The 72,089-nt window shown below is 39.6% G+C and overlaps 2 protein-coding genes across 6 annotated transcripts; both read left to right on the top strand.

Annotated features, from left to right (window-relative positions):
* The first annotated feature begins 6,951 nt into the window (after nucleotides 1-6,951).
* On the top strand, nucleotides 6,952-24,599 carry LOC131224785 (protein phosphatase 2C 32-like). Of its 3 annotated transcripts, XM_058220150.1 has the most exons (4): nucleotides 6,955-10,156; nucleotides 17,650-17,763; nucleotides 22,200-22,464; nucleotides 24,149-24,599. In XM_058220150.1, the coding sequence occupies exons 1-4, from the start codon at nucleotides 7,835-7,837 to the stop codon at nucleotides 24,262-24,264; spliced, it is 2,817 nt and encodes a 938-aa protein (XP_058076133.1). In that variant the 5' UTR covers nucleotides 6,955-7,834; the 3' UTR covers nucleotides 24,265-24,599. The 3 variants fall into 3 exon arrangements, 2 of the variants coding, with proteins under 2 accessions (XP_058076134.1, XP_058076133.1); XR_009161178.1 differs by lacking the exons at nucleotides 22,200-22,464; nucleotides 24,149-24,599 and adding an exon at nucleotides 10,486-10,559 and having other exon boundaries at nucleotides 6,952-10,156; XM_058220151.1 differs by lacking the exons at nucleotides 22,200-22,464; nucleotides 24,149-24,599 and adding an exon at nucleotides 18,226-21,122 and having other exon boundaries at nucleotides 6,952-10,156.
* A 5,835-nt stretch (nucleotides 24,600-30,434) lies between these two features.
* On the top strand, nucleotides 30,435-57,927 carry LOC131226108 (nuclear pore complex protein NUP98A). 3 transcript variants are annotated; one of them, XM_058221802.1, is made up of 13 exons: nucleotides 30,435-30,597; nucleotides 30,717-30,752; nucleotides 38,635-38,937; nucleotides 45,419-46,012; nucleotides 46,109-46,342; nucleotides 48,081-48,721; nucleotides 48,939-49,035; nucleotides 49,126-49,183; nucleotides 49,560-49,701; nucleotides 50,161-50,277; nucleotides 50,443-50,620; nucleotides 52,526-52,585; nucleotides 56,872-57,927. In XM_058221802.1, exons 2-13 carry the CDS (start codon nucleotides 30,734-30,736, stop codon nucleotides 57,555-57,557), a joined length of 3,129 nt encoding a protein of 1,042 aa, XP_058077785.1. In that variant the 5' UTR covers nucleotides 30,435-30,597; nucleotides 30,717-30,733; the 3' UTR covers nucleotides 57,558-57,927. The 3 variants fall into 3 exon arrangements, with proteins under 3 accessions (XP_058077785.1, XP_058077784.1, XP_058077786.1); XM_058221801.1 differs by having other exon boundaries at nucleotides 49,123-49,183; XM_058221803.1 differs by lacking the exon at nucleotides 52,526-52,585 and having other exon boundaries at nucleotides 49,123-49,183.
* The last annotated feature ends 14,162 nt before the right edge of the window (nucleotides 57,928-72,089 follow it).

Below are 72,089 nucleotides of genomic sequence, written 5' to 3'. Positions count from 1 at the left end.
GCCACCATCACACTCATTATAACTGGCGAACCAACTCCGATGAGGGGTTATGTGGTACGAAGCCCTTATATTCAAAATCTATTCTTCGTGGAACTACCCAGATTTTAATACGGTTAGCACGTCACTACTATTCATTTCCTCACTAAACTCCGCAGTATTGGCTTCCCTGGATGAACCTTCTGAATTCTCTTTTATGGACTTAGGATTCTTACGATCTTTCTTTATATGCCCAGTCATCCTACAATTTCAATACTTTAACTTGCCTTTGCTATTCCCCTTAGATTTGGACCTCGATTGTAAAGATCCATTGTCCCGCTGAAAATTTCTTCCCGTCGTAACCAGTACATCTGTATAAGTACCCCACGTCATCCCTTTTCTTTCTCATCGCCTTCAACTGAAAGACTGAGATAACGGTCTCAACACTAATGGTCGACATACTGTGCACAATGAGTCATTAAATGACTCAAATAAAGCCGGGAGAGAATTCAACTGAATGCACGCTGATTTTCATATTTTATTGTTTCCTCTATATTTAACAATTTACAAATCAATCTATTGAAGTTACTAATGTAGGGCTCGATATCATTCCCCTTCGCCATCTTTAGATTGAACAACTGAAACTTCGTGTATAAATGATTTTCAAGAGACTTCTTCACACAGATGTTCTTTAATTTTGCCCATCTACTTGTTGGAGTTTTCTCTCTTTTGACATTATACAGAACCTCATCTATTAAGCACAATTGGATAAAGGTTTTAGCTTTCTTATCCATCTTATTCCATTCATCTTTTGTCATAGATTTCGGTCGTTTTTCAAGGATAACATCGTCTAATTCTTGCTAAATTAGGGTACTGATCATCTTAACTTTCCATAGTTCAAAATTGTTTTTACTGGATTATTTTTCTACATCGAACTTCGGATTAGATGTCGTTGATACCTTACTTTTTAGATTCGATCTGCTTCCTAGTATTAGCTCTGATACCACTTGTTGGGGAACTACGGAAGCCCATAGAGACGAATCAAGTAAAGTACACTCACTCGCACAACTAAGTTCAAACACAAATAATCTGAAATTTATGTGAAAAACCTTTTCAGGAAAAAATTATGGCACAAAGCGATGAATATGCACTATGAAAATAGAAATTACAAGAGATAAGAGTATTACTGATTCGAACAAGCCTCGAATTTTACTCATAAGCAATATATATGCCCTTAAAATCCTTATGAATGAATTATAAGGCCTTAGAGCTCCTTTATTCTAAAATCTCATTTACACCCGATAAATAAAGTAACACAACTGGAATAGAAAACAAATCCTGCACTTACTCAACTCTACGCGCACGCTTAATGGGACCTTTGATGGTATAAACCATCCATCAAAGATCTCAATGGCATCGACCACCTTCGATGACATAGAGTAGCAATATCAAAATGTTCTGGCAACCAATATAGATTTTTTTAGATTTTTCCAATAGCATCGAGCACATGTCGATGGCATCGAAGCCCTTATATTCAAAATCTATTCTTCGTGGAATTACCCAGATTTTAATACGGTTAGCACGTCACTACTATTCATTTCCTCACTAAATTCCGCAGTATTGACTTCCCTGGATGAACCTTCTGAATTCTCTTTTATGGACTTAGGATTCTTACGATCTTTCTTTATATGCCCAGTCATCCCACAATTTCAATACTTTAACTTGCCTTTGCTATTCCCCTTAGATTTGGACCTCGATTGTAAAGATCCATTGTCCCGCTGAAAATTTCTTCCCCTCGTAACCAGTACATCTGTATAAGTACCCCACGTCATCCATTTTCTTTCTCATCGCCTTCAACTGAAAGACTGAGATAACGGTCTCAACACTAATGGTCGACATACTGTGCACAATGAGTCATTAAATGACTCAAATAAAGCCGGGAGAGAATTCAACTGAATGCACGCTGATTTTCATATTTTATTGTTTCCTCTATATTTAACAATTTACAAATCAATCTATTGAAGTTACTAATGTAGGGCTCGATATCATTCCCCTTCGCCATCTTTAGATTGAACAACTGAAACTTCGTGTATAAATGATTTTCAAGAGACTTCTTCACACAGATGTTCTTTAATTTTGCCCATCTACTTGTTGTAGTTTTCTCTCTTTTGACATTATACAGAACCTCATCTATTAAGCACAATTGGATAAAGGTTTTAGCTTTCTTATCCATCTTATTCCATTCATCTTTTGTCATAGATTTCGGTCGTTTTTCAAGGATAACATCGTCTAATTCTTGCTAAATTAGGGTACTGATCATCTTAACTTTCCATAGTTCAAAATTGTTTTTACTGGAATATTTTTCTACATCGAACTTCGGATTAGATGTCGTTGATACCTTACTTTTTAGATTCGATCTGCTTCCTAGTATTAGCTCTGATACCACTTGTTGGGGAACTACGGAAGCCCATAGAGACGAATCAAGTAAAGTACACTCACTCGCACAACTAAGTTCAAACACAAATAATCTGAAATTTATGTGAAAAACCTTTTCAGGAAAAAATTATGGCACAAAGCGATGAATATGCACTATGAAAATAGAAATTACAAGAGATAAGAGTATTACTGATTCGAACAAGCCTCGAATTTTACTCATAAGCAATATATATGCCCTTAAAACCCTTATGAATGAATTATAAGGCCTTAGAGCTCCTTTATTCTAAAATCTCATTTACACCCGATAAATAAAGTAACACAACTGGAATAGAAAACAAATCCTGCACTTACTCAACTCTACGCGCGCGCTTAATGGGACCTTTGATGGTATAAACCATCCATCAAAGATCTCAATGGCATCGACCACCTTCGATGACATAGAGTAGCAATATCAAAATGTTCTGACAACCAATATAGATTTTTTTAGATTTTTCCAATAGCATCGAGCACATGTCGATGGCATCGACTTCTTCTTGATGGCATCAAGTGACCTATCGACGGCATCGACAGACCCTATTGCTTATAGATTTAAGACATCAACAACAATTTCCAACCCACGTATAGTTTTTGTTCTACTTACCAAGAAAGCGCTCTTAAAATGTGAAATTCTGTGAGGTTCTAAACTACTCATTTAGTTGTAAACTCGTAGTCTATTGTTGCCTAACAATCTTTATCATGGAGAGATATATGGATCCCTACTCATGACTCAGTGGTAGACTCGTATGAGTTTCAACATTGAAGTCATGGGTCCGAGCACCCATTATGGTGTATATGGGTATGTGGTGAGTATGAATGTATGTGTTACAAAAAAACCCACAAATGAAGACCAAGCAATTTGTCAAAGTTATGTGTTTTTATGCATTAATTTAAGTTTAGATATTTCCTTACATACGCATTGTAGAAATATATGCAAGCCATGTTTCATGTTATTATACACACACCCTTCCTTCTACTTATAGTCTTAAAGCCCACTTTTTTAGGACTCACCATATCTAACAATAATGTGTAATCATTAAAAAAAAAAAAAAAACTTCACATTAACAAAATGATACATATAATTATTTTAAAATAATTTGTTCAATCAAAATGATTCATAAAAAGTAAGTTTGACCTACTATATTAATCAATCATTTCAATTCCTAATATAACACATAAATCTATAAAGACAATAAATCCTTTCCAACGAGAATCCTAATTTTGGTCGGAAACATGATGAACTATCCAACTCATTATGATCCACTTAAAAAGCTTATAAATTGATAACCCTATGATAAACACAACTACAACAAGTACAAGCTAATACCTCTTTTTTATACCCACTCACACCACATGGGCACTCAATCCCTATCTCAATGTTGAAACTCTGAGTCCACCATCCGGCCATAAATGAAGACTCAATACAAACTAATACCAAAAGTCAAGCTAACTTCCTAGATATAATTAATGCCTACATGTGCACACACCTACACATGTGTATGGACAATGTCTTATGATAAAGACTCACCATATATCCAATAGTCACATCATACATAATGGCCTGGGAGTTAGGCTATCCCCGATTATCCGCTAGCTAAGACTATTCTAAATCTATGAAAGATTAAATAAGTTGGGTCTACCAATGTATTTCACTCTAAGGGCCTGTTTGGCATGACAGATCCCATGGGGTTAGGAGGGATGGGATGGATTTTAAGGTAATGATGGTGGTGTCAGTGGATTGGTTTAAGATGCATGGGATTGCTATATCTCGGGACAAGTTCACTGGGTCTGTTTGGCACGCACAGAATATCCGGGGATTTTACCTTCCAATCCGTCCAACTAAACATGCCCCCGGCATGATTGAACGGGATTAGGAGGGATGGGATCAATTTTAAGGTAACGATGGTGATACCAGTGGATTGATTTAAGATTCATGGGTTTGCTATATCCCGGGACAAGTTCATCGGGTCTTTGGCATATCCTGTGATTTTACCATCCCATCCCTCCTAATCCCTCTTAATGGGCCCGGCCAAACAGGCCCTAATTGTAGCGGTGGAGTTGTTCATGAGCTACTCAAGTCATATTAGGTGGAGATAAAAAGAAAGAAAAAGAATCAATTTTCAGGTGTCACTTAATAATTTTCAAGAAAGAGATGTTTTTTCTTGATAGAAATTGACCTGAGAGTTGATACTGCAAGACAAGATGGATGAGGTTTGACTCTGGCTCAGCTTAGCTGATTCTCTCACCATCAGAGTCTTCTTTAAAAACATTTTCTCGTCTGATTCGTCTATTAATTTTCTTTAACTTATTATTATTTTATGTTTAACCTAAAAGATTCTCTTTCCTCCTTTTATTTAATTATTACAGAGGTTTGCTAACCCCACACGCAATTTCCGACGCAGCACACGTGCCAACCCAGCATTTGGGTTGGACATCAACCAGGCCGGTCCAATCATCAGGTGGGCCACCCACGTCTGGAAAATAATTCTGTTTGGAAAAATTGCCAACCGTTGATGTCTATTGCACACGTGTAGCACATGATGAGTGGAGCCACGTATTTTTATTTTTGCGCCAGGTCAACTGTACAGTGGGCCCACGGCACGTGTGCACGTGGTGTTCGGCGATTAGCCAATTTTTCTTTTGAGAAAAGCTTTGATACTCAGGCAGTATGTGATGGATGGTATGCCGCCACTTCGAGATTACACAGAAATTGGTTGCATGGAATACACGAAATTCAAATTAAACTGTCCAAATCATGGGTCCCATATTAGATGTATCACGAACCAAAATTCATGCTTATTTGATTATCTAACCATCGGATAGATGGACATTAAATTGGATGGTTCAAAATGGAAAAATAATAATCCAACGGTCCTATTTACTCTAGCAAGTGTCCTCTGATAAGAGGTTTCAACAATCAAATCAGGGGGCTTTTACTTAGTAACAGTGAGTTGCACAATTAAGTGCCCGTCCATGAAGCGGAATACACAGCCGGAGTGTGAAATGATTCATTCTCTTTTTCTTTTGTGAGAAAATCTTTGATACTCTGAGGGAGTGTGATGAATGATACGCAGTCACCTATAAAATACCTAAAAATGCATACGTGTCATGTAACTAAATCAAATTAAATCACCTGTACAAGTTTAGGTTATGATAAATCAAAAGTTATTCTTGGTTATTTTAAAATTAGGTTTGAGGACATCTTCTAGACTACTAAAAATGAAAAATATTCAATTTATCTTATTAACAATAATAATAATAATAATAATAATAATAATAATAATCCAAAAATCATATATTACAAATGCTTACGCAATCTAATCCAGATTATTAATTAACTAGTTTAAGGGTATACACACATATATGTATATGTAAACTTATGTCTAACTAGTCGGCATGTGAGTCCCATCGTAATACTTAAATGACATCCTACTTGTTTAGCAAGTTTGTCCAATCATGAAATATATATATATATATATATAGTAATGATACTATAAGTTTGATCTCAAGGGAACTTTATATGAGGTTGAGTTGTGTATGTCCTAGTATGATATATGTTGAACATCAACACTGTCTATTTTATGTGTCCCCTTTAAGTCAGGGGATATCTCAAAAATCAGCTGTACATAGAACTATGGTGGGTCATACTATATAAAATTGTGTAAAAACATGCTTAAAACATATCAATGTAATTGGTGGGACTTGCCTGAGCTTTAGATGCGACTAAAACTTGGCCTAACCCCTCATCCAGGTGGGACAGACACAATGAATAGTCTGAGTTTGTGAACCACTATGGGTCCTTGCTCTTATTTCGGTTGTAGACTCTTAGGACTTTCAACACCTAGTTTCGAGTACCCATAAGTGGTGAAATCCCACTATAGCATGAGTGTGTGGTGGTTTGTGTGCGTGTGTGTTAAAAAAAATAAAATAAATAAAAATTGTCCCACCATAAAGATAGAATGCTTCAAATTTTAAGTTGATCCAATTAAAAAATGAAATGCTCCTTCTAATGTGAAGTTTCTCCTGTGATTGTTTATGGTTTTATTTCTTTATTTATATAATATGCTGCTCTTGATAGCAGGTTGGACTTAGATTTTTTTAAGGCATTCCATTTTCACGATGGAACAACATTCCATATGAATGAAATGTCTTACAAACACCATGGTGGGTCCCACACACCAACTCATTGGATGTACAGCTAGTTGTACGTTAGCATTTCTGATGCATGCATAGACACACATATACGCTCAAAAGGGTATGCGATTATGAAGTACCTGCGTATGAAGCATCATGCACAGCTGGAGTATCAAAAAACTCTTCTTTTATTTTGAGTGAATGTGTGACTGTGTGTGAAAGTCTACCCTTCCCATTCCGTTCCATTCATGCCTTTGATGGGTATGATGAATGATAATAGTCATGGTAATGATGGTTATGATGATGATGACAGGGGTTGCGCATGTGTGTATATATATTTATAATTTTTGACTCCAGCAGCAGCAATACACCCCAATCATTCAAAAAACCAATGCTTCCGTAACTGTTGCAAACTTTCAACTCAAATTAGTTTTCTTTTACCCTCCTAAACCATTTGAAAGCCCCAAGAAAGAAAAAGAGTCCCCTTCCCCTTTCCTCAACTTACATAGATTCATCGCCACTCCATTCCAAATTTTATTTTAAAATCTTGAAATAGATATATTGACAGACAGAAAGAAAGAAAATAACCTCTCTCTCTTTCCTTTCTCTTCCCTTCTCTTCTATTTCAGCTCTCTCTCATCTTCTCATTTTCCCCTTTGGAATATCATCTGGGGTTTTTTTTTTTTTTTGGTTTTTTCATTTGGGTTTTTTTGGGAGATGGTTTTCTCACTTGGGTTTTCTTTATTTTCTTCTAATCTCAGCTGATTTTACTCATCCGGATATTCCCACTCGGTGGTTTTCTCCTTTGTTTTTCTTTTGATTGGGAATGTTCCATTTACTATGGATGACACCCTTAGATCTGCCTTCTTTGGTGCCTGATCCACAGCTTCATTCAAGCATGGAGACTCTTCAAAAGGTCAGATGATGGCTGCTTTTGTTCCTTTTTCTATTCCATTTCATGTTAGTGGATTATGAATAGATCGGGGCTTTGTTTTAGCTGGAATGGGGAACCAATATTCCCTTCCCTTCTTGGGATTCTGATCTTTTAGTTTAAGAAGCTTTCAATGATGCATAGTTACCAGAAAATCCATTGGGTTGTTGGGTTTTTGGGATTTTCGCGGCCGGTGGTGTTTCGGGCAAGTACTTTCCTTCTGTACCTGTTCATGGTGCAGAGCTACAGGAACCCTCCATTCCAGAGGTCCTCTAGCGGAGCAGTGTCTGATTGGACCATGTTTATCTAGTGTTTGCTGTGATGGGGAACAGCACTTCTCGTGTCGTTGGGTGCTTTGTACCATTAGGCAATGGGAAGCACGGGGTCAATTTAGAGTTCTTAGAGCCATTGGATGAAGGATTGGGGCATTCCTTCTGTTATGTTAGGCCGGTGATCACCGACTCTCCTGCTATAACCCCATCAAACTCTGAGAGGTTTACAGTCGATTCGAGTACGCTGGATTTGGAAACGCAAAGCGGCTCGTTCAGACGAGAGATTGTCGAGGATTCATTGGGTTTACAAAGACCCAACAAGAATTTCCCCGAAACTACATTCAAGACGATATCGGGTGCGTCAGTGAGTGCCAATGTGTCTACTGCTAGGTCCATAAATCAAAGCGCGCTGTTTGCGAGCGATGCCCAAGAGCCCGCTGCTTCTTTCGAAAGCACGCCGTCGTTCGCTGCAATCCCTCTGCAGCCGGTGCCTCGTGGGTCGGGGCCATTGAATGGGTTCATGTCGGGCCCTCTGGAGAGAGGGTTTGCTTCAGGGCCTTTGGAAAGAGGGGGTGGCTTTATGTCCGGGCCCATTGAGAAGGGTGCTTTCATGTCAGGTCCTTTGGATAGCACGGACAAGACCAACTTCTCGGCTCCCCTCGTATACAGTCGAAGAAGAATGGGTTTTGGACGTATGGTTAGGAGCATGAGTAGGCCCATGAGAAATGTTCTCTCCCGTACCTTTCCGAGGCATTCTTCGGGGTCTGGTTGGATGCATCGTTTTTTTTTGCAGCCAGTGACACGGTTTGTGTGGCATCCCAAGGGGGAGAAGTTCCATCCTGAAGTCCCAAGGAACTGTTTGGAGGTCGGGCCATCTGTGGGTGAGTATAGTAATACCCGGAACTTGCAATGGGCTCATGGCAAGGCTGGTGAGGATAGGGTCCATGTTGTGCTTTCTGAAGAACAAGGATGGTTATTTGTTGGGATATACGATGGTTTTAGTGGCCCTGATGCTCCTGATTTTCTCATGGGCAATCTTTATAGGGCAATAGATAAAGAACTAGAAGGGTTGCTTTGGGATTATGAAGATAAATCCGGAGCAAACCCGCCTGCATCTGAGCTTCTTGAAAACAATAATGTTGGGGCTCTAACAGATTGCAGAAAAGAGGATTGTGTAATTTCTCGATTGTGCGAAGGGGCCCCATTTGATGGTCCAGAAGATCCATGCGCAGCAGAAACTACAAATATTCAATTGAACGTTGATGAAACTGACAGACAATCTGCGGTGGCAATGGCTTTCCCGGATCCACCAGTTGAAATCAATGAAATAGTTGAGGAAAAAGACAATCTAGACACCAACCAAGACCTTAGTACAGACATGGGCTTGAGGAATGCAGATGCTGCAGGGCCTAGTGGCACCTCAAAGCAGGTTGCCTTTCATGTTTCAACAGAAAAGTTGGCTGGCCAAGGCAGGAAAAGCAAGCGGCTTTATGAGCTGCTTCAGATGGAGGATGAGGATACACAGGGTTCGCCATCCATATTGGAGGCTGGCAACCGGAGAAGGGCTACGTGGGATTTACAGCTAAGTGGGGAATATTTTCGTTCCCAGGAAAAATTACCAGCAGCACAACCTTTGTCACGTTCGGCAAGTGCCAAAGGGGACGGTTCAGGTCGCCTGGGAGAAGATATCAGATCACAGGTAGATGAAGGGGTTGCTGGGGAGGAATCCAAACATGGCAGTGAGGCTTCTTTTTCTATTTCAGGGCACAAGCACATGAAGCGATCTCTGATTGGATCAAAGCTGAGAAAAATGTACAGGAAGCAGAAGTCCTTGCGCAAAAAGCTATTCCCTTGGAGTTATGATTGGCACAGAGATCAGACCCATGTTGACGAGAGAATAGTTGACCCATTGGCATCCATTCGGAGATGCAAGTCAGGCCCAGTTGATCATGTTGCTGTCTTGAATGCGATGTCACGGGCACTTGAGACTACGGAGGAGGCTTACATGGAAATGGTGGAGAAGGCACTCGACAGAAACGCGGAGCTTGCACTGATGGGTTCGTGTGTTCTAGTGATGCTGATGAAGGATCAGGATGTGTATGTCATGAATCTTGGTGATAGCCGTGTTATCTTGGCACAAGAGAGGCTGAATGACCGCCATCCAAATCCTTCAAAAGATGACGCCAGGCATCGAAACAGGTCCAGGGAGTCGCTTGTTCGCGTTGAACTAGACAGGATATCAGAGGAGTCTCCGATACACAATCAGGCCAGCATGATGAGCAAGATCAACAAGAACAAGGAGGTCTCCATTTGCAGATTGAAGATGAGGGCCATTCAGCTGTCCACCGATCACAGCACAAGCGTCGAGGAGGTACATAGCATAATGAAAATCAAATTGAGTTCTTCTTACTTGAAATTCACCGTAGTTACTGTTCAATTATTTTCCTCATCATGTAACATTTACAATTTGGAATGCATGTTAATTTGACTATTCGACCTATTTTCTAATCACATGTAACTGATGAAACAAACGTCACAAAAAATGCAACACACTCACATTTACATATTTGCTGCCCATTCAGGTTGAGGAGGTCAAAATGTAAATTTAGCTAGATTGGTGCCTCTAAGGATTCAGGTTCTTGAAATAGTGAGGAAAGGGGCACCTCTCATTGCTTTACTTTGGTGTCATCGAACTTGCAGGTTGTATGTTAGTATGTGATGGTGGGTGGAAATAAGAACTTAACAATCAGGAATCTGCACAGTTACATGTCATGGTACTCTTTCATTTTTCTCGCTTTCCTCGCATGTTCGGTTTTAAAATCTTTTGTTTGCATTTAAGATATGACTTCGCTCTATTATATATGTGTTAGGTAGCTACTGTAGCTTTGACCTATCAAATAGCAATTGGATCCTATCGCCCATCTACCTCAGAAGATCATATCTTTTTTATTTTTATTTTTTGGCTCCCCCTCTTAGCTGAACTATAATAGAGTTTGGGCGCATAAAGATCTGCTTTCTTTGCATGCATTTTTCTCACTGTCACAGTGCCTTAGATCTCGTAGTTCTCCTTGACAATGGCAATCTTGATTTCATGGATAGGAGGTGCACTAGTGAAGACCAGTTTTAGAAACGACATCAAAATACCAAATAACTCCACAATTATGTAGCAAAGTTAGTTTTCTTTTTTTGTCATTCTGTTGAGTTGATCTGTGTCAGTGTCCACATGGGTGACACTCACAGACACAGCTCATATAGAAGGCTGTTATTATCTTTTTTTTTTTTTTTTTTACATATAAATGTAAATTATAGGCTTATAGCTGCTATTATCTAATGTTCAGCTTTTTTTTTTTACACGCACGCAATTACGGTATGCTTTTAACATTTCGATAGTGTGTCAGCCACTCTTATCAGAAGTAAGTCTGCCAATAGGTTTGGATTCTGTGGATATACCCGATCTACTCGACCTGAGTTAATAGGGTTTGGGTCCATTTATTGGGCCCAGTTAATAAATTGGACGAGGCCCAATTAATGATCAGGTCGGGACATATAACTGTTGGTTACCTGATAAAATACAAGTATAATGAAATTTAAGCCAGGTTAAATAAAATGCTAAATATGTCTTAGATTGTATCATCATCTAAGACCATCTCAACTAATTGCAGTCAGCTACACAAATCCTGTTATGCCATTCTAGTCTATCAAAGACCATGTCCTCAGTTAAACCATAGGTCATCAAATCTTTTCTTACTACCTCCGGTCCTCCACCCACATCTTTCTGGGCCTTCCCCTTGTCCTTTTAGAGGTTTCAACTTGAACCCACTCACTCCCAATTGGTGTAGTTCTCAGCCTTTATTGCACATGGTAAAACCATTGAAGTCTACTATCCTTCATCTTATTACATGTTGGTGCTAGTTCTGAGTTCCCTCAAATCCATTCATTTATACTTCTATCATTCCTTGTCTTGCCACTCATCCATCTCAACATCCTGATTTCGGCCATGCCCTATCAACATGTTGTTCCTTGCCCACCCAACATTCTGTCCCATAAAGCATGGCTGCTCTTATAGCTATCTTATAAATCTCCGCTCCAATTTGATTGATACGCTGCGATCGCATAAATCTCTGGAGGCACATATCCACTCCACCCACCTAGTTCTAATCCAAAAATTCTTCGGCACTTGATTCTCCCTGCCATCACAAGAGTGATTTGGCTTGAGCAGAACCTTTTTGGATGAGTCTTCTAATCATGATCAATTTTTGTTCCTTAAGCCAAATGGTCAGTTGTGGAATGGGTGTGGACCACTAGAGCTTTTGAAGGGAGCCTGGTAGAGGCTCTACAAAGTAGTTGGGAGGATTCTTCTTTGTTGTATTGACTTGATGATCTCTCATCAACAAGGTATTTCGTATCGGCAACGGTGGCCATAATGGGCACCACCGTTACTGATATGGTTATCGCTTAACGGTAAAAAAAATTGCCTGAATTTTTTTGAAAAATTATCTAGAAAACCTAGAATAATGTAAATATTCCAAATCTGTATTTTTTTTTGGTTTTTTGTTTTGAACATGTTTATGGTAGCTTAACAGTCCACTCTTTGGTGAGAATGTTGTATTGGGTTGTCTAGTGAATTTATGAACATGCTTATGTGTCTCTAATATTTATACATCACAATCAAGCATTAGAAATAGCAATCGGAAAAAAAAAATAAAAATGCACATATTCCATTTTTTTTCTTCGATTTTTTGAATAAATAGCCCTCGTAGCTTCTATTTACCCAAATTGCTTCAATCTACTATTTTAATCCTAAAAACTATAGTACGAGTGGTCGAAATCTGTTGTAGAATTATGTAGGAAAGTTTTTGGAATGAGAAAAGTGGAAAAATGAGGAAAAATGGATTTATATAGAAAAAGAAATGGCCGTTTTTCAATTGCTGTGAGGGTAATGGTCATTATGCCATGTAATTGCTGTTACGGCTCCTGTAACGGCCTATACGGTCCGAAAAAAACCAACTACCCTATTTCACCCTTGTATCGTGTAACGATCATGGCCGTTACTTATACGTATTGGCCTTTATGGCCGTATTGTAAGTTGTAATGGATACGGAACACCTTGCTCATCAGCCCCCCCCTTTTTCTTCATTTCCCTCCAGTCGTAATAAAATTGCAATTACCCTTTAAAAAAAAACTGTGAGCAACATCCTTCTCAATCTCTCCACTCTCATTAATTATTGACCTAAGGTATTGAAAATAGTGATTTGGGATACTTATATTATACATAATATCGTTTTCATTATCTCTGCTTGTACCTCATTTCAACTCATACCTCACATGACACGCACCTAACCCTAGTCCCTAAGCAACCACCTGTCCTTGACCCTGTCAGTTGCTGGCTGGTAGCTGCAAGTACAAGCATTGCCACCACCACCCTGAAGGATCAAGTAAGAATACTTATTTTTTCCTCTCTAAAAATGGTTATTAGAATTGGATAGATAATAGGGTGTTGAGGGTACCGCAACTGCAGTTTAGGGCCTTCTTGCTGTATGCATGCCATGTTCCTAACTGCCCGATGAGACCTGCTCAAATCAGAATCCAGTGGTAGACTATGACCCGAAATCCACAATGTTTAAGATCAGATGCTGATGCCCAAATTCAGACGGATGCAGATCTGGTACCTATTGCATGGTAGCTGGACCGGACCTGATAGGATCTGAATCTGTTTCTCTTAGTTAAGTTTGGATGCAGGACCAGGTACACCATTGTTCAACCTGAGCACGACCCTTTTGAGGGCCCTATGTAAATGCAATTGTGTCTAACACCACGACAAATGTCTATGTCCAACTTATAGCTTGAGAATCTTCCTTTAAAAAATAAAATAAAATTATAACTCAATTTTTTAAAGCCAAAGTCAAGAGGAGAACAAGCAAAAGGGCAGTTGACTGTATAAATTACAACGTAGGAAATGATTCGAAACTTGTAGCGAGTTCCTATTGTAGTTCCTTCTTGTTAATGGAACATCAGCGTATGCACCGATACCCTTACTGATTAGCCAGTAGAATTGTATGATATGACAAAACATCCCTTAGCAACTTCATCCTATAAGTGAAGTCATGATACATGTTTGTCAACAAGAAAGAAATGTTTTTGTTTTTTGCGTGAGCGCACGCGTGTGCATGCGTGTCAGTTGCTGATGTTGGTCTCTGGTCATTGCACAATCTATACTCCTGGCATTGGAAAACAAATTTGATGCTTGCTGATCTTTGGAAAGTTGAAAAATGAGTGATCATTGTAGTTCTTTTACTGGAAGCAAAGATCAACCTCTGCATCTTTGGTTCTCTTATGGAACTTGAAGAATAAAAATAGCAGTGGTAATGGTATTGAACGAAAAGAGGTATTTGAATATTATGGATGCCCAGTAGAACTGTGGAGGCATTATCCACTGTATCCAACTGCAAGTACCTTAAAACCATCTTTTGTCAGTTGCTCTTATTTGGAAGGAGTGACCTGGAAACATGAAAATACAATGGCATACAATTTGCCAGCAGGAATGTGTACTTTTAGGACTACCCTTATTACCTTGACTTACTAGGTGACAAGAGAAACTAATCCATAATGGGAATGCACGTATGGTAATGGTATTATGCAATGGCAGATGAAACTACTTACAGAATCAGCTTTTTGGGGTTCTTGATTAGTTCATTATATGTCTCATCAAGGTGTGTCAAAACGGTTACGTATCGGCCGTAATGGCCGATACGTAACGCTAACGGTGGGAACCGTTACGCGTTTCGGGGTCGTATCGGCTGATACCCGATTTTGAACCCGTATCGGCCGATACGGGCCCGTAATGGTAACTTTTTTTTTTTTTTTTTTTAAAGTTCTGTTTTTGCTGTTTTTTTGAAATCTCTTGCTTCCAAACTGTTTTTAACTCCTTCTACTACTAATTTCGACCAACCCTAGCTAGGTATTTGATAGAAAAACACATTATATTATAGATTTTTTTGAATCAAAGCTTGGTGGGCGATTTTTCAGAAATTCGTTAAAAATAGGTATTTATACTTTTTTTAATATATTTTGCTGTTTTAATTATGTCATATGATGTGTTAATCATAGTAGAATATGTTAATGTGCATTTTACAGATTTGGTGTGCCATTTAATAATTTTTTCTATTTACGCATGAATTTTGGCCCCTTTTTTTAAAATTCGAAAAATCAGTTTTTAATGGTTGTTTTGCTGTTTTAATCATGCCATTTGATGTGTTAATCATAGTAGAACATGTTAATGTGCATTTTACAGATTTGGGGTGCCATTTTATATTTTTTAAATATTTTTTTCTATTTACGCATTTATTTTGGCCCTTTTTTTGAAAATTCGAAAAACCATTTTTAAATGATTCTTTTTCTGTTTTAATGATGTCATATGATGTGTTAATCATAGTAGAACATGTTAATGTGCATTTTACAGATTTGGGGTTCCATTTTATATATTTTTTTATATTTTTTTCTATTTACGCATTTATTTTGGCCCTTTTTTTGAAAATTCGAAAAATCATTTTTTAATGATTCTTTTGCTGTTTTAATGATGCCATATGATGTGTTAATCATAGTAGAACATGTTAATATGCATTTTACAGATTTGGGGTGCCATTTTATATTTTTTTCTATTTACGCATTTATTTCGGCCCTTTTTTTGAAAATTCGAAAAATCATTTTTTAATGATTCTTTTGTTGTTTTAATGATGCCATATGATGTGTTAATCATAGTAGAACATGTTAATGTGCATTTTACATATTTGGTGTGCCATTTTATATTTTTTTTAATATTTTTTTCTATTTACGCATTTATTTCGACCCTTTTTTTGAAAATTCGAAAAATCATTTTTTAATGATTCTTTTGCTGTTTTAATGATGCCATATGATGTGTTAATCATAATAGAAAATGTTAATGTGCATTTTACATATTTGGGGTGCCATTTTATATTTTTTTCTATTTACGCATGAATTTTGGCCCTCAAAAATAATTGCAAACACCTAAATGTAAGATATTTTCATATTACATTCATTCTAATATATCTATCATTGATAGTAGATAGTTAGAAAATTAAATATATGAATTTTGTAGTCAAATTCAGGTTATCTGATTCATAAATTCATCAGACAGTCCGATACAACTTCTCACTAAAGAGTGGACCGTTACACCACCATAAACATGTTCCAATTTATAAATGAATGCATATTTGGAATGCTTAGAATATTCCAGATTTAATCCATATTTTTTCATATTTTTTTGGCAAAAAAAAAATTTTGCGCCGTTACGGGCCGTTATGCCCCCGTATCACCGTTACGCCCCCGTATCCGTATCGGTTTTGGAGGTCACCGTTACGCCAACCGATACCGATACGGGACACACTCTCATGCAATGGTGGTCCAGTCGATACTGGTCCCACCGCTCGTCCAACCGGGTCAAGATGTGGTATCATTCTGATGTCATAAGTAAATTAGTTAAAATCCTAAAATAATCAGGGGAAAAAAAAAAAAAAACAAAGGCTGCTGATTCCTGCCCAAACCATCTGGATGTTTCTATAGTTGACTACAAAAAATATCTGAATCTGAACAGGTTCCAATCCAAAACTGGGTATTATAGTAACCCGGCATGGAAAGGCCATCGGTTCCTGTCCAAACTGGTCCAATTGTCTGGTCTGTTCTGAGTTTTAAAACATTTGTCTCAGGAATCTTTTAGATTTAATGTCCTTGAACAATACCAGTAGGGTGAAAAACCTTTCTTCTTCTATGTTTCACATCTTTAGGATTGCAGAAACTGATGGCAATCATAAAACTGTTTGACAATATGCTGATCAATGATTAGCAATTTGGAAGTCCTGAATGGATATGCATTTGCACCATATTAAGGCAGGAAGAAGTTCCATGCTGGAATTCCTAGCATGGTTCTGAAGAGAAGCGTAGTGCACAGAGCCTTGGGGAGATGCTTCACCCCATCACGGACACGCAATCATTAATTGAAAGAAGTTCTGCTAATAAATACATTTGTTTGAATATCATCACTTGATTTTATTGATCTGTATGATTGAAGGTTCTTTGTCCATTTGAAATATCTATTGTAATCATGGTGCGCTGTAACGGCCATTAGAAGGCTGTAAAGACTATTACATAAAGGTAACAGTGGTGACCGTCACACGTTATGGGGTCGTAATGGCCATAACGGCTGTTATGGAAAAAATGACCTGTAACGGCCTGTTACGCCCTTCATAAAGGCTGTAACGGCCCCACAACGGTCTGTTATGGGGCCAATATTGGTTTTTGGGTTTTTTTGCAATGAAAAAAGAGAGACTGTAACGGCTGTTGTGGGGGCCGTAATGGCTGTTGAAGCCTGTATTATAAAGGTAAAGATGGTGGCAATTACGACCACTATTACTGTTACGGAATACCTTGATTGTAATATACACTTAAAAGCGACATTTGGCTTCTGAATGTTTTTCATTATCATTTATTTATTTTTATTCTGGATGGACCATCACCAATACTGATTGGAAAGATAATGAAAGAATTTACCATATAAATTATTGGCTGCTTAAACAGTTGATTGGTACTGGATGAATCAAGGTTTTATTCTAGGATGATGACTGTTAACATGATCAACTGATCCCGTTATTTGAGACAGTTGGGGGCTGCACAAATCGAGAGGGGTCCCCTCTGATCGGCATTAACATCCTTTACCCCTTGTAGGGTTGGAAGCGTGCAAATTTGGTGTTTGAATGCATTAGGAAGTCCAGACTGGTGAATGTAAATATAGAACAAAATAGAGGTAGAGTATTTGAGAGAATGATCATGTATGTTTATTAAATGCTACAGGAAGTTTTGAGGATAAAAGCAGAACATCCTGATGATAACCAATCCATCTTGAACGATCGGGTGAAAGGGCAGCTGAAAGTCACTCGAGCATTTGGTGCGGGGTTTCTCAAAAAGGTTTGTCACTGATTAATTCCATGCTAATTTATTTTGCTTTTTTGTTTATGTGGTAAGTCAACTTAAAACCTTATTCTTTTGAAGACACGGGCTTGCATCTCACAGAGGGCAGCATGCATGTGGAAGCATATTTCTGCATGCTTCCACATGCATGCATTCAGTTGTGTGATTTTCTTGTGTGTATTTGTGTGCAGTCACACAAGCATCTTGTCAGGTCTGCACAAAATGGGAAATGCAACCAGCACATGAATGCACAAACTGAGTTCAAAATAGTAGAACTTAATAAATTGCAATAGCTAGTAAAGGTGTGGCTCTTTTTCTCCAAAACAAGCATCGCTATAAAATTAAATATCTGAAATGCCATCCCAAATACTAAGAGATGATGAATTGTATATGATGTGACATGATTTGCATATTTATGCACCAAATGGTTTGCTGCTAATAGATAGCGGTGCAACGTAGGTGTTGGGTTAGGTTGAGGATCATCTTAAGCCCAACCCAACCTCAAGAGGAGTCAGCTCGAGGCCCAACCCAACCCAAGCGACCCAACCCAAGGTATTGAATACTCAAACCCTAACACAATTCGGGTTTGGTCGGTTAGTTTGGTTTCGTTCGGGTCACTTGCACCTAGTAAACTAACCCATGAAATCAAGCCTGTAGCCATCCAATAATATCATTAAAATAACATTTGCAACTACCAGGATAACACTAGCCGTAGAAACAGGTACACTCCTTCACCAGCAAAAAGTCTACAATCGTCAATCATAAACTGATAAAATAAATTGAAAAAAGAAACTAATGTTTGGAGAGACTACTCAAAAGACATTGGATCACTTAGCATGTGGGCCTTGGGTCAGTTCTAACCATGGACCCTATTTTCCATGCAGGGACAATTCCGATCATGAACCCTATGTCCACAACAGGGATGGTTCCAATCACGAACCCTATTTTCCATGCCGGCCATGACTTTATGCTTTTATTATGTATGTTTGTTATAAGTAACTCATATGCATATATACTGCATATAATGTTGGGTTCAGGTTGGGTCAGGTTGCCCGAGGCCACAACAAACCCAACCCAACCCAACCCAACCTGGGGATGACTTGAGGATTTTCAGCCGAAGCCCTACCTAACCTCAATCCAACCCAACCTAAAGTTCATGTTGGGCCAATCGGGTTTGGTTGACCCAACCCAAATTGCACCCTTAGTGATATATACAAGTATACGTGATGACTTTGACATTGGCTAATACAATATTTATAATGAATCTTGTTGAACAAATTTCCAGCTCTCATGCAGGAAATGTCACCTTGTCAAGCTATCTCATTGCGCCTCTAGAATCTCCATCTCTACCAAAGCTTTGTATTTCTTGTTGGAATTCCACAGACATATATCCACATTAGAGTCAACAAGTAGGATAGTGTTGATTCTTATTTCAGCTTTCAGAAGTATACGAGTACCCGGTATGTACCTTATATCAGTTTGTGAGTCAAATTAAATACCACATTTGAGATAGTCTACAAATATCTAAATTGGGTCATCTGCTGACCACTCTGAGATGGAAATTCATCATTATCAATAATGTAAGAATGCTCCTACCATAGCAACCATGTTAATGACTTCATGTTGTTGCACATATGCCTTTTGACTTATTTAGGTTATGTTTGAACCTGTAAGTAGCTATAGTCTCCATTATTATTATTATTATTTAGAGAACTGAAATTTTATTGAAAAGCCGCCCTGGTGGGAAAAATACAAGAGCTAAGAAAAGAACCACGAAGAAAGATCAACATGGAGAGCTGATCTAACATAGAAAGCCCATTCCGAAACAGCTAGTTTGACCATATGAATGATCTCTGCAACTGAGAAGTCCCTATTTTGGAAACACCAGCTGTTTCGGGGCGCCAAACATACCAAAAAATCCCCATAGCACTAAGCTTCCATATTGCTTTCTTGGATTTACCCATTATACCACCATGCCAAGTCCACAAAAGTTGATTGACCCACTTTGGCATCACCCATGAGATATGAAAGATGCTAAAGAAGTGTTCCCAAACCTTTTGAACGAAAGGACAATGAATGAAAAGGTGGTCAATCCATTCTGCATCCCTCATGCACATCAAACAAATGTTCGGGAGAATAAGAGATCTCCGTTGAAGATTATCAATAGTTAGGATCCTTTTTTTATTTTTTATTTTCCTACCAGCCACACAAAAGCCACAATCCTCGGAGGGGTTCCATAAGACCACTGGTGGAAAGGAAAGGAGTGAGGCGGAGATGGGTTAGAAATGAAGCTGTAGAACGAACGCATTGAGAAGACACCAGAACTATGACCTTTCCAAACTAACAAGTCTTCTTCTTGAGACGAAGGCGAGTGAAGCTTCAAATAATCGAGCATGTTAAGGAATTCCTCAAAATTGTTGTCCGATAAGTTTCGTCGACGAGGAGACCAAACACCGGCCTTGCCAATAGACGAGTAGCAATAATCCATTGTTATAAATTTGTCAGTAGCAAGGTATGCCAAGCTTGAAAAAATGACCTGTAAAGGCTTATACCCACACCAAGTGTCGATCTAGAAGCAAATATAATCTTCCCTTCCAAGTGAAAAGGATACTCTTGCATGGAATAGATGGACATAATAGCCTTCCATGCATGGGATGCGTGGTAGAGAGGAGGGTTTTGTGCTCCATACCCCCATTTGAGTACCATACTTGGAAGCGAGAAGTTCCTTCCAAAGTTTACCCTCTTTAGAACCAAATCTCCAGTGCTATTTTCCAAGAAGGGCAATGTTCATATGACCCAGGTTTTTCAATCTGAAGCGACCCTTGGAAAATTGCTCACACACTTCATCCCATTTAAGTAGATCGAACTTCATTTTATCCTCAGCCTCCATAAAAAGTTTCTTCTCAATTTGTCAAGTTTATCCAAAACTGACTTTGGGCATTTGAAAAGAGACAGAAAATAGATTGGCATGTTGGAGAAAGCCGTTTTGATAAGAGTTAACCACCCTCCTAAGGAAGATAACAATGCTTCCAACTTGATAAGTTTCTTTCAATTCTCTCGATAACCTTGTCCCATAGATGCTTCACTAGCTTACCTATGCAAAGAGGCAAGCCAAGATATGATAACGGGAAGGATCCTGTTTTGCACATGAAGACATTTGCCATTTGGATCAGGACATCATGAGGCACATGAATCCCCAATAATTCGCTTTTGGAGGCATTAACATTTAGATTCGAAACCGCTTCGATGGATACCATGATTTTTTGGAGATCATCAATCGAAGTGAGGTTTGCATCACAAAAGAGGATTGTGTCGTTCACATGCTAAAGATGGCTAACTTGCACATTGCACCCCTGCCTCTGCAATGTTAAAACCTCGGATTAAATCATTTCCCTTTGCTTTATGAAGCATCCTATCAAAAGCCTATCCGGTAACAATGTATCGGGTCCAATACTGCGAGAAGCCTTGAAAAAAACAAAAGGTGAGCCATTAATCAGAATTGAGAAATATGGGGATTGAATACAAGATTGAATCCAACCTCTCCACTTGAGACCAAAACCAAGTCTTTCTAGCGTATAGTCTAAAAAGTTCCAGTCAACATGATCGTAAGTCTTTTTAATATCTAGCTTGTAGACTAATCCATTCTTCCCTTCTCTATGTCTGGAGTTGATACATTCATGGGCCATTAGGGCAGTGTTGAGGATCCATCTACTTGCTATGAAAGAAACTTGATTTTCTGATATCACCGTTTATAAGACACCTCTAATTCTTAGGGCAAGAACTTTGGTGAGGATTTTAGAAGGGCTCCCAATTAGAATTATAGGCTGGTCATTTGTAAGAGGAAAGAAAGATGCACAAAAGATGGAAATGCCCTCTCCGTCTAAAATGCATCTACTAAAAGTCTAAAAGTTTGTCCCTTTTCGAATTCTCTCTCTCTCTCTCTCTCTCTCTCTCTCTCTCTCTCTCTCTAAAATAGTCTAATGTGAATTTATTTGCATGAGGAGAAATTGCACATAGCAGCCTGCTGCTTGAGTTGGAAGTGCATCTTTTCAATCTAAGATGCAACAAGAGAATTCAGATACACAGCTTCCCTGGAGGTGTTATCTCGTGTTGTGGCATACAGGAGGTTGGTGGGCAGCATTTCCAAATTCCAAAATTTATATATGATGTGACATGCATTGGCTGATGGTGATGATCGTTCCTCTTCCCAGTTGTTTGTTTTTGGGCCGTCGGAGTTGAATCAACCAACTGAGAAAAATTAACAAATAAATTAAAATAAAAGAGCAGCTGCAAGTAAAGCTTCTCATTTCTGAACTGGTTCTTTGTTTCAGCATAAGTCAGAAGGCAACTGGTTTGATTATATTTCTTGGAGATCTTCCATCTTTTCTGTGAAACTGATTTATCTGTGGTTATGTTTCATTTCTTGGATGCAGCCGAAATGCAATGAAGCTTTGCTGGAGATGTTTCAGATTGAGTACATTGGGACTGCTCCATACCTCAGCTGTATTCCTTCTGTTCTCCATCACCGTCTCTGCTCGAATGATCGCTTTTTAGTCCTTTCTTCTGATGGGCTTTACCAGTACTTCAGCAATGAAGAAGTTGTCTCCCATGTCGCATGGTTTATTGAAAACGTCCCTGAAGGTGACCCTGCACAGTACCTTATCGCGGAGCTTCTCTTTCGTGCTGCCAAAAAAAATGGTCAGTTGATCCATCTTGTTTTTGTTTCATTGATCTTCATAATATTATTGCATTTTTTTTTTTTAAAAAAAAAAAAAAAAAAAAAAGAGGAAGAAAAAAGGAATCCTGCCCATGATTACTAGCCTACCACTCACTGGCCATGCTGTCTTGCTGTGATACCTAAATTTCATGCATGTAAACAAGGATATGGGTACGGAATTGTCACCGGTTGGATTTTAAGCATTGGTATTGCATAAAGCCCCACATCCATATCCTACATATCTGCACGAGAGCTTTGGCCAGCAGATATAGCATGGTGATACAAAGAAATGGGACTGTATCCGTTAGACACTTTTATTCTACGTAAAGAATCCTACTGGACCTTATTTCTATGTATTTTTGAAGAACTTTGGTACTTGGGATGTAAGAAAATTACCAACGTCCTATATTCGACGTACATGTGTGGCCTACCTGGTGATTGGACTAGCCTGGCTTTTGTAACAGGGCATGTTCATCTGGGATCCACCTGGTACATGAAATGGATCCTCACACGTGTGCTGTAATTTACCCCTTCAGTCAAGTCTGTCAATTGGTTGAGATTCTTAGGGGATTGATCTTGTTACTGTTGTAACTGGACCTGGTTCTTTTGGTGCAACTCGAGAGCATCGTTGCATGTCATCATCAAGCCTAACCACCATAAAAAATGCTGAGATTTTCAGCTGCAAAATGATAGTAATAAATGGCAGTAGTTTGGGAAACCAAGCTCTCTCTTTTTTTTCTTTTGGCAAAAAAAAAGTTCATCTCATTTTAGTTAGGGTGTGTTTGGTTGCAAAAAATTTCTTGAACTATAATGATTATTTCCGCCAAATCAGACTGATTAATCATTAGATATCATGAATTTCATGATATTTGGTGCAGCCAAACACACCCTTAATCATAATTATGAATTAGAGATCATGATTGTTGGTTGTCAAGATTTTATTTTTTTTAAATCCTTACTAAGAGGAAATATGATCTCTAATATGTAAATACAATTAATTAAAATGAGATTAACTCAATTTAGGCATCCCAAACAGGCCCTTTGTTACAATTGTTACCCATTCATCTTCTTTGAGAAATGTTCCAGGGCTCTCAAAGCACTATAAGTTATAGGGCTCCTAATTGCACTGGTTTACTTTGACAGTCCGATCAATTGGTCTGAGCCAGATGTGAAGTCGATAAACACATTTCATGGGCCCCCCCCCCCCCCAAAAAAAAAAAAAAAAAAAAAAAAAACCACCACTGATCATATGGTTGATCATCTTTGATATGGCCTTATTTTCTATAGCTGTCCCAAGCCATGGATGGGATTGGCTATGATTGCCTAACAAAAGTGATTGTTGGAATCATAAGCAATCCATGATTGGCCGTAACAAATAGATGTATCAAATTGATGATTGGACCTATTTTTGCGTAAACGATCTTGACCGGCCATATCAAATGGTTAATATTTGTCAGAATGGTGTGATGTTTACATGGTAGCCCATGAAATGTGTGCCGGACTTAATGAACAGTTTGAATCAATGGATTGAACTGTCGAAGTGTGTGAATGCAAGTTACTAGGAGTACTGGATCATCTCTCATCTTCTTTTCATTCCAAATCGAGATGCCTGTTTCTGTAATTAGGTGCTTTAGTGCGGTTGCTTTTGTTTCATGTTTTGCGCAGGGATGGATTTTCACGAGTTGCTGGACATTCCCAACGGTGACCGCCGGAAATACCACGATGATGTTTCAGTCATGGTGATTTCCCTTGAGGGAAGGATTTGGAGATCATCAGGTTGATTGTTTCCTTGTGTGGGTCTTTTTCTTTACTCATAATGTACCAATTTTTGAGCAAGGAGATAAAAAGAAGAAAGGAAAAAAAAAAAAAAGCACAACCGCAATTTTCCACTGTTAAGCCCTTAATGTCTCATATACAACTTTCTGTTTTTTTTGTTTTTTTTTTCTCTTTGAATTTCTCTCCAATTCCTTTCCAATCAAGTTCTTGTTAGAAAGTAAATCTATGAAAAAAGAAAAACCAAGGTAGATTTGCATGTAACTGCGGAACGTACGGAGAGCCCATGATTTGAAAAAAAAAATTGAAAAAAAGGACGACGATCGGACAGGTCGGTGACTGATTTGATGGTGTCCAAAAGGTAGAATTTGCTGTTTTACAACATCTTTGGAGTAAAAAGAAAGAGAGGATCATGATCGGGGTATAGATACGCCTTACTGAGCAGAGAAGTGGCAATGTAATACACCCTGACCATGTACTTGGTGGATCTTGCTGTGAACATGCCCAATGTGCTCTCATGATATGCAGGATTGTCCACTCATCAGGTAGGCGCCACAAGTGTAATTTTGAGTATGGGCTGTTGTTATTTCTCTAACTGCCCATATCGCTAATATGTGTCTCACCTGATGGGTGGATTGTCCTACTTGATGGCCCCAGCATGTTTGTGGTGGGGGCCACATGTTGTGAGGATCGCTTCAGCATGTCCTCACCTTAGAATGTTATTTAGGTTGAGGCTTGCCAGCATTCTGATGGATGGGTGGATCTCATGAACATTCCCCCAAATTGAGCTAGGCAGGCCTCACAAGCATACATGAGTTAATTTGGTGCAATTCATCCCGGTTAGTTATCAAATACCAAGGGCATGGCACGTTGCACGGGCATGATGGAGAGAAGGGAGAGCCAGGAGTGGGAGAGAGAAGAGGGAATAGTGTGGGAGTGCGGAGATGAGAGAGAAGAGGGAAGAGTGTGGGCTACATGCAGGAAGAAATAGGGTGTGAGCTGCTTGTGAAGGGGCGTGCGGACTAATTGTAGCGAGATATGGGTGTATGTAGGGGTGTACATCGAGTCGAACCGAGTCGAGCTGGCCGCAGCTTGACTCGGCTCGGCCACTGGCTGACCTCAGCTTGAACTTGGCTCGGCTTGGCTCGGTCCTCGAGCTTGACTGGCCAGCTCGGCTCAGTTCGGTCAACAGCTTGGGCTGAGTTCGAGCCAAGATCGAGCCGAGTTCGCCATTGAGGCATTTCCATAAACACCTGAACTGCAACTTCAAAATCTCACTGTTTTACAAACAGAGGCAATGGTTTTACAGGTATTTTATTAAACACCTTCTAAGCAACATAAAAACCAAGAAAAACAAAGAGAAAGAGGGTATTTGTTTCATGTACATTCCTTCCTTGCCACCAGCTACTTTTCGTTGAGTCATTTTATCAAACAGTTGGTGAGCAATGTCAATGGCAGAGTAACCAAGTCACTGAACTGGTTTGATCCGAGCTGGATTCGATTCGAGTCGAGTCGAGCTGGGGCCTGCTCGAACTCATTTTCGAGCTCAAAAAATCAGTTCGACTTGGCTCAAACTCAGCTTCGAACCGAATCAAATCGAGCTTTTTCGAGTCGAGTTGAGCGAGCTAACCGAGCTAGCTCGGTTCGTGTACACCCCTAGGTGTATGTTACTTGTAGAGATAGATGCGGGCTATATATGTAGAGAGAGATGTGAGAGAGATCATCTAGAGGGAAAAGACTTGCAGAGAGACGGGTGCAAGCTACACGCATTGATACATGGATGGGAGACATCATCTAGTAGGAAGAGATTGGGGTACATGTAGAAAGAATTAAGGTGTGAGCTACTTGCACGCCCAGAGAGAGAGAGAGAGAGAGAGAGAGAGAGAGAGATTTTGTAGGTAAAATCTAAGCTATTTGAGAGAGAGGGACAGGGAGAGGGAGAGAGATTGTGTAGACATTTTGTAGGTGAAATTCCAGCCATACATGGCCAGACAACCTTACTTCCAGATCCCAATATTCAAAATAGCAGTTGAGGCACCCATACATGATCAAATCTCTATATCTCTTTTCCAAAAGGATTGAATAGAAGAGCACGTTTGGATGCCACTAAAAAAGTGATGCATTTTCTTTCACCAAGTACTCTTGTCGAAGCATACCATGCAAATATCCAACGGCCCTTAAATCTAACATTTTAACACTTGTGTGAGAAGCAAGCAACGCCTCACTAACCCATGCTTTTGAAAAAAAAAACTGGCGGGGAGCGGCTTTCTCAACCTCTTCATCTCACTTGCAAAGTTATATGAAATATTAAATCTGGGTGGCATCCAAACACCCGAGATTTTATATAGGCTGCCTTGATATTTTAAATTTACAAGTCTCTCCTTCATTCCACAGAATGACACTTATTGAATTTATCTACCGTTGGACGTTTTTAACAACTTTTCTGTCACAAAATATTTACAAAATGCAGTTAAGAAATTTAACTGTTCAAATATCAACGCCACACGTGTTTGAGTTTTTACGTACCCGTGTGGCGTTTGGACTGGGACATTTTATGTTCGTGGCTTCAAGCTGGGACCATATAAGAAACGGCCCAGATCATGCCAGCGTGTAAGCAATTTGGCACGTTTGCACGGATTGGCTCGTGGGGATTGTCATGGCGCTTCTCGTCTAGAATGGTAGAAGTCGCAGTTATGAAAACCATATTCCAAGCTATTCGTAGGTATGCCCCACCATGGATGAGCCATTGACTAAAATTGATATTGATTGGACAATCTCAAGCGTCTATTCAGAACGTGGACCATTGCTCATTCAATATTCAACCATCTATTTGCTGGCCAGTGGGACCTAATCAGGACAACACTAAGATGATCATCGGTGGAGATTTCTTACACGTGATCCACGTATATGAAATAGATGGAGGTTACATGCTTGTACAAGACCTCTAACATTTCTCATCTCACCTTTAAACAATTTATCTATTATGAAGGTTTTGGGTCATCTCTATTATTTTCTTACATTCAAAATCATTTAGAAGTACAATGACATTTTTTCTTTCACAAAACAAATATGTTCTGGAACTCCTGCTTGCACATTCATTCTGAAACTTGTGTAAGGAAATGCGCTTGCTCTTAATCAAATTCTCGAATATCACAGCATAGTTGGTGCACTTTGATATTTGGCAATGATTTGAATGGATCGTTCTCATGTTATCAACTAAGTTTGCCAATTTATACATCAGTCAATTGAAAACCATGTGATAACAATGAAACACATTCTTCAATATATCAAATGCACTCTCACCTGAGCCTCCAAATTTCGTCCAAGTGGTCATAGATTATAAGCTCACGTAGATGTTGATTGAGCTAAAAACTCTGTTGTGAGTAAAAATGGACTGACCAAGATGATTCAAGATGGGAAGATGACTTTCATCAAAAAGCTTGTTAAGCCATGACTCACTTGACCTCAAAGTCTAACCAGATTCAACTAACATCAATTATGGCCTGAAATCAAGACCGACTCCGACCTCGAGCTCAGTCTATCTAACCTCGAGCTCGACCTCAAATTCGGTCTACCTAAGTTTGAGGTTGAGTTCAGCTCAAGATTATGGTTGAGCTTAGCCTTACACCTCGGCTTAGTTGGTTGCCCATCGCTTGGGATCTATTAGGAAATCTTCTTCTAAATTCTCTTCAGAAATCTCGAAGGAATAGCCACACATCCTCAAAATCAGCTTCCTAGTATGATATGGTATCGGATGGCAGTTTCATTACTATACCTGACACCGCCTCCGAGGGACACATATATAGGTGCCCCTTGTGCAAAGAAAGGTACACTAAATTTTATATGTAAAACTCTATTCTCAACTAGACCTATATTCCTTGGCCTGCCTTTAGAATTAGAGGTTCTCTTGCTCTAGCTAGTGTCTTCTTTGCCTATTCCTTGTGCATGCATTCAAAGGTCCATGAAAGGCTAACTAGTTTTCTACATCAACAAACCCTAATGACCATAAATCCACAAGTGGTTACTACATTCATTTACGACACAATATTATTTGTTAGAGTTTCAACAAATAAATGACCATGACATGATCCAACACGGAATTTAAATTTCGACATCTCACACACAGCCACTGAGATCTTTTGAATTTGAACACTACTTAAAGATCTCCGGGTCTACCTTCCTTGTCCACTATTACACCATTTTTTTTAGCTTCTTGGTAAAAAAAACGTCCACTGAGATCTTTTTGAGCTATCTTTATCACAGTTCCAAAACTAATGAACAAAGCTAATGGTTCGTGATTCGTCAACCCCTCCTTCAATTCATACAAACCTGATTGAGGTAAATTACAAAGACTATAAAAAAAATATGACAAAATTTTCTCCCTCTAAGCGTAAAGATAATTTCTATAACTCAATGTATTTGGAATATATTACACTAAAAAATATACAAGAAAATTTCTGATTCAATGTGTTCTTTACCCCTTTGAATTTCCAACTTATACAAACAGGACTTATTTTCCAAAGATCCAAACCGTTAATCATCTGGAAGTCACAGAGAATGATCCAGCCACAGAAAACCTTACGGATGAAAAAAAAATAAATCCAAACCTTTCATTAAGGTGCCAGAAGCCAAAAAAGCGAATACAACACCGTCTCTCATCCAAGCAATTAAAAAAGGAAGAAGTATCCTATGGCCAGGATCTTCAATACTAGATGATTTTAAGTGCGTCGGACACGTTCAACGTTTCGGATCAGTCGAATATGGGTTCTACTTTCACAATCTCACCCCGAGCCATGCACGAATAAACTACAGAGCTTTGTTAAGCCTGCACACGTGTGGAATAGAGCTCACGTAGATCCAAACCATCCATCCAATCTGTGCCGCTACATTGATGCCCTAGCCCAAAAATCAGGTTGATCTCTGATCGCTACAGTTTGCAAAGCAAATGTACCCCTCCGAGAAACTTGGATGAAGTTTTCTAGACCATCCATCTGTTTTCAATATTGGGTCCCACATGCTGATTACACCGGATTTATTTTTGGGAGGAGATGTGCAAGACCGGAGCAACCTGATGGATGGATTAGATCTCGCAGCGATTTCCCATGCTGGCACGTGTGGCGTGTACACGTGCTTTATAACCTTTGTTGCACACACGTGTGTGACGGGAGTTCCCTGCAACACCTCTTACAGGAGTTACTGGAACACAAGGACCTGTGGGGCCACCATGATGTCTATGTAAAATCTCTGACGTCCATCTGTTTCGCGGACTATCTTACAATAGAAACCCAAAAAGGAACCTCATCATACGCAAAAGAGACACCCTAGTGGAAACGGGTTGGCTACTCCCCCTGCAACCATCCAAGTGGCTGACGATCGGTGCTCTGTGGGCCCCACAATGATGTATGCGTTTCATCCATTCCGTTCATCCATTTTTACAGATCATTTTAGGTCATGATCCAAAAAATGAGAGGGATGTAACTCTAAGGTGAACCACACCACAAGAAAACAATAGTGATTGGATATCCACCATTAAAATCCTCCTAAGGCCCACTGTACTGTTTATTTGACATCCCATCTGTTGATTAGGTCATACAGACGCAGATGAAGGGAAAAAACAAAGATAAACTTGATCCAAAACTTTTAAGGCCCCCAAAAAGTTTTTAATGGTCGACGATTCATCACTGTTTCTTGTAATGTGGTCCACTTGAGATTGAGATATATCTCATTTTTGGTCTTATATCATAAAGTGATCTAGAAAAATAGATGGACGGAATGGATGAAACATATACATCATGGTGGGGCCCACAGAGCACCGACCATCAGCTATTGGCTATCCGTTTCCCACCATAATAAACAATGGTGACTGAACGCCCACGATTGAAACCTCACTGGGCCCACTGAAGTTTTGCATTAGGCTGATATTTGTACATGACGGTGAGTCGAGGAAGATTTCAATGGTGGGCGTTTCCATATCGAACTTATCCTATGGTGTGGCCCGCTTGGGGTTTGAATCTACCTCCATTTTGGGTTATTATCATAACACGATCTGGGAAAACTGATGGACGGATTGGATTTTACACGGACATCGCGGCGGGCCCCACAGAGCTTCGTGTTGCCGGAACTCACTGAAGCAGGTGTTGCAGGAAACTCGCATCCAAGACAAAAAGGGATTTCTCTTCCGGGCTACTCCCTCTCTCGCGCTTCTTTAAACCCTTAAAAAAACAATTCCTCGAATCTCTCTCTCTCTCTCTCTCTCTCTCTCTCTCTCTCTCTCATGATTTCGATGCCCTAAAAATCCCTTGCAATTTTGATCAAATCCCTCTTCCGCAAATCCAAACGAGGTTCGATTTTCCTATGCGATTTTGTATTTATTTATTTTTTCCTATTTTTACCATCTTTTTAGTATTCTTGACTGCAGGGTCTGATTTATTATTATTATTATTATTTTTTAATTTTTTAGGTTGAGGAATCGAAGGGATGTTTGGTTCGACGAATCGTATGTTCCTCCCTGTCTATCTCCCTCTCCATCTTTTGCATTGTGTTCTATTTTTCTATGGTTTTGCACGTTTGATTCGATCGATCTTGTTAGTATCCGTGTTTCTGGATTCTGAAATCCCTCATTGTCTTGATGCTTCTGCTGTGATTGATCCATTATTTCAAAGGCATGATTTTGGGGTCTGTTGATTGTTTTTGGATGCGGTCACTGAAAATCTTACTTGGGTCTATGTGCAAACTTCACATTGTTAACTTAGGGCCTGTTTGGTTGCCTCTTGAAAATGAGCTCATCTCATTTTAGTTGCTGTCAATTGCTTATTAGAGATCATAGTTTATATAAATTGTTGGTTACATTTTTACACCCTACCAAAAAATTGGTCTCTAATACATAGAAATGAAATGAACTCATTTTTAAGTGGTACCCTTAGTTTCTTTTTGGATTTTTTTTTTGTTTGCATGCGTGTTTTTGGGTCTTTATGGATTACGGTGACTGTTTTTGAATTGGAGGTATGAGAGCATTACATAGGCATGTCAAGATATTGTATTGTTTGGATATTCTTTTGTTATTTTTTTTCCCTACTGCTTCAGAGAATGCTGTGGAGCTTATCTGATTCTAGCAAATGTACAGAAGGTGACCCTCTCATCACCTCCCCTATGGAACCAAGATAAAAAGATGAAAAGGTACAAAGTGGACTATGTACCAAAAGAATCAGGCCCCAATCTAACTATGCTCCCTGAAATCCCCACTCCAATCTACCAGAAAATTGTAAAAAGATAGGCTACTGAATTCTGGAATTGCAAGCGTCCAGTTAACAATCGCTAGACATTATTTTGCATTTTAAAACTACGCCGGGCAGGCATTACTTTATCACCGAAGATTCTGCTATTCATCTCTTTCCAAATCCCCCACAGCCCAAAAAATATCAGGGTCCAGTAAACCAATCAAGCATCACTGCTCCAATAGATACATTGAAAACCCAAAGCGTACCGATTTTTTCTAGGGAAAAAGCCCAAATCTCCAAAGCCACAACGCAAAGCACAAAAAGGTGGTCACAGTTTCCTCTTCAGCCATGTGCATCAAATACCTATTCAGAGGCATAAAATTCCACTTGTTAAGGTTAATCTACTGTTAGAATCCTTTTCCCCCCCCCTCGAGAATTGATAATTTTATTGCAAGAACCAAAAGTCTCGAAAGAGAAAACAGAAAGCTACAAAAGAAACAAAAGGAAAAACTAAAAATACAACTTGGCCCCACAATTAGGAGCTCCACTCCCTAAGAAACAAAAGCACATTGCTGACAGTAGATCCCAAAGGCTGAGATTTATCCCTAAAACAGCTCTCATTTCTCTCTACCAGACACTCCAATGGGTAGCCAACAAAACAAGATACGTTTCCATGTCTCCTTGGAGGAAGGCCCCCCTCATGCCAAGACGAAAGCAAATCTTCCATGCATGCGGTCCAAACAAATGGTTTAAGTCTTGGGACCACGTAGTCTTCCACACCCATGCACATGGAGGAGAAATGTTTGCCCCATCCACCAACTTTGAAAACATCAAGGTTGCTGAAGAAGACCCATTCGGGTCCCATTGTCAGATCTTCATTCCATCCAGTGCTTGAAGTATTGATATTGCTATAAGTTTCGCTGGTCGGGGAAACGGAAACAATGTTGATGTCATCGATAATATTGTTGATAACCGGGAATGTGGGAAAACATGAGAAAATGGTAGAAATTTTATTGAAACTTCGGGAGATGCTAAAATTCACATATTTGCATATTTAGAAAAAAAAAATTTACAAAAAGAATGTATACACAATAAGTTTCCATTTAATGGGGGCTTAAAAGCACGTGTCATCGTAAGAAATAGTCCAACCATCCCATCGATCCCATCTAACCATCCAATAATCCATCCAACCTTCAATCCAAACATCCATCGATATTGCAGAATATCAACAACTCACAACATTTTGCCAAGAAATCATCAACAACTGGAAAGAAAATGAAAGATTGTGGTCTTGATATCGAGCATGTTGCGATAACGATAATATTGAGAAATTATCAATTTTAGCAACAATAAATTGAAAACTGCATACAACAATGTGCTCATAAAAAATTTTGAAATAGATTTTTTTTTTTTTTAAACGAACAAATTTTCTGTGATATCTCTACATTGATGATATTATTGAAATATTGCTGATACACTTGTGATACAAGCGTCATTACATGGTTGAAAATATTGGCGTAACATTGGTGATATCGATACATTGGCAATACAAGCGACACTTGGAATTTATACAATTGAAAATATTGGTGATATTGATACATTGCCGATACTTATTGATACATTGCTGATGTCTGAAATTTCTAATACTACCGGTGTTATCGGTATCACTACCAGTGTTATTGGTATCGCCAAGCTAGAGCTAACGATAATATCAGAGATATTTCGATAATATTGGAGATATATATATATATATATATATATATATATATATATATATATATATATATATATATATATATATATATATATATATATTTGAAAAGTCACGAAATATATATCATAAAAGAGAAGGGAATACAAAATACAGGAGAGAGTTCGCCGAGAAAGCAGACTCTACTAGACTCCAAGAAAAAGAAAATCACAATCCTTAAGACAGTCTACATGAACAACCCATTCTATCATTAGCCGCTTCGTCTTACTAGCTATTACCACTTCAGAGTTTGAGACATCCCTAAAACATCTCCCGTTTCTTTCTTCCCAAACCGACCACCAAATTACAAGGAGAGCAATTCTCCACAACCGAGTCATATGTTTGCCGAAACTAACCCCATGCCAGGCTTTTAGGAGTTGACTCGTGGAGCCAGGAAGACACCAATTAATATTGAATCGATTAAAGAATTCTGACCATATCTGAGTGATGAAAGGACAAAAAACGAGCAGATGATCAACTGATTGTTCATCCTTTATACAGCAAAGGTAGACATTAACTACAATCATCCCCATTTTTCTCAAGTTGTTGACCATGAGAATCTTCTTCTTTCCAACCAACCACCTGAAAGCAACAATCTTAGGAGGGACCAAGTATTTCCATATGTGATATATCGGATGATCAACTTTGGGGTACAAATTGTTATCCAGCAATTTGTAAAGCGATTTGACCGAGAACATGCTAGACTTATCTGCCCTCCAGCTTAACCTGTTTGAACTTTGCTGCTCTGGCATGGCCCTGTAAATTCTCTCGAGGAGACCCACATACTCATCAATCTCCTAATCATGGAGATTTCTTTTGCAAACCACATTCCACTCTATCTTCTTGCCAGAAGTAGAGAAGCAACTAGCTACAGGGATATCTGGATTAGGGGCGAGAAGGAATATATTTGGGAATTCTTCTTTCAAAGGCATATCTCCCACCCAAATATCTTCCCAAAAGCGAATATTGTCTCCCTTACCTAGAACGAACCCAACTCCTATAAGGACCTCCTCCTTCATAGATAAAATCCCTTTCCAAAGGGCCGAGGCCCTATAATGAGAAGAATCCTTGGTCCACCAACCACCACTTGACCCGCCATATTTACTTTTGATGAGCATATTCCAAAGACTTTCACCTTCTGACCCTAGCCTCCAAATCCACTTCCCTAGGAGAGCTCGATTCATTTTCTTGAGATCTTTTATCCCCGCTCCACCTTCTTGGAAGTGCTTGCACACCTGATTCCAATGAACGAGATAGAACTTCTTCTTCTCTTCCTTACCTTGCCAAAGGAAATCTCGTCTTAATCTTTCTAGGATAACCAGAACTGAGGCTGGGCATCTGAATAAGGACATGAAGTATAGAGGAAGATTTGAGAGAGCGGCCTTAATAAGAGTGAGACGGCCTCCCAAAGATAAGTATCTAAATTTCCATCTAGCCAGGTATTTTTCGAACCTATCTATGACCTTATCCCATAATGTTTTTGGAGGCGATCCCAAACATAAGGGAAGGCCTACAAAGGAAGACGGAAAAGTAGCCGAAGAGCACTCGAAGGATTCCGCAAATTTGCTTAAATCCTCTTCCTTCAAATTAATCCCAAACATCTTAGACTTCGCCATATTAACCCTTAACCCTGAAACAACCTTAAAACAACGGATCGTAGTACGCAGGTTAGCCACCTTCTCTGAATCTGCTTCACTGAATATTAGGGTATCATTTGCAAACTGAATATGAGAGATCGGAGTGGGCATTCCTCTCACTCAGATACCACCTAAAATCCCTGCCTCTTGACCTGATTGAAGCATTCTGGAAAAGGCCTCCCCCACTATGAGGAAAAGAAACGGGGACAAAGGATCGCCTTGACGCACACCTCCCGAGCTTTTAAAAAATCCTTTCGAGGACCCATTTAGAAGAATAGAAAAGTAAGCAATTCAAACAATGATTCCATCAACTGATCAATCAATTTACACATCCACCAATCATCTTAGTAAGGTGCCATTTGGTAAACTGAAAATAAGGTCTGATAATTAATTTAAGTGCTGAGTTTAAGTATTTATAAGCACTGAAAAAACTATTTGGTAATTTGTCTTAAAAAAGTCCTAATATCTGAAAATAAGCACTTTCTTTAAAAAAATTTGTTTGGTAAACACAAACCACAAATGTCTGAAAATTGGCAAGTTGTCATATTTGCCCCTATTACCCCAATTCCATCTTTTGTAGAGTATGAGACAACCTTTGTTGCCATGCCATCCATGCCATCAATTTTGGCACACTTATGCCCAATCCACTTATGTCTCTCGAACATAACCCTTCAATTGATGGACCTTGACGTGGCATACTAGCACAATATTGGGCCATTCATCTCTTGGGTCCTACCTATAACATGCTTTTGGCTCAATGACCTTTAATAAAAAAAAATGCTCTGGCTTGATGAGAAAAATATTATTGTCCTATTGAATAAGTGGGCTATGCATGTACAATTTTTTATCTGATAGGTGTGCCACACCATCAAATTTTTATCATCCACCATTCAACAAACAAAAATACCTTGAATAAAAAAATGCTTTGGCTCGAAAAAAATATTCTTGTCCCATCGAATAAGCGGCCCATGTATGTACAAATTTTTATCTGATAGATGTGCCATGCCACCAAATTTTTATCACCAATCATTCAACAAAGAAAAGTGTTTTAATTAACCTGTATATATCCATCAACCATAAACCATAGGCATCTCTATAACATTATATTTTGAATTAAAATAAACGTACGAAATATCGTCCTCTTTTGATATAGAGTTAAATACGTTTGTCATCTATCTATTGTAAACTACTAAAAACAAAGCGTACAAGAAAAGACAATTCAACATTGTGATTGAAAAAGTTCATTTGCGATTCGTTCTCTCATATTGAACATAAGGTTTTGATCAGTTTGTCCAACTTCTCCATATATGTTTAGCATATCATCCTCCTGATTCTCAGACCTTTCTAAGTTTGTCCAACCGTCGCCCATTCCTCTATTGCAGTGAGATATCCTTGGATACATTCCCATCACAACACTTCCTGGCTTGTGGCCTTGGCAGTTGGGGTTCATCTTTGACAAAATTTATGTCTTGGATTCTAACATATGCATTTCACTTCGCCACTTCCAAAGAGAAGCCAATGCCTTGGAGAACACTTTACAAACAATGGGGTTGGTAGAGAGACTCCCATATAGGGAACTTTTCCTTGTAGAAATTCACCCATTTGGATTGATGTCAGCTTAATGCCACAGAATTCGGATTATAACTCACTAATATTATTAACAAAAGAAATATCGTGGAATTCACCACATAGTTTTGAAAACATGATTCCTAGGTTGCATATTTTGAAGAGAAGAATAATTGTGGATGCACATTTTTAATATCCAAACAAATGCAATAACACATGACAAAATGACACATGAAAAGGATCCAAGATGTTCAGCAAACAGTCCCCAAAGAGCATTTCTTGGCCTACAATCGGGCAAGCCTACTCATCAGGTGAGCATCATATACTCTAGTGCAAAGCAATTGTTTCATTTTCTTTTTTTCCAGAAAGGTGGGAGCACAGTACCTGTAACTTTTTTGATAATGAAAATCCATTCTGGTGGGCTCTACAAAAAACCGGGCCACACCTATCATATAGGTCAATATAAAACAATGACAAAAAAAAAAAATAAAAAAAAATCAGCAGCAGAAACTGTCAACAAACAATGAGACTGGACCAATCCCAACCCCAACAAAATCGGTACCTGGATGCAAGCATCCGAGCGCCAAAAGGTTGAAAAACTTCCGGCTTAGAGCCTGCAAGCAGATGTCAGATCTCATGCACATCCAACAGTAGCCTGTCCAACAAAATCAAACTACTACCACAGTTGCAATTGATAACAAATAGCAGCCCAGGCACCAAGCTCAACCAAACGACTCTACCGAGGCGAACCTATCATTTTCTGACAGTCCATTTCTTTGTACATGTGCAGTCCGCATGATAAAATGGACCCACTGAATCTCTGGGCTGAAAAAAAAAAAAACAAAACAGGTGGCATGCTGATGGAGAAGATCGGGTTGGACAAAAAGTTAGCATTCTTGGGGCTTCACCTTGTCAGTTCCCTGTCTTGAATAAGTGGTTTCTTATGGTCCTTTGGGTGTGACACCAAGGAGTAAATGATGTGATGCAATTCAACTCTTCAGTTTCAAATCCCAGCCTAATTAGGTTGAAGACTTCAATGATGGATACTAAAATCTGGTGGAAATCCCAGCATAATTTGGTTGAAGACTTCTTTAAGCATGCACATATACAAGTTTAGATTCTACATCACATATACAGGACTTCTTCAAGCATGCACATATACAAAAAAATGTTCCTCTTTGAGAAGAAATACCACAACGAAACAGTCCAGTCTGACAACCTATACTATTTGAAGCCACTTCCTGTTGAATTTTGCACCACAATGAGAGCCCATGCAGCAAGCATTACATGCCATCGGAATCTGGCAACTAAGGCAACCAAGATATGTAGAGAAATAAATCATGAGGGCCATCTCGGTAGCTCAAATCATGGGACTTTCCACATTTCATGTTCTTTCTAAATCCCTATTTCCTACTTAGGCAAGGTAACACATGTACATATAAAGTCGGGTTGTGCCAAGTTTTATGACTCGAGCCCAAGCCCAACCCTGAAAATCAATCAGGCCATGCATGCAAGGCCAAAGCCCGGACCACAGGCCGGCAAGTAGGTCCAAGCTTGGTCCAAAGCCAGGTTGGGCTTGTGCAGACTACTCAGCCCATGGCCACCCTCATCGACGTTTTGGACTCTTCTTATCCAAACAGGAGGCAGGTATTCCACAATGTTATATGCCCAGTTCAAGTCACGAGTCCCATCTTGAGAGTATTGCAGCCCCCCCACCCCCCTAACAAAAAAAAGAAGAAGCAAACATTGACGATGACATGCCTATCACATTGTCACTTCTCTTACTCTGATTCACAATGTGCATTGGCTTCAGCTTCTGGTTCCTCATGTCTCCTGTGGAAGTGGGACTTCAAGGTGAATGAGATATGCACAATGGTGAGGAAACGGCCCACTTGTTTCAATGTGGTTCCGGGAGAAGCTAATTCCTTAGCAGATGCTGTACTAAAGAGAGTATAAGCTGTTTATAGTAATTGGAGATGGTTCTCCATTGTTTTAATGGATGCCTACGGAATGTTTGCTTTGTTAAATCATTCAATTCTTGTAGCATCACTATGCTTGCATCTTCTAGAAAATTGTCATAGTCTAGACGTTCCTTATTTTCAATTGGTTGTTTAAAATTTTCACGCTGCTTTTGTGGTAAAATTTCTTTATGTCCACATCTTTTACTTCTAATGTATAGATGTTTACTTGTTTATTACCATTGAACAGCTTTTGGGCAGTCATCAAGTAGCCCATTTGGTTCCCAATCAGTTTTTGGGCAGACAAACAATGGCAACAGCAATCCTTTTGCTCCCAAACCCTTTGGTAGTACTAGTCCCTTTGGTTCACAGACTGGTGGTTCGATATTTGGTGGCACATCAACTGGTGTGTTTGGAGGAACACAATCTTCTTCTCCTCTAGGTTCGACTCCACCATTTGGTGCTTCATCAGCGCCGGCTTTTGGAAGCTCGGCGCCTGCTTTTGGGGCATCATCATCTCCTGCATTTGGCGGTGCTTCGTCTTCCTTTGGTGGTAAGGACTCTCCAAAATTGTATTAAACGGTGGTTCTGTATTGTTTCTTCCTGCTTGTAGCCTTTGAAGTATTTGTGTAAATTTGCTGCTAGTACTTACTTGGGGTGATTAAATATTTGTATCGATGCACGTATCGCACCCTTGGGATACAAAAATATATTGGTATCGCATGTATTAGGGAATGATGGAATTTTAAGATACGTTGAAAAAGACATGATTACACACTTAGAACTCAAAAAATTACAAAAAGCAAGTGTGCACAACAACTTTCCTTTGTACACGGTGCTAAACTATGCATTTTTTGATAGAAGTGATGCAATTATATCCAAAATGAGTTCATATAATTCATAAATTATACAATATAAGTATAATTTTGAATTTTGTGTTTTTTTTTTTTTTTTTTTGAATTTCTGGTAGGTGAATATATTGCAATGTATTGCCAATACATGTGAGAACGTATCAATGATGCAGGGGAAATTTATGAAGAGTTTTTGGCAAAATATTGCAATGTATCAATCTATCACGATATATTGCAATATTTTTATGATACAGACTATGCTTTAAATATTGGCGATATTATCGATATCGCCAGGTTAGCAATACCTAAACTGTTGGAAGTATACAAAATTTCAAATATTGCTAATATTTTGTAATATTGGTGATACTTGGCGAGATTATTGATATCAATGATGCTTTGAGAAGAATCCCTTATAAAAGTTTTTTGGTATAGGCGATACCATCGATAATATCCCCGATACTAGGGAAACATTTGCAAATAGGTGAAAATTGATAGAAAATTGGAAAATTTTCAAAAACTCAAAAAATATTCCTATGGAATTTTGTTCCTTAGTTGATTTCAATCACTCTTGGTTTTTATTGAAAAAAAGTTGGGACTAATGGAGAAATCTTGACTCGAAACGAAAATGGGCCAAAACTCAATGTTGACGAAAAATTCATAGAAATATATATATATATATATATATATATATATATTTATTTATTTTCAATTGTTAGCATGGATTGCAAATTGCAATGGAAATGCATGTCTAAGCATGGTTCTAATGCATTGACATGGATTTCTGGTGAAAAAAAATTAATATTTTAGTGAAAAATGGGGTAGATTGGGAAATCCTAATCTTTCCATTTTTATATTGGAAAATGTGTTATTCACTGTTTATTTATGTGGAAATTTTATATATTAATTAGTGTCGGCCAATTTATTTTGTTTTTTTTAAACAATATTTTGATTTCTGCATTTGTAAACCTGTGTTTTTTAACATTTCCTGAACTTTCGCTAAAAATTCCACCGTTTTCCCAATCTTCCCCAATGATTCCCTCGAACAACGATAATTTTCCAAGTGTTAGCAATAATGTCAGCGATACCGTTGAGAAGGCTTACGACCATGTTGACTGGGAATTTCTTTATTATATGCTTACTCGCATGGGTTTTGGCGCTAAATGGAGGTAGTGGATTAAGGCCTGCATCGAATCGCCTCACTTCTTGGTCCTCCTAAACGGTGTTCCAAAAGGCTTCTTTCCCAGTTCGAGGGGTTCACGCCAGGGCGACCCACTCTTTCCCCTTCTGTTTCTTATAGTTGCCGAAGCTCTTTCTCAGTTGTTGCTTAAGGGCCAAAGTGCCGGTTTTTTCCGTGGTATTTCAATGCCACGGATAGCTGTTCCGATACCTCATATTCAGTTCGTTGACGACACGCTGATTATGATCGAGGTGGATCTTCATGCCATCATCAATCTCCATACTGCTCTAAGATGCTTCGAGGCAATCTCAGGTCTGAGAATTAATATGGTTAAGTCCAAGGTATTCGGGATCAATATCTCGGATCTAGAATTGAACTTGTATGCTGAGCATTTGGGCTGTTCGCCCGCCCAATTCCCGACGCTATTCGTTGGCCCGCTGCTGGCTGTTGGCACTCCTCCGATATCGATGTGGGATAAGGTGGTGGCGAAGTTTCATACGATGTTAGCCAGATGGAAATGTAAGTATCTATCCATGGGGGGTAGACTCACTCTTATAAAAGCAGCCTTATCCAACATCCCTACTTATTTTATGTCCCTCTTTATTTGGCCCCCTTCTGTTTTGATGAGGATTGACAAGTTGAGAAGAGATTTCATGTGGTGCGGAAAAGAAAGTCAGAAGAAATTCCACCTGGTAGATTGGCAAGATGTTTGCAGACACTTCCAGGAAGGAGGCGCGAGCATAAAAAATCTGAAGTTGATGAACAGGGTCCTTTTGGGCAAATGGACCTGGAGATTGAGATCGGAGCCGGAAGCCTTATGGTGCCGTCTTATAAACGGAAAATATGGGACAGATCCGGGAGGATGGTGGACCAAGGATTCTTCATCCTATAGAGCTTCTCACATTTGGAAAGGTATCTTGCGCTCCAAACACCCTGTCATTCAACACTCGGGCTTTCAATTAGGGAATGGATTAGCGATCCGATTCTGGGAGGATCACTGGCTGGGGGATTCAAGCCTCAAGGACATATTCCCTTCCGTTTATCGTCTAGCCGTTAACAAGGACAAAGTCATCGCCAACTTCTATTCTCGCACTGACTCAGGCATCGTATGGGATATTAGTTGCTACAGGAACCTCTATGATACAAAGGTTACGGAGTACGCAGCTTTACTCGATCAGCTTTCCAGGGTCACCCCGATTCAGTTTGAGTCGGACAAAATCATATGGACAAGAGACAAATCATCCCGATTCTCGGTAAAGTCTCTTTATGTTGTTCTCTCACCCTGGCCCATCCCCACAACCTTCGCCTCCCCTTTTATTTGGAAATACCCTGCTACCCCCAAGTTCATATGTTTTGGGTGGCTGGCTTCAAAAAATCGAATTCTTACGACCGATAATTTAAAGAAGAGAGGAATGCAACTAGTCAACATTTGCCTCTGTTGCATGGGCAGTGAGGAATCAGTGGACCATCTCCTTGTCCACTGCCCCTTCATCTATCAGATCTGGCAGGATTTTCTCTCCAGATTCAATGTCAGTGGCTGAGTCCCAGCTTCTGCCTCCTCCCTCCTAGCCTACTGGCACGGCTTCAAGTTGGGTAAAGTTAAATCTAAGGTGTGGAAAATGGCAATCCTGGCAATCTGGTGCGCGGTTTGGAAGGAGCGGAATGATAGATGCTTCAACAACATTCAATCCTCGGCTCAACACATCGGCTCAAGGGCGAAATCTTTGTTAATTGAATGGGCAGCTAATGTTTCTTGTCTTAAGGTTTTTAATTTTCTCTTTCTAGGTCTCTAGCTTCTTGTTTCTGCTATCTCAGCAGTCCCCCCTGTTTTCCCGCTTTCGTTTCTTAATATAATCCAGTTGCTTTAAAAAAAATAAAAATAAATGTCAGTGATACCGTTACATGTTTCTGTATCCCCGGTCATCGATACATGTAACGATACAATTACTCTGAACATTGGATACAGGGGAATTTAATAACTCTTGCATCTTGTATTGGCCACATGCAATATCAATAGTATCGGCCGATATATATAATCACTGCGTACTAGTTACTGCTATCCACAACTCAATCTCCCCCTTACATGAGTCTTTTTTACTAAGTTTCTCGACATTCACGGAATCTGGTTTTTCAAATTTAAACTTCTACAAATTCAGTTAGAAAATATTTCTTTATTGAACCTACTGCAGTTGTGTAGTTGTTCTTTCATGATGCTCTACCCACTTCAATGATGCTGCAGTAAGAGCATTATCTGCCATTTACAGTTCCATTGTCATCTATCATTGAAGTTCTGTTTGCAGATCATTGTCTGCGTGGACTACCCAATGATTTTCTCAAAGGATTTTGAGTTGTGAAGCAGAAAGTCTGCTTATATCCTCCTGAGATGTAGAGTTCAATATATGCTTTAGCTGCTGCTTATGTAGACTTTTCTTCATTTATGATCATTTTGGTCAATTTGAGATATATATGTGTCATGTTCTTCCTTTGAGTTGATGTCTGGAGCATTTGATTTAATCTATTCTCTATATGTGTCATAGTTCTTTATTAAAAAAAAATATCTGGTCATCAAATCAGTGAGATTCCAGTACTCGAATTGCATGAATGGATGAAGAACACACCCAAAAGAATATTTGTGTAGACAGGTATAAACAACTTTATTGAAATCGGAACTTATTCACCTCTTACAAATACTTTAATAGAACCTCACAAAACTCAGCAAAAGGTAACGCTCTTTCTTTACCTCCTAGAGCAACCCCTAGTTATAAACCCTAAACCGACATCCTAAAATCGTTATCGAATTTTGACAAGATTTTCCATCCTTTTGATTGTTTCCATATCGATCAAAGCTATCCTGTACAAAATAACAAGAAATGAATCTACAAAGAATTTCCAAAATGTAATGGCCTAAAAATAGCTCATGCAAATTTAAAGAATTAGCTTCCAAGATCCTCAAAGAATCAACAAAGTCTTTGTTTTTTCCGGGTTAATCAACAAAATCTTCAACATGAATCCCCCAAAAATAGCAATTGTAGACCATGTATTGGTCAATTTAGTTAAATTTTTTGTTGTTATTTTTGAAGGTGATTCAAAAAATCCAAGAGAAGGGAGCAAAATTTTAGAAATGTCTTCAAGCAGAGGTGTTGGGGGCACTACTTATTTTTTCAGGGGCCGACCAATTCCCTTAATTCCTAAACATGTAGTATTTGAAAAGCAGATGAATGCATACTATGTAAAGATAGAATCTAAATTACCCTGCATGAATTTTAAAGAAAATCTACTAATGTAATCTACCACCTACCCGTTGGGCACTCATGTTTGTTTCCTCCCTTGATAAGCTCTCAAACCTTAATTTTTGAACTCCATTGCCAGGGGTTGGAGCTAGGTTTCTCTCCCTTATAGGTGTATGGATTATGGAATGGGGCAAGGAGAGCCTATTTATAGGAGTTTTTAGGGGCTATTTGGGCTATCCAACTGATATGGGACCAAAGGAATGTGTAGGAATATGACAAATGGCGTTTCATTAACCACTCCCTGAGAAATAGACAACAATGCAACATCTAATTGTGTTGTTATCACATACTGACGGTTCGAAACGTAGCGTCGTCAGGTGATTTACCACTTAGAGACATTTCAGTGAGTTTCCATCAGTTTTTGCACTCACGATGTGGCAGCTCATGGCAATGGCATGTTGACAAAACGACGGCGCACTCATGCATCACTAGGTAACAACGTGCCAGCTTGTTTTGTGGGTATGGTAAGGTCCAGAGATCATAGCATGCTCCTTTGCAGCTTCTTGTTATGAACGGCGTGGTATACCCCTATGCTAGCATGACATGGTATACCCCTATGCTAGCACCGAACTGGATGGCTGCCTTAAATAGATCGTAGGCTGAGATTAGGATTGTGTAGAACTTAAAGTTTGGGAGAAACCTAAAGGATTTGGCTATGCACTGTCTAGTGGAACTATTGCATGTCCATAGGGTTGGAACCAGGTGTGTGTGGCTGTGGGGTTTTCAAGGTTGTTCTCAGTGAATCCTTCTGCGTTGTTTCATTGTCAGAGGGCATTCTCTTGCCTTGCGATTTTGGGGATCTGACAATCCCTTGGAGGTCCTTTTAGAGGATTGTGGTGGAGAAGATCCTGGTCATCACCTGCACAGGGTTTGGGTGAATGGCTAACATTGTGGGTTTCCTCCCCACAGATGTGACTTCGATTCCCCTCCTTGGGATTACCTGATGCACATGGTTTGCGGGCGATTGCATGCATCTGCGGAGATTAGTCCCGCCTTAAAATGAGGGGGGGACACCCTGACATCATAAAAAAAGAAAAAGAAAGATCCTGGCCATCTTTTTCTTTGCTCTGTTTCTGTTCTCTTTTGGCCTTTGGCTGTAATAAATTGCTTCATCTTTCAAAAAGAAGAAGAAGGAAAAAAGATCCTGGCCATCTTCCACATACATGAACTTCACTTCCAAAAATATGAGAGAGAGAGGGAGGGAGGAAGTGTCACCACCTTTTGTCATGAACGGTTCCTTTTCTCTGGCCAAAGTAGCTTATCTGGTTGGTGGTCGCACGACCTTTTGTCATGAGTGGTTCCTTTTCTCTGGCCAAAGTTGCTTATCTGAGTGGTGGTTGTGTAGGAGATTCCATTTGGCAATAGGATTGTAAATTTGTAATTGGATCTTATGGATAATGCCCCCCTATCGTAACTATGTATGCTGCAGCCTTAAACTATGATATTTAGAAGTAAGCTTCTGCACATTAAATTGCACATTTACGTTTGTATATCTCTGGTCCGTCTGCATTGGATTGGCCATGAGAGCTTTAGTCTGACATGTGTAACTATCGATGAGTTTGTTTACACTTTCTTGTTTCAAAGGGAATTTTTCTCCTGTTTTTGTTTTGTTTGTTTGTTTGTTTGTTTTTTTTTTTCCAAAGTGTTTTGTTCTGAGACTTGCAGTAATTCCGTTGGCATCTGACTAAAAGTCCTTTTTTTTTCCCCTTAAAACAGGATCTTCTGTATTTGGGCAGAAGCCTGCCTTTGGAGGCTTTGGATCAACTCCAACTCCAACAAGTCCTTTTGGTGGTGCATTTCAACAAACACAGTCAGCATTTGGAAGCAATCTATTTGGTTCCAGCACACCTTTTGGTGCGTCGACCCAACCTGCATTTGGTGCTTCAAGCACACCAGCTTTTGGTGCAGCAAGCACCCCAGCTTTCGGTGCGATAAACACCCCGGCTTTCGGTGCAACAAGCACCCCAGCGTTTGGGTCTGCAGCAACACCGGCATTTGGTAGCACAGGAACAGCCTTTGGGGTATCTAGTGCACCTGCATTTGGTTCCTCGGGTGCATCAGCATTCGGTGCTTCGAGTACCCCTGCATTTGGTGCTTCGAGCACCCCTGCATTTGGTGCCTCAAGTACCCCTGCATTTGGTGCCTCGAGTACCCCTGCATTTGGATCTTCTACTACAGCTTTTGGTGCTTCTGGTACTCCCTCTTTTGGTTTTGGAGCCACCCCTGCTTTTGGCCAATCAGCTTCTGCTTTCGGTAGCACTCCCTTTGGGTCTACTCCATCTCCTTTCAGTGCACAGAGCTCTCCCTTTGGTGAGCATTCATTCCACGTTTCTGCGAGATATAATTATTTAATGATTTTTTTTTTTGACCTTACCTCAGTTAATTATTCTCCATTCTATTCTGCAGGGTCCCAAACGACAACACCGTCATTTGGAAATGCCAGTCCGGGTTTTGGTCAATCAGCTTTTGGTGGTCAACCTGGGGGAAGTAGAGTAGCACCTTACACTCCAACATCTGAGGTCGATGGTGGCACTAGTACACAGCCTGCTGGGAAGCTGGAATCAATATCAGCCATGCCCGTGTACAAAGACAAGAGTCATGAGGAATTGAGGTGGGATGATTATCAAAGGGGAGATAAAGGTTTGGATTCTGGAACCAATACTCCATGTCATCTTTTTACATTTTGAGGTGACAATTGCTTTTCCTCTTCCTTTAGGGCCTGTTTGATTTTTTGTGTATCAGGGAAATACCCTTGAAAAAGGTCATTATTACCTTTTTACTCTGTTTGAAATTTCAAATGTATTTTCGCCTTGAAAATTGGTCCAAAAAAGCTGACTTAAATTTATGGACCCCACTGTGAAGTGCATGACATATCCACACCGTCCATCTATTTTATCAGAAGATTTTAGGGCCTAAGTCCAAAATTGAGACAGATGCAATGCTCAAGTGGCCCATACCACGGGAAACAATGGCCTTAGACATCCACCATTGAAAGTTATTTTGTTCATCGGGCCCACATTAATGTTTATTTGTCATATAACCTGTTCATGAAGTCATAAAACCATTGATAAGGGGTAAACACAAATATCAGCTTCATCCAAAACTTCTGAGGGCCACATAAATTTTTATATGGTAAGCATCCAATTTCCACTGTTTCTTCTGGTGTGGTTCACTGGAGCTTTGGATCTGCCTCATTTTTGGGTTCATGCCCTAAATGAGGCTGACATATAGGATGAACGGTTTTGATACATCACGTATATCACAGTGGGCCCTACATTCATTTGGCAGTCATCCTCGGTTCTAGCGCCGAAAAGTTAAGCCGTCAACGTCTGCATGAGAAACGATGCAGTAATTACCTGGGTAAGTAATTATTACCCATTTACCAGGTAATTACCTCTTACATGAAAAATCAAACAGGCCCTTAATCACTCTTGATTGTGTTGCGGAGCTATTTGCAGGCATCCTGTATCTGTTGGTAGCAATTAAGAATGTTGTTGTATTAACACTTTATCATGTAAGGAATAACTGTGGAAGACTTTAATTAATTCTATATTTTGTGTTGATATTAGTATGGAAGTTAAGTTTGAAATTTTGAAATACTCTTATCGACTTGATCGGATTTCGTTAGGAGTAGAAAAGGAAAAAAATGATTTGGTCATGACTTGGTCAAGACTCATCCAAAACTTGATTGACTTGGTCTAGTTGACTGGACTCCACCCAGGGTGTACACTATTCATAAATTTAAGTATTAAACATTACTGACTCTTGGTGTCCAAGATTCATAAAAACTTGACCGATTATTTGGTAGACATCTGTTTCATTCAAGTTTTAAGGTTTGAAAACCTTGTATGGAAGTAATATGTGGTATTCAAATGTTATGGCGGATCAATATAGTCTTGAAATCATACTCTTCCTTTTTATGATAAGCTTCCTCACTTCTCAGAAAGGTAAAAAAAAGAAGAAAAAAGGTAGTATTCACATACGAAGTTGACAATGGATTGCTGCTGGAAGCTAGTCTGCATCCAGTGGATGTAATTATCTTTCAGCCTTCTAGGTTACAATTATATTCCTCCTGAAAAGTACTGCTTTTGGATGTGCATCTTTAACTTGTTTACTGTATTTATACTATCTGAATAAAACTTTCCAACTTTTGTAAGTTTACGAGCTTCTCTGTAAGTAATAAATTTTGTAAGTTTACTGATAGATCGGCATGCCACTTTTCCACGGTTGGGATGACTCCAACTACGTATCCATGACTCTTTTAAGTTACTCAGACTGCATTTGATGTATGTATGAACTAAATATTGAGATGTTTTCAGGTTTAGTGAATTGACTTTTACTAACTAATGTTTCACATTGATATCATTTCAAATTTCAGGGGGACCAAATCCTGCCAGTCAGCCTGCAAGTGGGCTTAGTTTTGCTGCACCATCACAGTCAAGTCCTTTTGGTGCATCAGCATTTGGCCAGACATCTGCTAACCCCTTTTCCAGCACTACTCCTCCTAACCCTTTTGGTCAAAAAGCACCAACTTTTGGTTCTTCTGGATTTGGCTCCACATCCACTCCTGCTTTCAGCTCACCATTTAATGCAACCTCATCTAGCTCTTTTGGGACATCCTCTACTGCTCCATCTCTATTTGGTTCATCGTCTGCCCCTGCATTCGGAGCCAGTTCTTCTCCGTCTCTTTTCGGGGCATCGAGCACTCCTGCTTTTGGCTCTTCAAACTCAATTTTTGGTTCTGCTTCAGCACCGGCAATAAACCCAGGATTTGGTTCTAGCTTGGCTTTTGGTAACACCCAGTCATCTGGGTTATTCAATTCATCTACTCCTTCCCTTGGACAGACAGCATCTGCTTTTGGACAAGCAACCGCTACTTTTGGACAGACTACCCCTGCCTTTGGTCAGACAAATCCATTCAGCACGCCATCAACTGGATTTGGGGGAAATTTGTTTGCAAGCAATTCAATGCCATCACTTCTTAGTACCAGCAATCCTATGGGTTTTGGTCAAACAACTGTAAGTCACCCTTGGAATTCTAATTCTAGTTTTTAGTTTTATATAATCTAGTCATGGTTAGGCTTCATATGCTTTGAATTTCATTTCATGGTTATGTTAGTTTCATTTGTTTCCCCAGGTAGTTGGGATAAGGCTTAGATGATGATGATGATGCTAATTTCATTTGTTTGTTTGCTTTTTCCTTATCTGATTCATTGCTCCTCTCTGTGTGCGGCAGCCTTCTCTTTCCAATGCTTTTCAACCAGCTGCAGCTTCTCAGCCATCAAGTGCCTTTTCTTTTGGCAACTTCGGTCAGACACAAGTCGCACAACCAGGTGCCTGAAAATAGTAATTTGATAATTTTAATCTTTCCATCTTGCAGGTTTTATTCATAGTACTGACGTTTGTTGGTGATATTTCAGCACCTTCAAGTGGTTTCGGTGGTGTGTCGAATGTTTTTGGTCAGGGCACCTTCGGGCAATCGTTCGTCTCCTCTCCTGTCCTGTTTTCCTTTTCTTTAAAGAGAAAGTCGTTAACTGATTAGTGTCAATTTACTAATTCCATTTACTTAGAATATGATTGAAAATATCCAGATCTTTGTAAAGATGTTTCTAGATTGTCTGAAAACATCTTTGCAGAATAACAGAAACGAGGATGATCTTTATAGTTGTTGTGGGGGGCTTTGATGATATTAAAAAAAGAAGAAGAAGAAGAAGAAGAAGAAGAAGTAAATAAGACCCATAGCTTATGCCTAGGATAGGTTGCACTTTTTGCAGTTATTTCATGACAAGATGATTTCTCATTGTTTCCTTTTTGTGAAAATGTGATGGTTTGTTCTGTTCTATAACTTCTTTCATAGGAGTGCTGCCAGTCAGAGCAATGCTGTCATGCAACCAATGCCAGCTACAAACCCTTTTGGAACACTCCCTGCAATGCCTCAAATATCGATTGGTCGTGCGGGTTCTGCACCCTCTGTCCAATATGGAATTTCCAGCATGCCTGTAAGTGATACCTGCCGTGAACCTTGGTCTAAATGCTGGCATAGTCCTTGCAATTGTTTCAAAAGCTACAGTGTGCTTGTGATTTATTAAGGAATTGGTCGATGTTGTATTGTGGCTATTATTTTACAACCTGCTGCTTGATTTAATAACCATCACCTTTTCCGAAGAAAAAAAGAAAGGAATCAATAAACCACTGTTTGAAGACTTGCCTGATCAAGTTGGAACTTGGCAATTTGTCTATTTAGTGTGCTCAGCTTCTGAAGTTCCAAGTCAAACCTTTGATTTCATTTATCATCTAGGGACTAGGGACTTGGCCAATTTCTGTTGTTGTTGTTGCTTTTTTTTTTTGTAAAATTTAATTGAAGTATTTGAAATTGTCTTAAAGTACTTACATGCAAATAAGTAGATCTAATGCATAATCTTTGTCCTTTTATATGGGGTCAACATTTTCTCTAACAGGTTGCTGACAAGCCTGCTCCTGTTAGAATTTCTGCCCTAGTTACTCCTAGACACTTGTCTCAGAGAAGGATTAAGCTTCCGGCAAGGAAATACCATCCTAAAAAAGATGGTCCCATGGTGAGAGCTCTTGACTCTTAAGAGTAGTAACCCTGTAAAAGATTTTAAGAGACGTTGTTCTGACAATCTGACTTCTAAGACTGTATTCACATTGTCATTCCTTTGGTTCTATGAGTTGTTTCATTTTGAACTGTCAGAGCTAACTAACTAGTTGTTTCCATGCAGATACCATTCTTCAGTAATGATGAAGAAACACCGAGCACACCGAAGGCGGATGCTCTTTTCATTCCGAGGGAGAACCCAAGGGCGCTGGTTATTCATCCCATAGACCAATGGCCCTCAAGAACAAGTGCGGATAAACAATCTCTTTTGAAAGACTTGCCTACCCCAATTCATGAAAATGGTGAGTCTTGAGTCCATTTTATCTGGGTGTAAACTGGTATCTGCATTATCTTTCCAGTTACACGTGTCTTTTTTATATTTATATTTTTTTGGTTTGCTTATGTTTGGCTGGCTTTACCATACACACGTCAGTTAATGAACTATAGGCTTTTTACCTGCTTGATTCTGACCAAAATTATGAATCATCCATAATCTCAAGCCATTCCGACATCAAGAAAAATACCCAGACGTGCTTGCAGATATTTTTGGGCACATTTATGGGTAGAGTAGAAGTCCAGATAACAGAAAAGAACTAATAGATAGAGAATGAACTAAAGAAAACTGACCAGGGGGTGGGTGGGGTGAGTTGGGTTTACTCTCATTTATTTTTCCTCAAAATATTTGAACTGGAGGTTTCTTGTAAGTGTAAGTGGAAATCATATCTCTTGATGTCTGATTTGTGCCACAATTAGTTTGACGGTACGGATGGAAATCAATACCTGCAGAAGTCAGAGCACCTGGGCAGTTGTCAAAATCCTAATACATGGGATCATTTTGTAAGAGCCCGAGATCTGTAGTATGCTTAAGTTGTATTTCTTGTGCCTGTCCTTTATCTATGCAGGGCCAATCATCAACTGTCAGGCCAAAATTCTTGGGATTCATCTGATTTGGGCCATCATAAATTTGTTGCAGCACTAAGGGAATGTGACAGTGTGTATGTAGAACTGGATTTGATGTGTTTTAATGGAGGCTGGTTGTGTTTCCCTATTCTGATGTAGTCATATTGTGCTTTGTGCACCTGTTTCGGAGAAGTTCTTTGTCAAGTTTTAGTTCGCACATGCCTGTTCTGATCTTGTTGAATGGATCTTAACAGTCTTTTTAATCAACTTCGTTGTTGCCCATCACCCATAGCTCTAATGATTTTCTATCGGTCAAGGGACTTTCTTTGGATGTCTGAGATATTCCATTGTTGGTCCATTTTTTTTTTTTTTTTGAAAAGTAACAATATATTAAAAAACTGAGGGAAGTACAAAGCCAAAAGGGGAGACACGGCCCGCTGAGCTAGCGAGCCATGATGCCTAGGAAAGCGGGGAAAATAACAAATTACAATGGCTGTGAGGCAGCGCTAAGGAGGCCCATTCGACAATGAGAAAATGGATCCTTTTTATCAGATGACCCACTACATGGGATTCCCCTTTGAAGCACCTCCCGTTCCTTTCTTCCCAAACTATCCACCACACAGCCACTAAAGCCATTCTCCAAAGAACATTTCCTTGCTTCCCAAAATCTGTTCCTTGCCAAGAACAAAGCAGAGAATCCGAAGAGAAAGGATGAACCCATGACGTATTGAACTAAGAAAGGACGAGAGGCCAAATCTGCTGGGTAAGCGGGCAGTGAATGAAGAGGTGATTGACGGATTCAGCGTATTCCATACAGCAAAGGCATATGTTGGGTATGCACATACATCATCATCATCGTTGCTACTGCCACTGCCTTTGTTGTCATAGCCTTCTCCTAGGAATTTGGGGTAAGCTTAATTCTCATAATTGCTCAGCAAAAGTTAAATGGGTGGCTGCCTACCTGACATAAAAAATTTCTCCTCAACCTGAGCTAGGGGATCAGCTAGTTCGCTGTTATGAGGCGAAAATCAACTCCAACCTATTACATGTTAAAATATAGATCGATGGGTGCAAATCTATAAGGCACATGTAAGTTTGACTTGTTTTAAGACAAGTAATCGTACCTAATGCCCTCAATTGAGCATTTCCATTAAATATTCCCTACCATTATACGTCAAATATTTCTTTTGGGGTTAGTAGATTTTCGAGAGAAATATTAAGATTTTGGCTTTCTTTTATGCTTGAAAGTAGGTTTCTTTGACTATGTTGGATTTCCTTTGACATCATGATGCTCTTCTCATTCACAGGTAAAATCTCTGAGGGTTCTGCCCCTCCTTTAAATGGCTACAAATCTCAGCATCATGATAGTAAGTCCTGTGCTTTAAAAAAAAAATAATTCAAAATTTCATACTATCAATTCCATTTCTGGATGATACCCTCTTAGTTGCTGTTTATGTTACTAGAGATGCATTGTATGATGAAAGATATTCAAAGTTTGCCATGATCCTAGCCCTAGGTACCCTTTGGGTGTACTGTCAAATGGTGTTTGATGGAACTTTCCAACTGCACTTAATGCTCTCGGCATTTGGGGAAGCATTGAGAGTGCAATCTGTATTGTGTGAGCTATCATTCGCTCTGGTTTTTTTTTTTTTTTTTTCTGAAAGATGAAGAAATTTTATTAAAAGCAGAAAAACAAAAACAACAAAAAGAAATAGGGGATGCTGAGAAGGTGGCCAAAATTACAACCCCATGAAATCCAGATTAAAACCCTTTAGGCGAGGGGCAGAGGAAGCCCATTCTATAACTAAAAATCTAGCCCTTTGAGAGATACCGTCGACCAATTTCATTGAATTGTCAAAACATCTAGTGTTTCTCTCTTTCCAAATTGCCCACCAAATAGCAAGCGGTGCCATTCTCGAAACCAAAGCTGACTTTGGGAAAAACCAAAAGATGTGAAAACGACCCAAGATATCCGCCCAAATCGGACTGAGGAAAGGGCAATGTAAGAAACGATGATCAACTGTCTCCTCGTCATGCATACACATACTACAAATGTTTGGGAGGATCATCGCTCTCTTCTGCAAATTGTCTATGGTGAGAACTTTCTTTCTTCCTACAAGCCACCCAAATGCCGCAAAATTTGGAGGGACACTATAGGACCACACAAATTTTGTGCATCCCGCTTCATCGTGAGGATCTTTTTCACGAATGAGAGCGTAGAAAGATCTAACTGAGAATGAGCCCTATTTGTCACCTTCCAACATTACTTATCCGGTTCAGACTCAACCGGCACAAAGAGGTTAAGATGCTCAAGAAGAGCCGCAAATTCCTCAACTTCCTCATCACTGAGAAAGCACCTACAAGGAGGCTCCCTAACCACCGTCCCTCTTACGCGAGAGAAACAATTCGTCACCATAATAGAAAGATCTGGAGCTAAACGAAAAATGGATGGATACTCGTCTTTTAGCAAAGAAGATTCCACCCACACATCTTCCCAAAATCAGATTGAGTTCCAGATTATTGGTCATTTGTGATCAAAATCTCTATTTTTAGTGATCCAAAATTATGGTTCTTTAGTTTTCATATACACTAAGCATGTGGGATCTATAATAAGAACAATAACATTCCTCATTTCATATATAAATTGCTGTATGAATTCATATATAAAACTATATTTCATACAGTGTATGTTTATTGGAGTGATCCACATAATCCTACCCCTAGCGTACCCTGTATTGGAGGAAGCAGTGTACTGCATAAATGTTCTCGTACCATGTACCAAAGAACCCATGATTCAGTTAACCTAGGTTCTTTGATTCTTTGACTTGTTTGTATAGGAAAGACTTTCAAGTGTCTTTAAAGGGATATTAAGTTATCAATGCATTTCTAATTTGAGAGTTCTTGTTGTTTTTTGTTGGAAACTAGAGAGATTTGTGTGTTAGAAGATTGTTAATATGATATATTAATATTTAGTAGATCTTTAATTAGATAAGAAAGTGATAACCATAATATAAGATAATAAAAGGAAGGGAGAGATTTTGGTCCATACATGTGTCATATTTTTCTATTTTTTCGTTCTTTAGAATAATTGAATGCATGTGTGTGCATGCTTGAGTTTATGGAGAATGCATTATCTTGCTGAGGGAGGAAAAATATCAACACTTCTGAATTGTGTGGTGTGTGCAAAAAACTGTTCTTTCTCTTTTCTTTCTCATTCATCCTACATCAAATTGGCATTAAAGAAAGTTTATCTGTGGGCTTGTTTGGAATCAATGGTGAGCAATGAGATGACTTTCTTGGAAGAAATGGGTAGGAGACAAGATCGATTGGAAGTTGTTCAATTGGATATGTTGACACCATGTACACCACGTCAAGGAGAGTCTTCTTGCATGTGGAAGGTGACAATATCGTGGAACCCAAAGGTAGTGATTCCGACAGTTTTATGTTCGATCATGCCCATGGTAGGAGAGGTAACCGATCGGAAGATCGTGATTACAACTGTGGTGTAAATTCTATGGACATCTGCATAATCTTTTCGATTGGTCAGCTCATGTGGACGGAAGGAGATGTTGGATGAGAAGAAGGTTAATTCATAGTGACCCGATAATGGGGTCATACTCTTCTGTCGTGAACCTAACTCTAGAAGATCCACGAGCACATTGGGAAGAAAAAGTTGAAGAGTTGGAACAAGATGAAGGATGTCATGCTACAAAAGCTTTTGCCCTTAAATTATGAACATGAACTCTATCACAAGTTCCAATTTCCGACAAAAAGATCTGACCACTAAAGCTTATATGGAGGAATTCTACTGCCTCGTGACCAGAATGATCTCAATGAAACAACAGATCAATCGGTTGGTATGTTAGCAGGTTGGATGACAAGATCAAACAGAAGATTTCAATGACAAGAGCTTGTTCTGTGGCTGGGGCTTATCAACTTGCATTGAGAGCCGAAGAACACGCAAGAAACAAGGATGTGAGCAGCTTAAAATCCTCACACAAGTTTGTGAAAAGAAATCAGGAGTTTCTTCCAAATCCGAACCCACCCTATCCTAAACAAGGTGGGAAAGGAAAGGAAGTGAATCAAAAGCCACCTTTTGGGCGTAATGTAGATCAAACTAGGTGCTACAAGTTTTGGAAATTTGGGCAGTGTTTCTTTGAGTGTCTGGAAAGGAAATTTAAAGAACAATTAGAAGAAAGCATCAAAGATGTTGAATGTGATGAATGGAACTATATGGAGTAGCAATGTTGAGACCATTATGGAAGAATCTGAATACAGAGATAGAATGCTAAATCTCCATGTATGACACATTTTAGATCTCGAAAGTCTTTTGTGGAGGAATATTGGAGTACCAATGCCTCCATGACAACTTGCACAGTGCAGGTAAGTGCAAGTTTGGTGATCGACAACAGCAGTCGTGTGAATTATGTGTAAAAGATGATGATGAAAATTAAAGATAGATGTCAAGAGGCTTTGTTAACCTCATTGAGTGACGTTGTCTCGGATTATGAAAGAAATCACGGCAATCCATTGCTTACTTTTGTTATGTGGGAAAGAAAATTCCTATGTGATTGAGGACATGAAGACATTCATTTTGCATCCTACGCAAATCAACAGAGTGGATCATATATTGTGGCTATTTGTGAAGCACAAGCCAAAGAGATTAAGCTGTACAAGCTGATCGATACTTGCCCCTTATTTTAGAAGATCAAGAATTCAACAGGGTCAAATTCTTTCCAACCGTGTAGGCGAATTTTGAAAGATACGGAAACGTAAACTTCTTGAAAATTCCAGATTTCAGATTAACAATGAGGATCCCCATCCAGATGCAATCGAATTCCAAAAGATTATGAGAGAACAATAGGTACAATGTTGTGGATACCATGAATTTTCTTGACCCACCCGGGAAAGCCTCCAGGGATAACCCTAGAATTCCTACTTCAACCCATTAGATGTCTCCTTCAGTAACACATGCACTGTAAAGAAGCAAGCAATCTCATTGACCCATGGTCACAACACGCTTTTCTCTCATTTGTTAGGATTTGCCTCACTCGCCTCCAAGAAATTCCTACTGATGACTCCCATCTTGTACATGATTATGCCTCCAATCATGATGGGTCAGATTCACCCTATGAACTTCCATCGACATTTAGCTTTAAAGCAGTCCCTTCTCATCCCTAATTATGCCTCCAATCCCGGTTGGGCAGATTTGCCAAATGAACTTCCATCGAAGTTTGAGCTTAAGCACTTTGTCTTTTCCAAACACATTTTCTTTGCTTCATTAAAACACTTCCAACTTCTCCAGAGATTTTCTGTTTCCAACATTTTCTTTTCTATTTCAGTTTAAAATGCCTAATGTCATAAATAGTCACAACTGTTGATTTTATTTTTGCATCTTGGATCATGTGGTTAGTGGTTTAGGGGGAAAAGAAAACTGAATTTGATGATGAATGGTGAATCATAGCTGAAAAGGTTCATATGGAAAATAAATTCTGCTTACTGAACCAAAAAGAAAATGTTTGTTTCATTAAATCTACTCTGTTGCCAACTTCTTTATGTATTTTTCTGGGCTCACTGTTCTCTACTACAGCATTCGATTGATGATCTTGTTTCATGTTGCTTGCCCACATCTGAAATTGTGATAATGATGCAGAAAGCCCAGCGGAGAACGGTTTCAACAAGCGAGAGGATGTTTTTCCAGCCAAATCCCCTCATAAGCTAAATGGGGTCCATGGAGATCAAACCCAAAAGAGTGACTCGTACATACCAATCTCTGGCCACAGGGCCGGTGAGGCTGCAATCGTGTATGAGCATGGTGCTGACATTGAAGCCCTGATGCCAAAGCTCCGGCATTCTGATTATTACACGGAGCCTCGGATCCAAGAGCTGGCTGCAAAGGAAAGGGCTGAACCGGGCTACTGCCGTCATGTGAAGGATTTTGTTGTTGGTCGGCATGGCTATGGTAGTATAAAATTCCTAGGTGAGACTGATGTGCGACGGCTTGATCTCGAGTCCATTGTCCAGTTCAACAACCGGGAGGTGATTGTATACATGGATGAGAGCAAAAAGCCTCCCGTTGGACAAGGCCTCAATAAAGCCGCTGTGGTAACGCTGCTTAACATCAAAGGCTCCAACAAGAAGACAGGAGAGCAATACACCCAAGGGCCAAAGCTTGAGAGGTACAAGGAGATGCTGATGAAGAAAACTCAGGATCAAGGGGCGGAATTCATTTCTTACGATCCAATCAAGGGTGAGTGGAAATTCAAGGTGGACCACTTCAGCCTGTACGGCCTTGGAGATGAAGGCGATTCGCTCACCTCTGATTACCATGCGGAATAGACTTTCGACCATGTGATATTTGAATTAAGCAGAAGGCTTGTTTTTGCAAGTGTCATTGATTTTTTTTTTTTATTATTGGCACTGTGTTTCCCTACTCTCTTGGAGTGTTGTAATGGGCCTTTTTTTCTTTTCTTTTCTTTTCTTTTTCTTTTTTGAAGTTTATGTGGGTTGTTGGGTTTTTCTTTTCTGCCGTTTTTTTTTTGTCAGAGAGAGAGAGAGAGAGAGAGAGAGAGAGGAGATCAAGTCTTTTAGTGGAAAATGCTTGAGTTTGAAATTGGAGTTGGTTGAACAAAATCCAAACACAAACAGGAGCTGCCATGTTGACCACCACCTCTGAATGAGAATACAACGCGATACTTGCCTGTTATCATTGCATGCGCCTGATTGTTGGTTTTTTTTTTTTTTTGCACGGACGGAATGATTTAGCAAATCCTGGCAATGGTATTCTTGCCCCGATGTGTTTGGTATGCTTGGGTTTTTATTCCATCTGGATGATCTTTGCAGCTAATTTATCACTGTGGGCCCAAGGTATCAATGGTCTGGATCACATAACATGGGCCTCCTTGTACAAAATGACAGCATGAAACATAGTTTAATTTGAATCCAACATTCCAAAAGCTTGCGGACTGGAGATGGAGTTGACAACTTTTAAATTAAGACCATCTGAAGTACCAATTTTAGAAAATTCCACTTGAAATTGTCATTATCACAATGCTTAAAAGCTAAAGATGCTCTATTTATTCTAGGGAAACTAATGGAAGGAGATGTGCATGTTAGAAGATGATGCTACATTTATTTTTTGAGAAAATCTTCAAGCCAATGTCACACACGTGTGCAAGATCTGTTCCGCTCATCAAGTTGGCCAAACCAGGACCATTACTCAATTCACCCTATTTTTGTCATATAAATGAGCGGGAAATCCCAACTTCAGGGTCAGAAGGCAGGAACGGTGAGTGGCTTCACCAAATGAACGGACCATATCTGACACATGTCGAAAACCCTGCATCATCTTGGCACAATCTCCTTGTATATATTATAATAAAACTAGGAGGCCCATGATTGGAGGAGATCCCATTGACGTTTCTCCTTGATCCAAATGTACAATCCATCTTTGGTGGCGTTGAAAATGCAGCTGTCCCTGCACCTTTGATGGTCCCTCGAGTAGGAAAACAGAATGAAATCATGCGAAGTGGGCCCTACTTCCCACTGGCCGTTGCAATCAGCTGACCCTGGGGACGTCTTTGGAGGATAAATCTTCCACCAGTTTTTGCTGCCATACTGAATGGAGTGCCACCACGGATCGATACCAGTTAAGCACTGAACGTGAAGGGTAATGCCTCGTCCGATTTGGTTGTGGACAATGATCCTGTCCGACTGGACTATTTGGCACAGGCCCATTAGTAATAGGATGGCAATGGTGGTGGGACGAAGATTCATCTCTCTCTCTCTCTCTCTCTCTCTCTCTCTTCAATCTCTTTAATCTCTCTATCTTTATCTCTGTCCTTCTATCTCTATCTCTGTATATGTATATATATAGATGGTCCGTTGGTGTGTTCATGAATGTTAGAATACTTGTAACGTGTTTTGCATGCAGAGAACATTTGTTTTAAAAGATGCTGTTATGGAGAGTGGTTACAGCTTACAAGGTGTGGTCGACTAGTCTTTAAGAAACTGCTTCTCCAAACATGTGTGTGAGATGTAGGTGATGGTCCATCTGTACTTGGGCAGTTTTGTCTTAGCTCAATGGCAGAATCAGGCCATCTTTATCATCAGGTCGGTCTTACTTGTACGTGGAATGGATTGTTGAAAGGAAATGCATGCAACGCACTGCGTTCATGTGTGGTCAAGCTGTTACCAGTATTGGATGGACTTTATGGACACGTGTGCTAAATTAGCACGTGTTGGGGGAAGAAAGGAGTGTTTACTCTTCCAAGTAGATATGATATATAGGGCATTTTTTAAGCTTTTTGAGTTCTAGTCAAGAGAGGAATGCTAAAATACATCACAGTTTATTGCAATGTATGTGTTGGACTTGTTTGGATTTGCGGGCATATTTCAACGATCTAAACCGTTTATATAATGGGACTCACCTTGGATAGGGAATGGATCACAAAATATTTTTATTTATTGGAATATTTCAACCGATTTATCATTTGACTCTTTTCATTTGAATATATGGACAATCTGCTTAGCCTTTGGATTAAGGGTTGAAATATTTCAATATGCGAGTTTTATATGTTATCTCCATCAATTGGATTGATGAAGCCATCTTTTAAATTGGCCTTGGTTAATGAAAAGGAAACCAATCCAATCGGCTAAAGTCTCAACATTTTTAATTGTTGGATGTATCCTTGCCAAAGGTGAGTTGAGAAACAGACAGGAGGTTTGCTAATTCCACCTGCCATCCCACGTGTGGAGCCTTGCCAATCCACACAGAAGCACACGTGTTAACACACAGCAAGTGTGGAAGATCTGAGCTTTCCAATTGGTTGGAAATAAGCAAGGCCACATATTGTGTTGTGTTTCATAGCAACTATTTGGCATTGGGATTTAGACCTTCTATATTAAAAATCGGACAGTTTTACTGCTTAGGTGGTCTACATTGTAGGCAGTAAAATGTCATTTGAAAACTTTTAATTCAACCATCCATTTGTTTCAGGACCCGTTTGGAAACCGCCCAATAAGTAACTCTTTTAACTTAATGTAAGTTAATAAGCTACTTTTTAAACTTAAGTTAATTAGTTTAGTAAACACCATTATAAAAGTAACTTATTTAACTTTATTCTCTCTCATGTTCCATATCAAAGGAGGCCTAAGGACCCCACATTATGACTGACCCACATCCAAAGCAGGTAGATGGTCCATATCAAAGGTGTGCTTCACATGAGGAGTAGTGGATATTAAAGGTGACCCCGCATGATTGAAAATAATATTGAAGGTGGGCCCCACGTGAAGGGCGGCCTATATCAAGGTGGGCCCGCTATAATAAATGGTCCACATCAAAGGTTAGCCTCTAATGATGAATGACTGACATCCAAGTCAGGCTCCACATGATGGACAACCCACATTGAAGGTGGGACTCACATGATGGACCGTCACATCAAAGGTGGGCTCCACATGATGGCCAGTGGACATAGAAAGTGGGCCTCACATGATGAACAATTTATTGTGATGGTGGCCCCACATCAAGGTGGATCCCATATAATGTACGAACCACATCAAAGGTGTCGATGATGAATGGGCCACATCCAAATTAATCAAGTCATGCACAATGGATGACCTACATCGAAGGTGGGGCTCACATGATGGATGGTTCACATTAAAGATGGGTTTACGTGATGGGTAGCCTACATCCAAGGTGGGCCCTACATAATGGATAGCCCACATCGAAGGTAAACCTTGTAAGGTGTATGGTCCGCATTACGCATTACAGGTAGGCCTCAATCGATGGATGATTCACATTAAAGAAAAGGCTTAGGTGGGCCTAACATAATAAACAGTCCACATAATGGACTATTGATATTAAGAGTGGATCGAACCATGAGCTAGTTGTAAAGGAGTGGGCTGAACCTGGCTCCTGCCATCACCTGCCTAGGGAGATCATTGCGGCTAATTCATCCACTATGGGTCCATGGTATTTGGGTCACATAACATAGCCCACTTGTACAAAACGACAGCATGATACATAATTTAAGTTGAATCAGTTTATGTGTGATCTAACTGTGTTAAAGCTAGCAATTAAGATGACGCCACGTGGCAGTGAAATCTTAACAAGAGACAAACAGAAGATCTCTTCGATTGCCCTGATGGCTAAATATGGTCAGAATTCGTAAAGTCATGAGTAACTCATAAATAGTAAGTCCAACTAATTATAATAATGAGACACGTGTCACATATTTTGCTCACGCGGCAAAGTTTTCTATTCACCATAGTGGCTTCATGATCGAAGATGGATATTGACCGAAATATGGTTATGACAAGTGATAGATTCGGTTGATGCACCATAGCATCTCATTGAAGCTCTTACCCTTGAAAACATTTAAGGAGTGTAGAAATAATCATGCCAAGTTGGCTAGGTTTCACAACATATAACATATGTTTGGGTAAAAAAATGGATAACTTTCACCAATATGTGGCATCTCGAGAGAAACTCTCTTCGCCGTAATGTGAGTAGGATATCCATGCAACTAATGACTAACCCACAACAAACAACTACCATACATGGCATTATTGAATAGGTCACAACTATGTTCAGGCCTAGACAATTATTTTCACATTAATAGATGTGAGGAGTGGCTAGGATAATCTCTTTCTGTCTAACACCTCAAAATCCTATAAATAGGAAAAAGACCAAAGAGCTTTGAGTCCTTACCGACCCAACACAAATCAAATTTACAGTGTAATATTGCATATCATTTTATTTTATCTTAAATTAGAACAACCCGTCTACGCTGCTATGCTGGATGGCTTTAATATAAGAGTAGTGTAATCTCGTCATCTACACTATTATGGACTAACCTAGATTAGAAATAGTATAATTCATTTATATTTATGCTGAGCATTAGATTTCAAGGATGTTTTTTTCATTATTTTTCCAGTAGTGTAATTCTCTTCATTTATGCCTAGGCTGTTAGACTGAAAAAGTTTTAAATCTAAAGCATTGCAATCTATGTTATAGCCGTTGGATTGCTGAAGAATACTTTCGTAAGTTTTTACTTTTATTTTCAATTAATATAATTGAGTTTCTTTTGCTCTCATTTGTGCAAATTGAATTATCTTTGTTATTACAGTAAGAAACAGTGAATCATATTATCTCTACTATCGTGGTAAAAAAAGTCTTTTCAACTTTAAAAAAAAAAAAAAAAAAATTCATTAGAAGAATGAATCCATCCTTTCACAAATTGCAAGATTTCATTTATAGATGGCTGGATAGACTACGAACTGCTTCAATTCTTGGTCATAGGTAACCGTTCATTGTCTCTTTATATCTTGGCACCTAGGGTCATAGGTATTCCGTTAAGATTGAGTTATAAAAGACTTTGCCACGTCCAAGAGCATACACACTTACCAACAACTGAATTTCAATGACTAAATTTTGAGCCAAACAAAATCCAACATTCCCAAAACTTCTATTCACAAGATGGAGCTAACACCCTTTTAAACTAAGACTATCTAAAGTAACATTATTAGAAAATTCCTCTTTAATTATAATTATCATACCCAAAAGTTACTCAAGTGTATGTTAGAAAATGATGCTCCATTTATTTAAGAGAAACAAACGCTAGAAAATGACGCAAATGCAGGGAGATGTGCATGTTAGAAGAGGTAGCTCTATTTATCTGAGAGAAACAAAAATTACAAAATGATTCTCTTCTTATTCTAGAGAAACAAATACCAGGAGATCCCATCAAGACGATCAAAGGTTTTCTTCGAGCCAATGTCATGCACGTGTACAAAATCCGGTCCACTCATCAAGGTTTTTTTTTTTTTTTTTTTTTTTCCGGTCCACTCATCAAGTTAGCCAAACCACCTTATTTTTATCATTTAAATGTGGACCACCCAATGAATGGACCATCCCAACTTTAGGGCTATAAAGAAGTCATGGTGGGGCTTCACCCAAAGAACGGACCCTATCTCACACAAGTCGAAAACCCAGGATCATCTTGGCAGAAATCTCACTCTATTATAATAAAACTAGGAGGCCCATGATTGGAGGAGCTCCCATAGATGCTTCTCCTTGCTCCAAATGTACAAACCATCTTTGGTGGTCTTGAAAATGCACCTATCACTGCACCTTTGATGGTCCCTTGAGTAGGAAAACATAAGGAACTGATGCTTCTTCGATCCTTCTTCCCACTCGCCAGTGCAACCATCTTTCCCTTGGAACCTCTGATGAGGATAAATCATCCACGACCGTTTTTCGCCATATGGAATGGATTTCCACCACGCCATGTCAATACCAGTTTCGCACTTAACATTAAGGGTCGTGCCATTTTCGATTTGGTTGTGGACAATGACCTCGTCCGACTGGCCTGTTCCGCACAGGGCGAATAGTAAAAGGATAACAATGACAGTGGGAAGAAGATTCATCTCTCTCTCTCTCTCTCTCCCTCTCTCTCTCTCTCTCTCTCTCTCTCTCTCTCTCTCTCTCTGTATATCTATATATAGATAGCCTGTTGTATGTTCATGAATATTAGATGTGTAACGTATTTTGCATGCAGAGTGTATTTGTTTTAAAAGATGCTGTTATGGTGGGATGTTGCAACGTAAGTGTGGTAGAAACCAATTTGCTCTGTGAGAAACTGTTTCTCTCCACACGTGACAATGTGGTGCATGTGTGCAAGATCTATGCGGTCCATCTGTTGGGCACCGTTGCATTAGCTGCATGGCCTCAAAATATCAGGCCATCATCATCGTCAGGTCGGTCCCACTTGTATGAAGAATGGATTGTTGAAGGACCACATTCAACGTACTGAAAGAATCCGCACATGCGTGCTATATTAGCACGTGTTGGGAGCGAATAGAGTCTTTACGCTTGCAAGTAGATATGACAGAGCATGTTTTAATCGTTCTGAAGTTTGCTAACATACATGCAATGTAATACATAGGACTTTAATCTTTGGATTTGGGTCATGTTTCAACGATCTAAACCGTTTATATATTGGACTCTGCCCCTGGATAGGGCACAGATAGTTTTACTGCTCAAGTGATCTACATTGTACAAAGGAAAATGTCATTTAAAAACTTTTATTACAACCATACATTTTTTTTTTTTTTCATCCTATAAGCCACTGATGGAAAGATCTTAAGGTCCTGCTTGGATTAGCCCTATTCTAACAATAATGTGTTACGAATAGATAATGGGAATTAAAACGGGATATTCGACTGTAAGTTACATCACTCTCTCAAGTCCACTTCCACCGTGGACATGCTTGTAAACAACTAGTATGGTTGAAACCTTTCTAGGGCCCACCATGATGTTTATTTACCATTACAACGTCACACAGACATGGATTAATCATCACTTTTGTGGACCATAAGAAGTTTTCAATGTTGTGCATTCAATCCCCACTGCTTTCTGTGGTGTGGTCGACTTGAGCTTTAGATCTAACTCAATTTTTTAGCTCATCTCATAAAAAGATCTCGCAAGATCATGAATGGATGGTGTGGATATAACACACACATATATATCATGTTGGGGCCATGAACTATACCACAGCAACCCACCTAGGCCGATCCCATCCCATCAATGACAGAGTGTAATGATATGAGTTTTCCATCACGTTACTGTATAGTCAACGATCCAAAAAAGACCAGATGTCATGTCCATGTTTTAAGTGTGGATGTCCAACCGACAAACCTCAACAGACTAGGAAGGCTTGGTAAGTTGAATAGTGAGAGTGAGATAAGGTAGCTGCTCAGACATCTCTTTCAAATGCATATCCAAAATCTACGCAACAAAGCAAATCCTCGAGAAGAAATTAGGTGAATTGTATGCAACAATACGTGAATTGCCGTTTAGTTAATATAGCCATCCCATGTTGAAGTTCTACAAGCTATGCTTTTTTATGGTACAAGTAGTTGTTAGAAATATCCCTCATGATATGAAACTAAAACATCTCCTTCTTCTCAACCGTACTGCAACGGTCTGATTTGATCGATTTACATGTTCCGTCCATCTGATGGGTGGGCCATGCTGATGATTTAGCCAGGTGAACCTCATGACGAGGCCTAAATTTTGAATTATGCAGTCCTACATACGTGGGAAGCAGATGGGGAATTGAGTAAACTCTGTGGGGCCCAATGAAGTGAATATATATTGCATCCATGCCGTCCATCCGTTCTATCAGCTCATATTAGTTTACCAATTAAAAATTAAGCATATCCAAAATTTAAAAGGACCACACCACAGGAAACAGTGGGGATAATAGTGTCCACTGTTGAAACTTTCCTATGGCTCTTTGTGATTTTATTTTTCATCCGATCTATATACAAGGTCACATAGACATGGATGAAGGGAAAACACAAACATTAGCTTGATTCAAAACTTCCATGGACCTCAAAAAGTTTTCAATGGTAGGCTTTCAATTCACACTATTTCCTATGGTATGGTTTACTTAAGCTTTGGACATGCTTCAATTTGGGCTCATGCTTTAAACTGACCTAGTAAAATGGATGAATGGTGTGGATAAGACACATACATCATGTTGGGTTCACGTTTCATACAACGAGCTGCTTGTGAAATTTATTTATTTATTTTTGGGAAGAGACTCCGGTTGCAGTTCATCGCCATTTTCAAGGCAGTGGTGAGACAAGCTCATTACACGGAACTGCTGTCCATAGCATCCATACCATGAGGCACATCGTGAATGGATGATTATTCGAGCAATCCTAACCATCGAATATTACCAGTCTCTTTGATAGTCTAATCTATTCATTGGGTGGGCCATGCCCCAAAAGTATATGGACTCTTGGAACCCGAATTTAAGGTTCGAGTCTTGGACCCATGGGAAACAGTTCACATCCTATTCTGTGAGGCTGGGGAAACACCAGGTTTGATGAGAGCGGTCTCATGGTGTCACAAACGAGTCCATGTAAAGCATGCTTGAAGGAGGCTATATTCAGAGGATGGAGAAAAAAAAAAAAAAAAAACCACAGAAGAAGCCCTAGCAAAGTGAGATTTGATTGACTCGATTCAGCCTTACTTAGTTCATCTCTGACAATTGTACGGGGCTCAATTAAATCTAATTATATTAAGGTGTTTGGAAGTGGTCCTTTAACCCCAGAGGGCTTCAACCAATCAAATTTCACCACATCATGGCCTCACTTCGTGTACTTTATCTAGCTTCACTTAATTCAATTCCTTATGGGTGGAATCTCTATTAGGCTCACCATGATATCTGTGAGACATCCATTCCATCCATTAGTTTGGCCTGTAAGTACAGGTAGTAAAGTTTAATTTAGGCGCATATGAACCAAAACATGAGGTAAAGCTCAAGTGGGGGCTGGGGATTAAACTCCTATCATTGAAACCTTGGATCATGCTGTTGAAATAACCTTACAAATGGATTAGATTTATACACACACACTGTTCCGAGTGATGTGGCTCATTTGGATTTTAGTTTTATCTCATTTTTCGAGCTCATTTCTAAAAGTGGGCTGGTGAAACTGATGGAGGAGTAAATATCATGTGGACATCAGGTGGGTCCCACTTTAATATATATATATATATATATTTAAATAATAGAAAACAAAATGCATGAAGATGGCACAGGCACGCTAAGAGGAGAGCATGGGTCAGTCATGCCAAGTACAATATTTTAGCTTTTAGTGCTGCTTTACTAACGGCCTTCGTTTCTCTAGTATCTTTCTATACATAAATGATTTTCTTTATAAAATTATAGTACAATGCTCACCACACGTGCTACAGACACGTACACTAGAATATTTCGAAAGCACGGCGTGCCAACCAAGCATTCATTTCTGGGCCATTCATCAGGTGGGGTACACGTCAAATTATTGGAAGCGGATTGCCTACTGAGTAAACTCTGTAAGGCCAATCGTGATGTATGTGTCTTATCCACACCATTGATCAATTTTATTAGTTAATTCTAGCTCATTATTCAAAAATTGAAGCATATTCAAAGCTCAAGTGGCCCACATCATAGGAAACAGTGTGACTTGAACGGCCTATCATTGAAATCTTCTTGAGTGCCACAAAACTTTTAAATCAAGCTGATATTTGAGTTTGTCCTTAATCAATGTCTGTATCATATTATGAACATGTTGGATGAAAAATAAAAATCACTGTGGGCCCCAGTAAGATTTCAGCGGTGGATGTCATTATCCCCACTGTTTACTGCGGTGTGGTCCACTTGAGACTCGTGTATAGTTAAATTTTTGAGTCATGCCATAAAATGATCTGAAAAAACGGATGGACGGACTGGATAACATACACACATCCTATATGGGTCCCACAGATACTGAGTTACCTAGTACGCAATCCGCTTCGCAAATTATCAGGCCAGTCCGTTTTGATTCAATGCAGGGTCGAATGACAGCTGCTGGTTCCCAGTTTGGTCAACACACATGTTAGAGATCTGGGCCGTTGATTAAGTACTACTCCATTGCCGTAGAAAAAATAAAATAAAATGAAATCACGGTAGCACACTCATCAAGCTAGCCACACATGTACGTGGAACCTGGAGTACTGCTTGAACTTTCTTTCTATGCACGTGTTCTCGTGATCCAAGAATAACAAGCGAGATCACCAGATCAATATCATATCTCAAGTGTACATTGCTAGATGAATGGTCTAGATCTCTGAAACCTGTGCCATCCAACCGTAGGAACCGGAACCGCATGGGAGGGTCGAACGTGTGGGCCCGTGTTCAATCCCATCCATTAATCCATCAAAATACATATATTAATTTATTATAGTTAATTGAAACCAGACATTAAGAGAGAGAGAGAGAGAGAGAGAGAGAGAGAGAGAGAGAGAAAATGGCTCAGCATACGTGCATGATCACAAATAAAGTGGACCCCACCGGCATGCACATATCCATTATCCAACGACTGGATCTCATGACACGGTTTATGAAATCCGTGTGATGGTGGGTGGCCCACAAATCTGGTAATTCTAAAATGTGTGGTAGATATCAGAGATGTGTCCCATATGGCAATCACGTTAATTGAAAGGAGAAATGAAAGTAGAAAAGAGAGGGGCCCACTTGGGGTAGGTTTGGAAGATGAGGTGAAGTTTTCCAACTTGGCGTTCCAGACATGCTAAGAGTCACCAAACAGTGACATAAGGCCGTCCTTATACGGAAATCTCGGACACGCATTGCATACTGACCCTTCCAGTAGCCTAGTCGTTGGAGCTATGTGGACCCCACCATGATGTACGTGTTTCATCCACGCCGTCCTTCCATCATGCCGTGGAATGAGCTGAAAAAATAGATGGATGCCGTGGGCAATCAACACGTTTCCCCAAGGTGTGGTTCGCATGAGAACTGGATCTGCTTCATTTTTTGGGAAAGGATGTAAAATAATATGAAAAGACCGATTCACGGTGTGGATATAGAGTAAATGAATCAAGATGGGCCGCACGGTAAGTGTCGCACCGTCTTGGGTGAGTCCGGGGTCTCACCTAATCCGCTCCCCTCCGGACTGGAGTCCTCTGCAACGGCTGTTTGACTCAGCCCGTAAAATAGCCATGTCTGTGGAGCCAACTATGTTGTATATGTGAAATCCACTCCGTCTATCAGATCATCTGCTTGATGTTAGACCACAAGACCAAAAATTACATAGATATACGATATCATACGGTCACACTAAAAGGAGCAGTGGGGAATGGATGCCAGCCATAGTTTGTGTGTGGGGCCACCATGGTATATACCTTTAATCGAACCCGTTAATCAGGTGTAAGCCACGATGAAAAAGATAAAATACAAACAATTAGCCTAATGGATGGCGGGAATTCCAGCAACGGCTAGCATTTCAAAACTTTGGATTTGCAGATTCTGACATACACTTTGATCTGCTAAAATACCATTTTGCCAGTGTTTTGCAGACACCCATTCGCATCCCGGGGATCTCACCATAAGCTTACGGTACTTCACATATTTCCCGCCAAATTACCATGTCTTCAGAAAATCTGGTCCGTAGAAAATGCCGATTCTATCATGTAAATCAGTAGTCTAGAAAATCAGGCTGATCCATTCAAGTAGCAGGCCTGCATTAGTATTTTCCGTAGTTAATCGATTTTAATAGTGTGGACGGATGGATATTTGGAGAAGCTTGATTTTCATGATACGTAATATTAAGGATGATCCGAACCTTTTTCACGGCTCGGATTTCCTATATATTTCACAAATTGGTGGGAAAATGTGGAGTACGGTACACTTTGGCTGTACTGCATCTGATTTAGTGGAAAATGCTTGTATCTATCTTTTGCTACTTTTTTGTCTGCGGGCCGATAGAGAGAGGACCATCTGCTGTCTATTTGCAATGTTGTACGATATGAGGCTAACAATCATGGAAAAAGAGGCTGCATGGGAGGGTTAAATGACTGTTTTGCCCTCCTATCTGCTGATAAAGTAGCCCAACCACCTTGTTAGTCGCACCCGAAAAGGGTAAAGCCGGTCATCTAACTCAAGTAGGACCACCAAAGGAAGGTAGCTACCGTACCTCCTTTAATCCCAGAGGGCCCTCCCCTTCTCCTTTGAGATGGAAGCACATGGTAGGTGCGATGATTCCAAAATCTATAGTCCTTCGGACTACCATTATTTCCTCCTCAGTTGTGTCCGTCAGGACACACCAATTTGTGTCTCCTCCACAACCATTGTGCACATGGCACACTGGTCCGATCATCTAGACTGTTAATCCAATGGCATCCACGTGGATGGTTAGGATCGTTGGGTAGTGTAATATTATCACAATAGGTCCCACCAAGTGCTCCGTTTAAGAACAGCCACAGCCGTACATTTGTTATATGGTTCATACGCGGGGGACGCACTGCAGTGTTCTCCAGATGATTTACTTTTCCCATTTAAAAGGTGTTATTATATAATGCTTGTACAAGTGAGCCATGTTTCATTGATCCAAACCGTTGATATCATTGGGCCCAATGTGGATGGTCATCTTGACACCTCAAATTGGTGGCAGTTAGAAAATAGAGGATTAATAAATAAAATACAGTAGTCTACAGTCAACTAATAAAAGACCAAAGTTTTGATGGCTAGAATCCTCTAATATGAAGGCTTGTTTCTGGACACGCCATCAACGGTGAGGGTCCGTCATATCAACGATTTAGATCACTGAATCACGGGCCTATGTTTACAAACTGAGAAACGGAATGCTGTGTAAGAAATAAACTCTCAGCCCGGGATTGTATTACCGAGGAATTATTAATTAATAAATAAACCCGGAGTTTTGCTAAGAAGATTTCAGCGGTGGATGTCATTATCCCCACTGTTTACTACGGTGTGGTCCACTTGAGACTCCTATATAGTTCGATTTTAGGATCATGCCATTAAATGATCTGAAAAAACGGATGGACGGACTGGATAACATACACACATCCTATATGGGTCCCACAGATACTGAGTTACCTTGTACGCAATCCGCTTCGCAAATTATCAGGCCAGTCCGTTTTGATTCAATGCAGGGTCGAATGACAGCTGCTGGTTCCCACTTTGGTCAACACACATGTTAGAGATCTGGGCCGTTGATTAAGTACTACTCCATTGCCGTAGAAAAAATAAAATAAAATGAAATCACGGTAGCACACTCATCAAGCTAGCCACACATGTACGTGGAACCTGGAGTACTGCTTGAACTTTCTTTCTATGCACGTGTTCTCGTGATCCAAGAATAACAAGCGAGATCACCGGATCAATATCATATCTCAAGTGTACATTGCTAGATGAATGGTCTAGATCTCTGAAACCTGTGCCATCCAACCGTAGGAACCGGAACCGCATGGGAGGGTCGAACGTGTGGGCCCGTGTTCAATCCCATCCATTAATCCATCAAAATACATATATTAATTTATTATAGTTAATTGAAACCAGACATTAAGAGAGAGAGAGAGAGAGAAAAAATGGCTCAGCATACGTGCATGATCACAAATAAAGTGGGCCCCACCGGCATGTACATATCCATTATCCAACGACTGGATCTGACACGGTTTATGAAATCCGTGTGATGGTGGGTGGCCCACAAATCTGGTAATTCTAAAATGTGTGGTAGATATCAGAGATGTGTCCCATATGGCAATCACGTTAATTGAAAGGAGAAATGAAAGTAGTAAAGAGAGGGGCCCACTTTGGGTAGGTTTGGAAGATGAGGTGAAGTTTTCCAACTTGGCGTTCCAGACAGGCTAAGAGTCACCAAACAGTGACATAAGGCCGTCCTTATACGGAAATCTCGGACACGCATTGCATACTGACCCTTCCAGTAGCCTAGTGGTTGGAGCTATTTGGACCCCACCATGATGTACGTGTTTCATCCACGCCGTCCATCCATCATGCCGTGGAATGAGCTGAAAAAATAGATGGATGGCGTGGGCAATCAACACGTTTCCCCAAGGTGTGGTCCACATGAGAACTGGATCTGCTTCATTTTTTGGGAAAGGATGTAAAATAATATGAACACACCGATTCACGGTGTGGATATAGAATAAATGAATCAAGATGGGCCCCACGGTAAGGGTCGCACCGTCTTGGGTGAGTCCGGGGTCTCACCTAATCCGCTCCCCTCCGGACTGGAGTCCTCTGCAACGGCTGTTTGACTCAGCCCGTAAAATAGCCATGTCTGTGGAGCCCACCATGTTGTATATGTGAAATCCACTCCGTCTATCAGATCATCTGCTTGATGTTAGACCACAAGACCAAAAATTACATAGATATACGATATCATACGGTCACACTAAAAGGAGCAGTGGGGAATGGATGCCAGCCATAGTTTGTGTGTGGGGCCACCATGGTATATACCTTTAATCGAACCCGTTAATCAGGTGTAAGCCACGAT

Source organism: Magnolia sinica, chromosome 14, assembly GCF_029962835.1.
Source record: "Magnolia sinica isolate HGM2019 chromosome 14, MsV1, whole genome shotgun sequence".
Classification (NCBI taxonomy): domain Eukaryota; kingdom Viridiplantae; phylum Streptophyta; class Magnoliopsida; order Magnoliales; family Magnoliaceae; genus Magnolia; species Magnolia sinica.
The sequence above is the reverse complement of the archived record's forward strand: the minus strand, read 5'-3'. Positions and strand labels throughout refer to the sequence as shown.

Bases quoted from the DNA above. Each gene is read 5' to 3' on its own strand.
- LOC131224785 (XM_058220150.1), top strand. From the start codon at position 7,835: ATGGGGAACAGCACTTCTCGTGTCGTTGGGTGCTTTGTACCATTAGGC. The intron at 10,157-17,649 runs GTACATAGCATA...TAAATGCTACAG, and splicing joins ACAGCACAAGCGTCGAGGAG to GAAGTTTTGAGGATAAAAGC. The intron at 17,764-22,199 runs GTTTGTCACTGA...TCTTGGATGCAG, and splicing joins GTGCGGGGTTTCTCAAAAAG to CCGAAATGCAATGAAGCTTT.
- LOC131226108 (XM_058221801.1), top strand. The intron at 49,184-49,559 runs GTTCGTCTCCTC...CTTCTTTCATAG, and splicing joins CAGGGCACCTTCGGGCAATC to GAGTGCTGCCAGTCAGAGCA. The intron at 50,621-52,525 runs GTGAGTCTTGAG...TCTCATTCACAG, and splicing joins TACCCCAATTCATGAAAATG to GTAAAATCTCTGAGGGTTCT.